At 42.1% G+C, this 71,606-nt stretch overlaps 2 protein-coding genes, 1 long non-coding RNA gene and 1 pseudogene across 11 annotated transcripts; 3 read left to right on the top strand and 1 right to left on the bottom strand.

Annotated features, from left to right (window-relative positions):
• Window positions 1-6,751: 6,751 nt before the first annotated feature.
• LOC306646783 lies at window positions 6,752-17,861 on the bottom strand. The gene is made up of 3 exons (XR_013759968.1): window positions 17,221-17,861; window positions 9,629-9,731; window positions 6,752-8,395 (listed from the first exon to the last, which is right to left on the bottom strand). It is a non-coding gene; the product is annotated as an uncharacterized lncRNA (long non-coding RNA).
• A 26,636-nt stretch (window positions 17,862-44,497) lies between these two features.
• Window positions 44,498-51,373, top strand: LOC306646771 (C-C chemokine receptor type 2-like). Of its 3 annotated transcripts, XM_079115479.1 has the most exons (3): window positions 44,498-44,564; window positions 45,720-45,827; window positions 48,873-51,373. In XM_079115479.1, exon 3 carries the CDS (start codon window positions 48,884-48,886, stop codon window positions 49,997-49,999), a length of 1,116 nt encoding a protein of 371 aa, XP_078971605.1. In that variant the 5' UTR covers window positions 44,498-44,564; window positions 45,720-45,827; window positions 48,873-48,883; the 3' UTR covers window positions 50,000-51,373. The 3 variants fall into 3 exon arrangements, with proteins under 3 accessions (XP_078971605.1, XP_078971606.1, XP_078971607.1); XM_079115480.1 differs by lacking the exon at window positions 44,498-44,564 and having other exon boundaries at window positions 45,746-45,827; window positions 48,878-51,373; XM_079115481.1 differs by lacking the exons at window positions 44,498-44,564; window positions 45,720-45,827 and adding an exon at window positions 45,878-46,478.
• LOC306646770 (C-C chemokine receptor type 5) lies at window positions 45,759-62,216 on the top strand. Of its 6 annotated transcripts, none has more exons than XM_079115478.1 (3): window positions 57,390-57,518; window positions 59,086-60,010; window positions 62,093-62,216. In XM_079115478.1, exons 1-3 carry the CDS (start codon window positions 57,458-57,460, stop codon window positions 62,148-62,150), a joined length of 1,044 nt encoding a protein of 347 aa, XP_078971604.1. In that variant the 5' UTR covers window positions 57,390-57,457; the 3' UTR covers window positions 62,151-62,216. The 6 variants fall into 6 exon arrangements, with proteins under 6 accessions (XP_078971601.1, XP_078971604.1, XP_078971599.1 ...); XM_079115476.1 differs by lacking the exon at window positions 62,093-62,216 and adding an exon at window positions 58,009-58,052 and having other exon boundaries at window positions 57,471-57,518; window positions 59,086-60,158; XM_079115475.1 differs by lacking the exons at window positions 57,390-57,518; window positions 62,093-62,216 and adding an exon at window positions 45,759-45,827 and having other exon boundaries at window positions 59,086-60,158.
• Window positions 62,217-62,332: 116 nt separating this feature from the next.
• Window positions 62,333-63,023, top strand: LOC306646776 (lymphokine-activated killer T-cell-originated protein kinase-like; annotated as a pseudogene). The gene has a single exon. The product of its transcript is annotated as a lymphokine-activated killer T-cell-originated protein kinase-like (transcript).
• The last annotated feature ends 8,583 nt before the right edge of the window (window positions 63,024-71,606 follow it).

The raw sequence follows: 71,606 nt of genomic DNA, 5'->3' as shown, positions 1-71,606 counted from the left end.
CAAAGAAAGGGCAAGGTGACCAGCAGACCTGTCCCTGTGAGCCCTACTTTGATTCTGCCTTCTGCTGCTTGGGGACGGATATAGACTGGACCTGCCAGTGAACATGTGGGATCATTAACACACAGAGGCTCCAATCCTGAAATCTGACACTCAGAACGGCAGTACCTCGGACCCCAGAGCAGTGAGAATGGACAGGGGCCAGACCCTCTCCCCTCCTGCATGGTTCAGTGAGGATGCTGTTCATCTGTCAGCCTCCGCTGGTCACATTCACTGAGCAGTCTCTCCCACCCCCTGCCCCATTTGGGTCTAGGACTAGCAATAAATCCCTGTCGTTACTCACTCTAGGACTGTACTGTCCCTTTCACCCTCTTCGTCAATGATCCTTGTATTAAACTGCCACCAAATTGCCCAATTTGAGTGTGCCAGCTGTTTCCTCTGGGACACTGAATGACACAGGGAGACAGCATATAGCACAGGAAAGGATAATTGGCCATAAATGAAAAATACAGTAGGTGTCGAGTAAGTGTTCAGGGAAGACTTCCTGGAGGAGGAGGGCCTGGAGCGGATCTTATAGGCAAAATCTCTGCCTCTGAGGAGAGCTGGGTGAGGGGCTCAGTAAAGGCAGAGTTGGGAGCAGATCAGGAACGTTCAGGGACTACCAACGTGGGAAGAGAAACGGGGCAGGTTGGGAGAGAGAAGTATGGAGGCAAGAGAACCTTGAGGTCTGAAAGAAGAACCCTAAATGCTGAGAGTTTAAACTTACCCTGTCGTCCATCATCAAGAGAGACACTGCAATGGACACCAATTGGGGACATTGGCTGGCCAATGTGGTGATTCCTGTGGTGGCCATAACCATGCTGCCCTGGGTTCCCCGGATCTCTTTGATCCAAGGGTGATTGAGCCCAGCCTGACTTAAGTTAGGCCAACGGGCACTGAGAATTCCCATGACTACAGAGGTGAGTAGGACTGACGGGTCCTGTATCTGTGGCCAGGAGAGAGTCCACCAACCTCTGGGACTGAAGTTCCTGTCCTTCCTGAGGTCTGATGGTCCTTCTTAAATCCACTCCCTGAGGAGTTATCCAAATCCTGCCCACATGGATATCCTTGGCTGAAGTTGGGGCAGTTAATAAATCAAGATTAGCTGATAAGCAAACGAGTTCTAGAGAGCAGGTTGAGACATCAGGCTCCAGGGAGCGTGTGAATCAGTGGGCAGGAAGTGAAGCCTCCTCCAAATTCCAGATGGGGAAATAGCAACCCGTGGGACAGAGTGATGAAGCAACTAGACAGGTTAGCACCTCCAACCATGTGCCCGCTGAGCGCAGAGCCGGGTGGGGGTGGGGGACAGGAAGGGGCTGCCACCCTCCTATCTAAAGAGGATGGTAAATACAGAACCAGAGGGTAGCACAGCTGCCCCCAGAGGCCCTGAGCAACTGAAAGCATCACTACTCCAATATGATCCTTTCCTCTTCAACTCAGAGTGAAACATGGACTCTTTCTATGACTATGTATGTCTTTAAAAAAAATCTCTCATTATTTGAATCTGCTAAGCTTAGACTATTGGAACTCAACTCAGAGTCCGGATTGTCAGGTTTCTTAAGTATAATGTGAGCTGTGGGTTTTGGACATTTTGAAATGTTGGACCTGTGACAGATCAAATTGGAGCATTTTGAAATATAGGTGATAAGAAAATAAGCATGCGGGGAAAATATAGAAGAAACCACTAGCAACACTAAGAGCACGACTGTTTTAGTAGCTTAACAGTGAATGACAATTATGCAGTTGTGATAGAGCGGACAATAATTAGTGGTTTAATGAGAAACTGTCAAAGAACCACGTGGAGAGGATGTCAGGAGGGGAAGGAGCTGAGCTGAGGTACGTCCTCATCTACAAGAACAGGAAACCCATAGAGAACGCGACACATCACAAGGTGGCAAGATGACAGCTTCTTACTTAACCCCATGCAGGCTGGCACCAGGGGAGATGGCCAACAGAAATGAAAGCGGAGGCCTCAGAGGGGTGGGACAGGGAGGAACTGGGCAGGTGATTTCGTCCCCAACTTCTGAACTATGCATAACTGTAATGTTGATAAAAATCACTTTTAAAAATATGAAGCTATTAGATGAGGAACTAAAAGAAAAAGAAGAATAGAAGTGCTCTCGTTTTTAAAATTTGATGAGATGATGCAGAAACAATCACTTCTCTGCACTGTCAGCATTCCACCACCCCTGTAGTCACTTTGTGGCACACGTAGGATGCCAGGTAGTCACTCCTCTCCCACAGGGGCTGGTGAGGAGCCAGTGTGTGCGTTTGCTGCAGCAGCTGGGCGGAGTGACCACAGGGATGTTGTTGCTGAGTTATAAAGCTTGATTTCTTTATCTCTCGTGGTAATCGACTAAGGTGACAATTTCTTCTTCAACTCCTGGAATTAAAGATAGCATCACTGGTGAAATGCAATTTCACTGTGCACTGCTTGAAGAAACTTTCTGAATCGTTTCAGAAGCTAACTGTTTGGACCCTTCTTGGGCACCAATTCCAGTCCTCTGGGGGCTCCTCACATAGGTGTGACCTGACAGTTCCCAGCCCCGGCCTGGGCCACACCTCACAACACCTATCCCAGGATCCCTCCACAGACACCTAGCACACACACACACACACACACACACACACACACACACACACACACACGTGCAGGGGTCTTGTTGGTCACTAGGGCAAAGCTTTGATGACTGGGGAGCAGACTCCTTTCCATGGCCACGATGGACAATCTGGAGAAGCATCTTCTCACTTGCCAGGAAGCCCTGAAAGATCTAGCAAGTAGCACACATGGTTGTGGCCATACACATTCCTGTCCTGGTCCTTTCTCCTTCTCTGCCTTCCTCCACTGCCCCTCACCTCTGAGATCACCTGTCCAGGCTCTGCCTTCTGGGGAACCCACTGAGACAGGGGCTGACAATTGCTCCTTCTCCTTCAGTTCATAATTTTGAATATTTTTCCAGGTACTTGGGGTTCCGTACAAGCTCCCTCTCAGGAAAGTTCATTCTTAAGCCTGGGATCTAATAATGTGCCAGGTGGCAATGAGATTGGCAGGTGTCTGATTGTCCCTACATCTCAGCTTTTGCTACAGTGGGCCTCTGGGCAGGGAGGGTGACAGCTTCCCTGTCAAGTCAGAAATATTCACAGTCTCACAATGACTTCTTCAGCCTGTTCCAATAAACCAGCTATTTTTTCCACCAGCTACCGTTGGTCATTAGCCAGGTGCACTATGTCAGTACTGTTTTCTGTGAAGTTTAGGATTACAGTTTCTTTTGATCTAAGAGCCTTTCTAACGTCATGGATGCTTTGTCATTTGATTGGGCATTTTGGGTAAATGTGTACCAAGCAGTTCTACCATCTTTTACATGTCCTGCAGTCCACAATGGGCCAAAACCAATGGTTCACATGAGCTGTACAATGAATACTTGCTAATTTTAAAAAAAGTAAGGTAAGGAAAAGTGGCTCTTTTCATTTAGAATATTTCTTTTTTTCCTTATAAACATAAAATCATTTTTGACAAATCTGATTCAAAGATTTCATAAGATTATTTTATCTAAAATTTAAACAGCCAAAAACAAAGACCTCTTTAACATGAGTTTTACAAAAACATACAAGAAAAGTTATAAAAGAAAAAAAAATGATGCAAGTGCCCATTTACCTTTTTGCTTATAATCAGCAATTCTGCCACTTTGTGTCCTGTCATAGGAACTTTCTGAAAACAGCCAAAAGTGTGAACAAAACATGTCATGCTTGGATCCCTAAATCACTCATCACTTTGACATGTTTTCCGATGTCAGTGACAAGGGCAAAATATTTTCCTTTGTTGATTTTTCATTCAATAAATGTCTTCCTTTTTTTTTATATGAGACCCAGAAATCTTTTCACAAGCAAGTGAAGAATTCAGTGTTCATCCACTGTGCTGTGAAACAAATAACAAAAAGGTAGCTGGCCCCCAGCCATTTTTAAATCAGATGTCCAAGTGATAATGTCTTTCCTAGACTGCCAAGGCCAGGAGTAATACTAAATCTGTCAGTTAACTCCTCTCCTCACAAATAGAAGGAAATCAATAAAAACAGGTTAGATGATGAGAAGAAATGTAGTCAGTGTTGGCTGGAGCTTATGGTTGGGATGAGTGATTTTGTAGGATGATATGGTGATCATTTTATTCTAGGATTTTTATATTTGGCCTAATACAGGAATGTTTTAAAACAGGCTTTTCTTTTTTTTTTTTTTTAATTGTAAACAAATGGGATACATGTTGTTTCTCTGTTTGTACATGGCGTAAAGGCATACCATTTGTGTAATCATAAATTTATATAGGATAATGTTGTTTGATTCATTGTTATTTTTTCCCTTCCCCCCACCCCTCCCACCCCTAAAACAGGCTTTTCTACAAAAAATTAGAAAATTACGCTTAAGTCTAAAACTTTAGAAAGGGGAGACACTTAAAGTTACCAAGGAGACAATGACTAATTCAGAAGGGAACATTGCTATTGCTATTTAATTACTGAGTGCCCAAGATGGCAATTTCCATCAAGTCTTGATTTTTCCAAATATGTACACATGTCATGAGCAAATACACACACATGTGTGTATCTTTTTAAGTTATTTTTAAAACTTTGAGATGATTTTAGACTCACAGAAGGGTTGTAAAATACTAGAGTTCCTATATACGCTTCACCTCCTTTTGTTGACATCTTGAATAACCATAGAACATTTGTCAAAATTAAGACATTAACTTTTCTGCAATGCTATTAACTACATTAGAGGGCTAAAAGTAGGGATTTTATTAGTGTTTATACCAATGCCCCCTTACTGTTCCAGGATCGATTCCAGTTTCCCTTCTTGCATTTACTTATCAAGCCTTCACATTGTCTTCCAATCTGCGACAGCGTTATCATAACAGCATACTTGGTGGAGTATATTTCTGGTGTTGTTAACCTCGATCACTATGCTAAGGTGGTGTCTGCTAGAATTCTGTACTTACACTTACCATATTTTCTTTTGTAATTACTAAATATTTGCTAGAGATACTTTGAGACTAGGCAAATGTCCTGTGTCTGCTTAAACTTTTGCCCACTCCTTCTACTATCCATTGACAGATCTTGCTTGTGGCAGTTACTACTGTGGTATTCTAATAGTGCTTTTCTATTTCTCTTACATTTAATAATTGTAATTCTTCTTAAGGAAATGCTACCTTCTGGAGTTATATCTTTCATTATAGTAAGACATTCAGGATACATACAAGCTTCAAACTTAAAGATAAAAGCCGTGTTAAAATAATTATGACTACCAATAAAATTAAGTTGATAATCTGTCTCAGCAAATATAGTGAACTTAAGAAGAAAATAGTATTTATGATGTGTAGAATTGGTTTGGCATTTTTAATATTGACTTCAAACCAAAATCAATTTTGTAAAAAATTTCATGTTCAGACTTTTTTAAAGTATCTACATTTATATTTTTTTGGGGATCATATTTGTCAAAATCTTGAATAAAGTTACCCAGAACTAGCCAAAAAATATTTTTAAAAGATACCCAGCTGTCTCTGAATATCTAAATATCAAGGGCATCAAATGCAAAACTAACACGCTTAGCTTTGTTAGTAATTCTTTTGTGTGCAGCAATAGTTGCCCCAGTCAAGTGTTTTCTAGAAGGAGTTTGGAATCTAGAATCCATAGCCTGGACATCTCAAACGCCTTCAAATTCTGAAAACAGGTGTAACCTCTAACAAAATGTACACATATATTTTTAAAAAATTTTTTGGTACTAGTGATTGAAGTCAGGTATACTGAGCCACAACCCTAGTCCTTTTTATTTTTTTATTTTGAGACAGTATCTCACTAAGTTGCTGAGACTAGTCTTGAAACTGAGACCCTTCTGCCTCACCTTCCTAAGTTGCTGGGATTACAGGCTCGTGCCACCATACCCAGCTTGTAGAATATTCTGGACAAGGTTTTTATTTACATTTCAGCTTCTATGTTTTCAGTTATCCTTTGAAAGCAAGGACCGTTTCTTTGTAAATATTCTTGTGAAGTAGCTTGCTTCAAAGTTTGATTAGGAAATGAAACATGTTTTGAGCTTCCCCCCTTTCCTCCGATACTTTCTTTTTTTCTTTATACTTTATTATTATTTTTTTACTATCTGAATCAAAGCTAGTTTATCATGGATATTTCCATACATTCTTCTGGAGCCTTTGGGGAGAAATTTTGAGATGGAATCTGGTCAGTCCGCTTTTAATTCATCATCATACCATGGTTAAGATTTTATTTACAATAAAAATAAATTAAAAATAAATAAATAAACAAAATAAAAATAAATAAATAAATAAATAAACTTTAAAAAATAAAAAAAAAAAAAAAGTATTCTCATATAGTAAATTTCCTGAAAAGATTCCTGGTTGAATTAAACAAACTACAAATTAATTATAGTCCTTAAGGTTTATTTTCTTTAATTTATGAATAATTCCAGTATGTTGAACAACTCTACAAAGATCAAAATTATGAGGTAATTTAATCTCTCCCCTCTCTCTCCTTCTCTGTTCTACTTTTTTTTGGTGCTGGGGATCGAACCCAGGGCCTTATGCTTACAAGGCAAGCACTCTACTGACTGAGCCATCTCCCCAGCCCCTCTGTTCTACTTTTAATGCTATCTACATCTTATGAACTGCTCTCAGTCCAAGGCTGACACATGAGCTCACTCTAGCACCCTGGTGACTTTACTATTAACTTATTTTCTTCTACTTATTTCACAATTTGAAAGATCTTATTCTTTGTACATAAAATGTTATTAATTTTACAACATTTTACTCTTATAAATTTCAATGTACATTTAAATTATAATTGGTCAACAAAATTCCAACATACAAAGCACGAGGGGAGATTCTTCACCTCTGTTCCATTAATGATTACTTATGTTTGGAACTGACTACTTGGTTATTTATAATAAACTTGTGCTCATGCCACTCACATTGACATGATGGAGACCTACTCAACTGCGTGACAACTGATCACACCCAAGTTCAGGAATCCCCCAAAACGAGGTTGACGTAGGCGTCCGGTGTCTTCCACAGGTGGAGGGTAACTCTGAAACCAAATCTGATTAACTATAGTTTTACCTACCTCATATTATTACCTCAACCCCATATTCTAGAATGTGCATGTGCTGAATTTCTGTAGCTACTGTATTTCCATACTGGGTACTTGTCAAAAAGGCTTTGTGCTCTTTTGTCTTTTGTGACTCATAAAGAGGTAAAACAGAACAAAAGAGAACAACGTCTGTGTGGTTAGTTCAAGAACTGCAGATATTTTGAGAAGTCTTATTAGAAACTTGAAGATGCATTGGCATGAGGCTTTTCTTTTTCTTGCTGTGTCTGAAAAAAATCAATAGACTTTTTAGAAATTATATGAAATTTGGCCAAGTTGCCACCTGAGACAACATCTTGAAGTTGGAGACATTCAAGCCTCTGAACCTGAGCCAGGATGCACAGGTGGGAGCTATAGAGTGGGCAAGTGAGAGGAGAGACAGAGGTGGTGACCCCTCCCATGTCTTTACCTAATGATCCGCCCACCAGTGTTCCTGTGCCTTCCTGTTCTGTCACCACTAGGCCCCACTGGTCTAAGGTTTTATGCGCAACTGAAAATATCTCTACAAATGGACCCAAAGAAATACTCCTTAATTAGAAACAGAGAGTGCCACCTGGTCCCATCAGTTCCTTACAAGTTAGAGAACTGGAGGGAGGAAGGGAGAGAGAGGAGCAGGGGGGAAGGGGAAGGGGAAGGGGAGAGGAAGAGGAAGAGAAAGAGGAAGAGTGATGAGCTATCCCTGAAGGGTGTGTATAATATGGGTGGGGAAATCTAGGGCAATATTTTGTGTGCCCTTGTATAAGTGCATCGCAAAGCAGGAGTTATCAAAAGCTACTGCGGTCCTACAGAGACAAGCCTATGAATATCTCAGATGGCTGAGGAATGACAGATTGGGCCACCTCCACAGGTTCCACCCAGGGTAGGAGCTTTCCAAAAACAGGGGGACCCAAAATGCATATTGGAGGAGGGGTCTTAGCTATCAATTGCAAAAATACATATTCCCGATTCTCCCTGTCCTTCCCTCTTATTCCTCTCATTATTGTGTATGAATTATGTTATTGTGGTTAAATTTAACCTTTGGTTCATAGGCTGCAGATTATCCATCTGGAATGACAGTGAAAATCCAGTGGAAGTTGACTCCCTGGAGAGATGGATTTCATGGCTGTGGACTCCGGAACTCAAGTCCAGGTACGGCAGCTGACGATGACCCTGTTCCTGGCATCCACTCTGCCACCTACCCAATGACTGACCCAAGCTGCATCATCTGATTTGAAATGCTTTTGTAGAAAAAAAAAAAAAAAAAAAAGATGAGAAGCATTTATCAATAATAGTTGCTGATTAGTTTTACTCTCTACTTTCTTTTTTTTAATAGCTTTCAGGTTAGAAACATACTACATGTAGACCACGTCTTAATACGTAAAGATGTACTAAAGGAAAGGTATTCACCTTCCCTGCCCCCTTCCCCTTGTTCATAGAAATGCAAGCCCCCAAACAGTTTTCTTTGCTTTCTTTCACTTGCAGAATTTGGAACTTGCTTCTCTCCATTTGTTAATTTTTTACTTTATTATAAGTTATAGACATTCCTCCATTCAATAGATACTTAACTCTCTATTTTCTCTCCTAATTTTTTTATTAAAAAAATACAAAATCATATGTGTAATTTTACATTTAGGAGATCACATTATACATGCACATGTGAGGGCATCTTTTTCTTTTTAGTAGAGTTGTTTGTCTCTTTCCTCTTTTCCCTACCAGCCTCCCCATTTCCTCTCCTTTCTATATCCAGCGCCTCCAAGTTCCACAAATGACCATGTTCTCTGTGCCAGTACACCCACATTCCATAGCCCATAGAGGACTGGGGTGCTGTTTATGGCAAATAATACACAGCTCTTTGCATCTTTTTAATCTTTCAAGACCCTGTGGAAACCCTTCCAAATCAGCAGGTGTGTCTCTAATTCCTTCCTTTTAATGGACGTAATAATGTTCTAGAATGTGGGTAGGCCACAATTCATGGATGGTTTCTAGTATTTTTGTATTAATCACTTTCCAGGGTTTTCCCCCAGTGACCGTTTGGATGTGAGGTGTTCCTCAAAAGCTCATGTGTAAGACAGTGCAAGAAGGTTTAGAGGAGAAATGATTGAGTTGTGAGAGCCTTAACCCAATCAGTGAATTAATCCCCTGATGGGATTAACTGAGTGGTCACTGAAGGTGGGTAGGGTGTGGGGAGGAGGTGGGTCCCTGGGGGTGTGCCTTTGGTATATATTTTGAATCTGGTGAGTGAAGTCTCTCTGCTTTCTGATCATCGCAAGAGCTGCTTTCTTCCGCCATGTTGTTTTGTCTTGACTGAAGCCCCAAGGAATGGGGCCAGCTGTCTACACACTGAGACCTCTGAAACTATGAGCCCCTAAATAAAATTTCCTCCCTCAAAGTTGTTCTTTTAGTCACAGCAGTAAAAAAAAAAAAAAAAAAAACTAACTAAAATACCCCCTCACTTAAATATCTATACATACCAGTGACTTGAATTTGTTTCTGTGGCATAGATTCCCAGGAGTGGGGATTGGGTGAGTCACAGGATATGCATTTCAAATTGAAACCACCCTGCCAGATTATTTTCTGCAACAATGAGCATAATTGACTTCAGTTTTCCACTAGCAGCAAAGGAGAAAATCCCTCTCTTCTTCCTATCCCACCAGCTCACTAAGCAGAGATTCCAGGCTCCCAATATGGTTAGTAGGATGAGCATGAAGTAATTCACTTTTAATGTGACTTGTGTGTTCAGCAATGCTTGCTTGTTTGTTATTCATTTGAATTTACTTTCTGTGAACAGCCCACACGTGAGGGATGAGAAGGGAGACACACAAATATGGGAGCGATGGATAAATTGTTGACAGATTCTACATACAGTTCTGAAGCAACACATTTGAAAACCCAAAGGAATTAGGTGATCTCTTAGAAAATTTTAAATGGTCCAAATTAACCCAAGAAGAAGTGGAAAATATAAATAGACCAGTTAACATAGAAAAAAATAGAAAGGCAAACTAATATATACTTTTGAAAAAAGCAACAAAACCAGCTATTTTCACAGCTAAATTCTACCTAAGCTTTAGAGAATATTTTTACAAAAAAAGAACATGTTTATGATAGTTAAATCATTTCAGCTCATATATAAAGATGGATTCTGTTTAATTTTATGAAGGCTGCCTATTTTAAAGATAGAATGCAGAAAAGCATATATTAATATTACATAAATTCATAAGGAATAATCCAAACATTACTGGATAATATCCAGAAGTGTATCAAAGGATAATATACCATGGTCATGTGATGTTATCCAAATAAGAAAGGTGTTTCACATTAGGAGCTCTGTTCTCTAAATGCATTAGATCAACAAGTTAAAGAACAAAAAACTCAAATGATCCTGTTAAAGATACTGAAAAATTATTTGTTAAAATCCTGCAATGGGGCTCAGTGGTAGAGCACTTGCCTAACATGTGTGAGGCACTGGGTTCAATTTTCAGCACGGCATATAAATAAATAAATAAATAAAATCAAGGCATTTTGTCCATCTACAACTTAAAATTTTAAAAAAAAACTAATTATTTCCTCTAATAACTTTAAATAAAATAGGAGAACTTATTAAACTATTTATGATGAAATCTGTTCCCAAAATTCCTCAAAACACATCAGCCCAAATGATAAAACCAAGCCAAATAAACTAATTGGACCCATATGCTAATGCTTACCATCAGCATTGTAATTCAATGTCTTCCTTAGAGGAAGGAATACAATGTGAACAAGAAAAAAGTTGGTAAAATTTTGTGTACTCATGTTCTTAGAAAACCCAAGAATCTCTCTAGGGGGAAAAATACTTTCAGTAACATTCAAGAATAAATAGCTTTTCCCCAGATTAGATAAGCAACACAGGAACCCAGCAGCTATAAAAGCAAAGATAAACACCTTTGATTATATAAAATTTTCAACTTTTTGTAGCACAAAATAGACAAGAGCAAAGACAACGCAAAAAAAAAAAAAAAAAAAAAAAAAAAAGTTTTGCAGGGAGAGAAACCTGCGACAAAGACGACCAATAAAGTATCGATATCTACAATTATATATTAAATTCCATAGTTAAATTAAACTCCATGTGAGTTCTTACACATTTGCAAGAAAAAGACAAACAACCCAGTTAGACGGCATTGAAAGTCACACCTTGAAGAGAAAAGGAAGGAGGTCTCTTACCACAAATAGCAGGGTTCCCCTCAAAACGGTTATTTTTAGGAAAAAAATACATATATTGTGCTAAATTAACAATTAGTTTGCAATTCTGCTTTCATCACACTTTTGAAAAATGATTAGTTGAAGGGAAAAGCATGTGTGATTTCTTTTAAACCCCATCACCACCTATAATCATAGGTTAGAAAATTCTAGTCTTGCATCTTGTCAGACTACCTTTGCCTCTCTCTTCGTCCTGCATCCTTCTCTAGATCCTGCTCTGCCCAGTGGCCCTGGGCAGATCACCTGGACTTTGGATGAAGATTTGGATGGTGTCTGTGCTTTTGCCAACAGAACCCACCCACAGGACTGAGCTGTTTGGATGGATTCAGGAACTGGGGTCAGGACACCCCATTGGGCTCTGAACGGGATGCTCCCCATGATAGCTGCTCCCCCAGGTCAGATCTGGCCATCCAGCCATCTCCCCTGCCCTGGTCCAGCCCAGACCCAACTCCCTCCCAGTACCCATTGATCCACATGGAGCAGTTATACAACTCATACATTGGCCAGTGAGAAAACAGCAATGGAATTTTAAAAAGAAAAAAAAGCCCACCAGCTTCTGAGCTGCACTGAAGCCCATGTGGCAACCTCCACTGCCCATGAATTGTGATGGGCTGACAGATCTGACTCCATGAGAATATTATAGGCCAGACTCTAGGGGAAATGACTAAACAGACTCCATTTTATTCTGAGACTCCATGTTATGTAGGACATAAGCTTCTCCCATGGGAACACCCCGCCTCTGTACCTATCATCAGTTACTTAGTGTGACATGTTTAAGAATACAAAATGACAATTCCTATGTAAAGAAAAATTGCTCTCTTTTGATTCCTATTACTCTTAAACAATGTACCATGTGAACAGTGATTGTGTGGATGTTAGTAATCATTCCTTAGTTTGTACCTAGGTAAGGGTCATTTTGACCCACTTCCCCCCTGCTGATGATCTCATGATGTTAGTTTGTAATTTCAAATCATAGCAACAGACACTTATGATTGATGTGCTTTTTGGTATAAGAGCCCCTACAACCCTGTGGTCAGGGCTGTTCTCCCAATAGCCATTTTTGGGCCATTGTGTGAGACAGTCAGCCTCTGGCTTAATAAAGACTCTCAAATTTGGACTTCTCAGTGATGATCGGTCTGTTCTTAAGTTGCACCCCATAAGAGAATCATCCCCATCCCTGAAGTTGAGTGGGTGGGTCTTCTGCTGAAAGCCTAGTAACACAGAGTGACAGCTGAGGTAGTGTGCAAAAATAACCCAGGAGTTAATGAGGTGCGGATGGGGGTGCATCCACAGCACCTCTGCCCCAGAGAGAAGGTTGATAGGGCAGCAAGATGGGGAGTCTCCCAGGGAAACTGGCAAAAACAACGTGAGGCATTCCAAGAGTGAGTGGGCTTGGGGGTAAGCAGGTTCAGGGAGAGGGAATCTTTCAAAAACCAGAGGAAGAGATGAGTCATGGCGATCATTCAAACCCTGCAAGAAGGAAATCACCCAACCTGTTTAAACTGAAAGGTTGTTACTTTCAATCCTTCTACCAAGACAAAAAGGTGAAAGGACAGGTGAGAGGAAGGGGATTTCAGCACAGGAATTGAAACAGAGAGGTGGAAATGTTTTCTTCTATTTGCCCATGATCCTAGCTCGCCTCCATGCAACTCTGAAGAAGGAGATCGGTTTTTGTGATTTTCCTGAGAGCTCCCATGGTGTCCACCAAACACTTAGAAAGCAGTGTCCAAGGACATGGCATCATGCTAAGCATAATGGGATGGACAGGGGACACGTAGGACGTAGTCTCTGCATGAAGCAATTGGAATGCAATGAAGAGCAGTGCTTTGCCTTGGAGTCCCCCGACTCACGGTGAGGTCTGTGGACTAACATGTCCCCGGAGCTTATCAGAGAGGCCCCATCTCAAACCCCACCCAGACCCACTGAATCAAAATCCACATCTCTATTGAGATTTCCAGGAGATTTGTGGACACAGTTAAGTTTGAGAAAGGCTGATACAGGCAAGGAGGCAGAACAGAGAGATTGCCTGGAGTTGAGTTCTCTGTCGAAAGCTTCACTAACTAAATGGTGGGCCTTTCTCTCCCTCACATTTGACCTTCCTATTGCAGAAAATCCGTGGTTAGTTGTGAGTCACACACTTCCACTCTATCTACTAAGGTGACCAGGGACATTACCTTTGCTTGAAGGAACATCATAAAAGGGAAATTTTGACTCATGTAATTAAGAGAGAAAAAAACAACTCTCACACTAAGAACTTCCTTAATCCCTTTGCAAGGAACCACTCTCTGGGGCCAGAAGGGGACAATCCTACATGCACATGCATGGAATGCTGAACACAAGCCAGATGCCAACCCCAATTCCATTTCCCCACCCAGGGAACACCTCTCGTTGAATCGGACTTCCACGTGTAACATCACTGCTGAACTACATGGGGGAGGGCTTTATTTTTAAACCAGCCTCTGAAGCACATGGCTGTGTTTACTCCATGGAACTGTGGAAGATGTTCAGGACATTGACCAGCAGTTGCCATCATGGGTTTCAGGAGACTCCAGTGGCGGGCTGTGCAGAAGAATGGGAACAGGAAGCAGAAGTCAAAGATAACTCTGCTGTGTTCCAGGAGCCCTGGAAGCTGGCCTGTGGGCCCTGAGTGGTCAGCTGAGCCTTTGGCCCACCAACACAGGGCTCTCCAAGAAGGAATCTAAGAGATGGCACTTTCCAGACTTATTTATACTCTTTTTTCAAGATGGTCTTGTGTAAAACATCTCAAGACAGTCTTCATCACTTCCATTTCCTCTCAAAGAAGCCTGGTAGAAGACATCTTTCTCAAATACAGTCTGTTGAAAACTGCCTTTCCTGATTTGAGGAGTCCCAAGACTCAGAATCTGCCCTTTTTTGCAATGGCTGCTGAACAGCTCAGAGCCAAGTTATTGGAAGGTTTTCATCGAGAAAATTTTCGGAACTGTGGAGCACGCCCTCTTTGGCCTGAGTCCCTGGCATCCACTGCTTCATTTCCTCGTCTCCTTATTTTAAATATTTTTCCCAGCGTTTCTCTATTTGTAAGACTCATTAAATCTTCTTCCAAACAAAAATGCTAAGACACTGCGTGACTTCCCAAGGTCACAGATTAGCAGTGAGAAATTTAGGCTGTTCTGCCTGTCTCAAAAGCCTGTCTCCCCATGCCACCTCCCTGGTCCTGTGTGAGCTCATGAAAACTGGGTGCGTGGGAGACACTGGGGTTTGATAGGAAATGACCATCATAGAACAACAATGATTCCACTTAATCATTCTTCTCCTACGCTTGTGTTTTGCTACCTACCCTCCTCCATACCTTCCATTTAGGACCTCTGCCCTACTTTCCAAAACTCTTTATCAGCTCCCCAAGTTCAAGATCCAGAATCTCTGACTCATAAGCCCAACCTGTGCACATCTAGACAACCAGCTATAACAGAATAATGCACCCAGCAGTCAGCGCAGATACTGACCATAAGGTTTGTGACCTATGGCCATAGGTGGCCTAAGGTGGTCATTCCATTGTATTCCTGCTGAGGCTCCCTGTCTGCATGTGATAGACCCCCAAACCCTGAACTTGACTAGGTATGGTGTGCTACCCACAAGTGCCCCAGTAGCAACCCTACTATTCCCAGAGTGAAGCTGTCAACCATGGCTGTCATGTTAGCTCCAGAAAGCCGACCATCGTCCGTCTATTTACATTCCTAGCAGGAAGGAAATTGAAGCAATAAACTAGGAGGCTAATGGGGCAGCAACAATAAGAGGAGAGGGAAATTTCCCAGGATTCCCCAGCGCTTCCGTCGAAGCCTCACAGGCCCGTCCTGGGTTGCATGGCCACCTCTAGCTGCAAGGGAGACTAGGAAGGAAGGAGGAGAGATGCATTTGGGATCATCAGCAGCTGTGAGCTGCCACACCAACGAGGCCACCTCAGACACCTGATTTGAGTACAAGACACAGAAAACAGGCAGCAGGACCTGGGCAGGGAGTCATGGTGGAAGAGATGGAGATACACATGTACGGAGCTGTGGCGATCACTGTGCTTCCGCTGCAGACTCCTCTTCAGAGCTGACGGGCTCCTTCCTCCCTGGTGCTGGGAAGACTGCTGGTGCCTGCCCAGCTGCTGGCCATCTGTGGGAATTGCAGTGACTGGACAGAGTCACCTTGCTCAAAGTGGCGCTCCCTTCCAGGGGTGGCCCTCATCCATTTTGCATCTCTGCATTATTCTTCAGTCCAGTCTCAGCTCCAGGACCCGCCCCCCCATGAAATGGGCAGAGGCACTGAGACTGTAGGAGATTTCACAGAGCCCAACTCTCCCCTCTTCCAGGTCCTGCTTCCTTCCCTTTCTTCCCTTCCACCATCCTAGAGTACTCTTAATATTCAAACACCCTGCAGGCTCGACTCCCAGGCCCATAGACTGCACCAAGAAATAAACCACTTCTTTTTTCTTAGTTCAACTTTGTATCCATCCACAGAGTTCAGGCACTGTGAACTCTGTGTGTATGTGAGGCACTGTGCGGAGTCGGAGCGGGTGGGTGGATCCTAACATGAGTATCAGTCCTCACCTTTGAGAAGCTCACAGCATGTGCAATGGAGTTGAGAAAACAAGCAACTCAGACACAAAATACAGTGAGAAAAACACAAAGTGCTTTGACTTCTCAAAGGGGGAAGGCATTAAAAATGGTTTGGTAGGGATTAGGGAGAGATTAGGAAATCCAGAGGGTTCCATAGAAGATGGCTTGGACAAAGCCTTTAAAAGATCATCAGGCAGAGCCCATGGCAGAGAAGCATCTAGGCAGGTCCAGTGGGAGCAAATACAGAAGCCCAGTTGAGGGACATATCCAGAGAATGGCACTAGATCCAGAGTGTCTGGAATGAGAGATGAAATTGACTGTGAGTTAAGAAAATTTGCTTCCAAGTCAGACCGTCCTGGGTTCAGCTCCCAGCTCTGTCCTCTCTGAGGAACTCCGAGTCCCTCTCTGAGGGACTTTGGGCATGTTACTTAACCTCTCAAAGCCACAGTTTTATCATCTGTAAAATAAGATTACAACATCTCCCACTAAAGCGTCATTGTGGGGACCCATACACTGAAATACATAAGCCACTTGGAAGAGTAGGAGGCTCAGTTGATTCTCTAGTTTTTACTGTAGAAACAGAAATATGGAGGAGGGCTACTTTTGAAGCCAGTGGTTCTCAAAGTGACATCCCCAGATCAATCATATCCTATTAACTGGGATGCAGATACTTGGGCCCTGCCACAGACATATTGAAGCAGAAATTCTGGGAGTGGTACCCAGCAATATGTTTAATTAACAAGTCCTCCAGGGGAATCTGAGGTGTGTTAAAATTTGAAAATCACTAGTTGAAGCCAACAGGAGAATTTATTTTGAGGATGTAGGGGGCTTTATGGAATTCAAAGACCAAGGTGGAACAGCTTCAAAAATGGGCAGTTGATGGACCAAAGTCTTGAGAATCGGGAGTGGCCTCTCTCCTCTTCTCATCTCTGCTTCTCTCATACCCTACGCCTCTCTCTTTCCATAACTACAAATCAGCTTTCTCTGTTTCCTCTTTCTGCAAGCTGAGGGTTGTCAGAGGAAGGGACTAAAGTCTCTCAGTCTCAGTTCCAGTTACCCTGGAAGAGGCTCATTGGTACAGCTGTAGTTGACTGTTCCACGTGGACTGATATGAGTGATCTGGGGGCCGAGAGACTCGGCCTTAACATAGATGCCCTTCCCTGAACCACGTGGAAGGAAGCAAGAGTCCTCCTCACTCCAAATGCCAGTCAGGAGCTGGGAATAGAAGTCATGAAACCCGAGTTACTAACCTTGAGTCCAGGCCCCAAGACAGTGGCTCTCACAGTGTCATCCCAGGCCAGCAGCATCAGCAACGGGTTGTTAGGGATGCACTCTTCCTCCCACCACAGACCTTCCGGACTAGAAACTCTCCGGGTAGCCTTGGTCCATCTGTGCTCCAGCAAGGACAAGTCGGAGACCCACTCTCAGGGAAAGCTAAAAACAGCTCAGAGACCCACTCGATTAGGACAAATCATTTCTGTAATCTTGCCTTCTCGTACTCTACTTCCTTAAAGTCATAATGAAATAAGCAAAAGAAACATCAGAAGAAAACACATCCAGGGTTGGCGGTTCCTCTTAGCTTTGCTTACTTTTAACACACAGCATATACGGTAAGAGGGAACTCCCCCAATTCCACAGGCTGTTGGGGCTGGAATCAAGTCCCGTCTTTCCTCTTGGCTTTGGCAAAGCAGAGATGTAGCATGCCATAGCCAATTGACTCATTCATTGGCAACACCAAAGCTCAATCCACTATGATAAGAAATAATAATATTAATAATACAACTTTTTCTAGGTCCAAGAGAAAACTGAGGAAATAGATTAAAATTAAGTCATATGAGACCTGCATGAAAACTTAGGAGCCATTCAGACCTAGCCAGCGGAAACAGGTAGCAGAGGGCTCGGCTCTACTGTGTCACTTTGTGGAATTCCAAACCCAAATGACCAACCCTGACATCCATGGTCAAGCCTCAAATTCCACTATTATAATTATTAAAAATTGTCATGCTCACCACAAACCAGGTAAACCTAAAACCACTGCCACTTCAAAATTAGAAGGTACAAGGCGTTAACAAGAAAGGGAAGAGGAGGAGAGGAAGGAAACATTTTGAAGAGTCATGACCAAAAATAAAAGAAAGAAAAGAAAAAGAAAAAACTATAACTCCTAAATTCTTAGGTTTATGGAGCTCTCTGAAGCATGCAATAGGGGAAAAATAGCGAAAACATTGAAAATACAGGTGTGGAAATTATCTACTTTAAAGTGTATAGTCTGAACTCTATGAAACTACCAAAAGAGAGAGAGACCCTGGGCACCAACAATATCAGCCTTGGTAAAAGGAAGTGGTAAGTCCAGTCCCAGTTGGGGTGGATCAGCCTGGCTTGTGTGGGATGCAGAAAGAGGTCAGCAGACAACAAAAAATAATTAACAAGAATAAAAAGGAGGAACCAGATGAAACCAAAATCCAGAGATCTTTGCAGAACTCTCAGCTCCAGGTTTCACTAAGATGTGAATCCGGAGGGGTAGTGGAGGTCAGTTGTACGGATTGAGCCCTAAGCAAGCATGCCCCTTCTGCCAAGGGAGCAGGGCGGACAGAAATCCTGCTGACACTCTGTCCATGAAGCCATGTTCCGATTAGCCTGAGGTGGTGCATGTTCCTAATCTCTCAGGGCCAGCAACAGCCTTGTTATAAATAACAGTCTCGGCCTGCAGAGAATTTTTCTTTGGTGTGTGTGTGTGTTCATATTAACTGTGGGCAACCTATGCATTTCACAGAATGGCCTGAGTTTTTTTCAAATGATTTCTTTCTTCTCCTTACCAAACTCCGGAGAGCCAATGCCTTGATGCCCAGACAGGGAAACATGAGAATCTCCCTTCGTAGGGAGACACAGGGACAGATCTCCACTACAAAGAGGTAGCCATGACTGTGCAGTACCTCTGTAACCTCTGGAAGCTGAGTTATAATCTCCCCCTTGCTGTTATGTTAATTTTGTCATTTGGTTTTGAAATGACTCTTCTCAAGAGTGCTGGAGATTTCGATGACATGTTTTTGGACTCGCTTTCTTACGCCGTGCCTTGGTATGTGACTGGATGGTGTGACTGGAAAAGGCCAAGCCCTGTGCCATATGAACATGGGACAGTTATGTCCAATTCATTCACTTTGAGAATCCTTCTCTAACATCAGTTCTTTAAATGGTCTAAATCAAGCAAACAGAAATAGGAGAGACTTCCTGGTGGCAACAAGGAATAGGAAGGAAGTGCTACTGGCCTGTTTCCAATAAGTCTGGAAAATTTGGAACCCACTCCAGTGGGCAGCATGTGTTGGTGAGATTGGTGCCACGTGTGCTTAGCCCCACAGGTGTAGCCTAGGGCTTCTTCCACCATCTACCACATTCCCCCATCACCACTGCTCCTGTCCTGGTCCAGGGCACCATGGTGGGTGGGGCTTTGGGCTAACTTCAGTCTATACTCAGAGCAGCAGTGTTCTGAGTGAGCTAGGCCATCGTCATAGACCAGACAGGGTTGTGGCTTTCCCCTTGTCGGAATTTACTGAACAGCAACAAATTCTCAAGCTACGTCTCTTTCAGTGGTTGCAATTCATCAAGTACTTGTGGGTCACTTGGTAGGCACGAGTCAGGCAACCACAAATTCTTTTCTTCTATTCCAATCTTTAATATCCAGAATACTTAGGTCACACATCAGACTTCACACACTGATATAAACAGGCTACAGAAAGACTAAGCAAGGGTTAAGGGGGCCATGAGGTTACAGGATGCTGTGCCAAAAGCAAAGGCAGAGAGCAGATAGGAATGCAGAGTTACTGTATGATTTTAGTCAGCTTGTTTGCTGCTGTAACTAGAAGGATCTGACCAGCACAATCATAGAGGAGGAACGGTTTATTTGAGGGCTCACAGTTTCAGAGGTTTTAGTCCAGAGAAGTCTGGCTCCATTCCTCGGGGCTCAAGGTGAGGCAGAACATCATGGCGGAAGAGCGTGGCAGAGGGAAGCAGCTCACATTATCAGGAAGCAGAGGGAGAGAGAGAGAGACTCCACTCTCCAGATACAAAATATCTACCCCAAAGTTACACCCCAATTCCCACTCCTCCAGCCACACCCTATCACTTCAATTAATCCCAACAGAGATTAATTCACTGATTAGGTTAAGACTCTTACAACCCGATCACTTCTCCTCTGAATCTTCCTGCAGTGTCTCACATGTGAGCTTTTGGGGGACACCTCACATCCAAACCATAACACTATGGTCAGATAAAGGTTTTAACAAAGCAGTTCTGCAGAGTCATCAAGTGAGTGTCCAGATGGAGGGCAGTTTCAACTGAAATGTCAGCTTGAAGTGGGCTGTGTATCTTCATCCCGGACAGGACAATTTGTGCTAAGCTGAAACCCGGAGACAGAGTCAGAGATTCATCACGGTGACAATTTTCCTGTCAGCGTGCTGCCATGTCTATCCTTGGAGGGATCTTGGGTGAGGGGGTCACATCTGGTGAGCTTGAGAAGCTCCTGTGCCTGGTATTTCCAATGTGATTTGAGACGTCTGTGTGTCCAGGTGCTCCTGATTCAATTTGATAAGCTGGCACCAATAGGTTACTTATCCATTTGTGCCTTATGGTGGTGCTGGGCAGAGGGTGGTTGCTTATTTGTACAAACAAGGTGTAGAGTCATTATTCTACCTTGGCACTTGTACTCAAAATGGAGTAACTCACAACAAACAGCCACTTTATAAAATGGAGTACCTGAGGGTTGGGCACAGCCTCAAAACTACCGTTCTACACATCATGGAGTAACACAGAGCAGGGTGTAACTTGGGATCTTCTTGAAATATCTATCCCCCAGCTACCCAGGGCCCTCCCCCACTGCTTCCCAGTAAAGGGCAAGACCCTTCCTTGTGGCCTCTCTCTTCCGGCCACACCGGCTTCTTTGCCGTTTCTTGGTGTGTAAGTACAGATGAACACTTAAAACAGGAGCATGCTGGATTGGGGCATCTGCATACTTCCCAGATATGACCAAATTTTCTATACATGAATTTGCCAATTTAAATTCCTACCCACATGATGGAAGAGGATGAGTTCTTCCACATGCTCTCCTCTCTCAATATTGTTGGACTTTTTAATGTTTGTTCCTCAGGTGGGTGAGAAATGTTAGCCTGACTCTCTTTCAATGCACATTTTCTTGATGGTGAGGGAGGATTTGTGTTTATCAGTCATTTGCATTTCCTTTTCTGGAAATCTGCTGAGGGGAGAGAAGAAATTGAGATAATTTCATTTTTTTTTTTTAGTATATTCAGTTTTTCTATTTTTATGAATCACTGTGGGCAACGTATAATCATCTAGAAAGTCATTCATTTGTTGGTAGCGATATAGTGTTATTTGTATTTTTTCTTGTTTAAGGTTTTTTTTTTTAATGTCATTAGTCTTGCTAGAGGTGAGATAATTAAGACTGAGTGGCCTCAGGCCACTGAATGAGTTATGAAAAAAGTTTGAGTTTTCAGAATCTTTCAGATTTCAAAATCATGAACCATATGGTATGAATCTATACTTTCATTTTCCTTCAGTTCTAAATATCTTGTAATTTGTGTTCTGCTTTCATTTTGAACTCAGAAGCTAGTTAGAAATTTATTTTTTAGTTTCTAAAAGCAAGTTCTTTTTTTTTTTATAATGTATATAAGAATGACTTTTAATTTAGTAAATTGTGGTCAGGGAGCTGGGGATGTCACTCAGTGGTAGAGTGCTTGCCCAGGATGTATAAGGCCGTAGGTTCTATCCCCAGCATTGCAAAAAGAAAAAAGAAAAAAGAAAAAATGTGTGGTCAGAAAGTGTGGTCTGTATGATACTATTTCTTTAAATTTTGCTATTAACTCTGTCATGAATTCAGTTTTTGCAAAATTCCATATGCATTCTGTTTCAGACTGTCTCAGCTGGTGAGCCAGGAATGTGCTGTGGATGCATGGTGATATATTGATGTTCTCAGCCTGCAGGACATCTGTGTCACTCAGAGGGCAGACCCTGCTCAGGAAGATCACCTGGCAGAGCCCTGGGCAGTAAGCACAGTGTTTATCCAGCCCTCACTGTTCAATGGTAATGCACAAAGCCCAGGAGAACTCTCTGGGTGGACATCACATCACCCGCCTGCTGCTGAGTTCCCACGCCTGTCAGGACAAGGGGTCTGCAGAACTGTGGGACAACTCTTTTGTGTGCCAAGTGCCCCGGAACACAGTCCAAACCTCTGGCAGAGTAGGGAGCCAACGAGGCTCATTCAGAGTCTGCAGATAAAGCTCTAGAGAACAGCGCCAACTCCGTTTTACATATTTCAGTTACTTCAGTCCACTCGTGGCTGATGTGCCCCTTTCATGGCATCCAAACTAAGAACATATGCATGGTTGGTAAAAAAGAGCTGCGTCTGTTTAAAAATTCAATATAAAACATTTGATAATTTTCATACTCATTTGTATTCCCATATTACAAGAAGTTTCAACTTTACGTTTGTTAGTGAGAGAGAACTGTTAGAGCTTTCAAATATAATTTCAACTGTTGCTTTTGCATGGTTGATTATAAACTTTTTTGCTTGAATTTTATCACCTACTTTGATCACCTTTGATTATTTTCAATAAAAATTTTGGTCTGGAATGTGCACAGTTAATTTCAAGTATAATATGTGATAGTTTTAAATCCCAGTGACTCAGGAGGCTGAGGCAGGAGGATCTGAGTTCAGAGCAAGCCTCAGCAACTTAGCGAGCCCCTAAGCAACTCAGGGAGACTCCATCTCTAAATAAAATATAAAAAGGGCTGGGGATGTGACTCAGTGGTTAAGCACCCCTGGGTTTAATCCCCGTACCAAAAAAAAAAAAAAGATAATGTCTGGGAGCAACCTCATTTCTTATTTAAAGTAGAAAATATTTTATCTGTAAAGTTTGTCAAAAGTTGGTATTTAGTACTTTATACCGTTATAAATTTTTTATTTCTTATGGCTTGTTTGTCCCTCACTGGTCTGCATGCTCGGTCCTCAGTGTGGCAGTCTGGAGTTGGTGGAAACTTGAAGAGGTGTGGCCTAGTGGAAGGTGGATGGGTCATGGGGACACTGCAGAAGGTTCTAAGGCTGTTCTCTTGCAGGGAGTTAGTTCTTATGAAAGGAGTTGTTTTACAGCACAGCTACCCTCTGTACTTGGTCCCTGCTGCATGTGGTTGTTTTCTCTTTCCCCTTTGCCTTGTTGTGATAAAGTCACAGGAGTCCTCACCAGAGAATGAACAGATGGGACTGCCCAATCTTGAACCTTGGGCCTCCCAATCTAAATAAATCTCTTATCTTTATAAAGTAGCCAGTTCTAGGTATTTTGTTAGAGCAACACTAAATGGACTTAAACACTTCATTATTACTATGTTAACAAAATGAAAATTGCTGTTTCTTTAATGTTATAAATTTTCTACTCTTCCAAATTAAGGCTTGGGGTTTATTTGTTGTTGTTCTTTTTAGTTATACGTGAAAGTAAAATGTATTTTGACGTGTCATACATACGTGGAGTATAATTTCCATTTCTTGTGGTTGTACTTGATGTGGAGTTACACTGGTTGTGTATTCATATATGAACATGGCACAGTTATGTCCCATTCATTCTACTGTCTTTCCCGTACCCATTCCCTTCTTTTTCCCCCATTCTCCCTCCCCCACCCCCCGAATCTGGTGGACCTCCATTCCTCCTCCCACCCCCTGCCCCCAACCCCTGCCTGTTGTGAATCAGCATCCACACATCAGAGAGAATACTCAGTCTTTGATTTTTGGAGATTGGCTTAGTGCACTTAACTTGATAGTCTCCAGTTCCATCCATTTAAATCCATCAAATGTAAAATCTTAGGTCTTAAATTCCATTTTGGTAATATGCCTCAGCATTATTTTGATTATTTCTCCCCCAACTATCTTTTACTATCCCCTAATTTTCAATCTTTCTATGTGGTTTTGTTACAGAAGTTCTTATTTAAACAATGTCTGAAAATCTGTTTTTCAGCAAATAATTTTAATCCATTTTTTATTTTTTCACAATTATTGATATAATCACATTTACATTAGCCATCTCATTTTGTTTTCTGTTTACTATTTTTTTCTTTATTCCTTTCTCTTTTTTTTTTTGTAAACAAATGGGATACATGTTGTTTCTCTGTTTGTACATGGCGTAAAGGCATACCATTTGTGTAATCATAAATTTACATAGGGTAATGTTGTTTGATTCATTCTGTTATTTTTCCCCTTCCCCCCACCCCTCCCACCCCTCTTTTCCCTCTACACAGTCCTTCCTTCCTCCATTCTTGCCCCACTCTCTAACCCCAACTCTAACCCTAACACTAACCCCTCCCACCTTCTTTATTCCTTTCTTAAATCTCTTACCCTATTATATTTTGGGTTCTTTAAACTTTCTAGATACTGGCACTTTGTTGGATATGTGTTTTGCAATTGTTTTCTCTTTTGCAGCTTGTTTTTTCACCTCAGGCGAGTGCTTTGCAGACCAAAAGTTTTTAATTTCTATAAAAGTCCAATTTACCAAATTTTTCTTTCATGGCCCATGCTTTTGGAGTCAAATCTAAGCATTCTTTGCCTAGAACTAGAGTCCAAAAAGGTTTACTACTTTAAAAAAAGAAAAGCTTTATTTTTTTATACTTAACATTAAAATGTTTGTGCAGGTCTATTTCTGAATTTTCTATTCTGTTCCATCTATCCCTGTGACTCCATCTCCACTAATACCATTTAGGGGAGAATACTGTAGCTATATAAATCTTGAAGTCTGGTAGACTAATTCATCCCACTTTTCAAAAATTGAATATCTATTGTAGTTCTTTTGCCTTTCCATGTAAATTATACAATAATCTTTACAAATACTCTTTCTGAGATTTCAAAAGGGATTACATTTAAAATGTATGTCACGGGCTAGGCATATAGCTCAGTTGGTAGAGTGTTTGCTTCACAAACACAGGCCCTGGGTTCTAATTCCTCGCACCACAAAAAAAAAAAAAAACAAATGTTTAAAATGTATGTCAGTTTGAGAATAATCAATATCTTTACTAGATTGAGTTTTCTAATCTAGGAATAAAATATTTCTCCATTCATTTAGAGCTTCTTTGATTTCTTTCATCATCATTTTGTAGTTTTCAGTATTTATACCCTGTGCACGCTAGTGTGGATCTGGAACGTCTCTCAAAAGTTCGTATGTTAAAGACTTGGTTACCAGCCTGTGATGCTATTGGGAGGTGGTGGAATCTTTAAGAGTTGGAGCCTAGAAGAAGAAAATTAGGTAATTGGGGTTGTGCCCTTGAAGTGTATATCAAGGCCCCAGTCACACATCCTCTTCTTCCAACTGCCATGAGGTGAACAGCTTTCCTCCATCTTGTGTTTCCCCACCATGATGTTGTGTCTTGCCACAGGCCCAAAGTAACTGTGATGGGACCAAGTGACTGTGGACTGAAACTTCTGAAACTATGAGCCAAAATAAATCTTTCTTCCTTTCCTCTTTTGAGGTTATCTCAAGTATTTTGTCATAGCCACAGAAAGCTGGCTAACACATAGCTGTACATTTTTTTCTGCAATTTTATGTTTTTAATTTCAGTGTCTGTGTGTTCATTGCTAGTATATACAAACACAATTGATCTTTGTCTTGTATCCTGAAACCTTGTTGAACTCATTTAATATTTTTAGGAACGTTCTTTATAGATTCTTTGGAATTTTCTACACAGACAATAATGTCATCTGCAAACAGGGATAGTTTTTTCTTGTTTGTTTGTTTTTTGATCTTTTTAAATTTCCTTTTCTTGCCTTATTTCACTAGATAGAAGATTCACTACAGTGCTGAATAAGGCATTCTTGCCTTGTTCCTGATTTTAGGCAGAAAGCATTAAGTTATTCATCATTAAATACAATGCTAGCTGTAGGGTTTTTGTAGTAGCTCTTTCTCTGTTGAGGAAGTTTGTATCTGTTCCTAGTGTTGTGAGAACTTTTTCCGCTAATGCACACTGAATTTGGTTAAATGCTTTGTTCTTCATCACTTGGTATGATTGTGTGATCTTTATTCTTTATTCTGTTATATGTTGGAGTACCTTGAATGATTTTCAAATATTGAACCAGCCTTGCATCTCTGGAATGAACCCCACTTGATCATGGTGTGCAGTTGTTTTTAAGTATGGCTACATTCTCTTTGTTAAAATTTTATTATGGATTTTATGTCCATATTCACAAGGACTATTGGCCTATCGTTGTCTTTTATTGTGTTGACTTTCTGTGGCTTGGGTGTTAATATAATTCTAGCTATAGAAAATTGTAAATTCTTCCTCTTTTTCTATTTCCTGGGAGAGAATATTTTCGATTCTTATAAAACCATATGTACCTGCAGATTTCTTTTTGGAGGAATTTTTTAAAATTATGATTCAATTTCCTTAATAGTCATAGATAAGAGTCAAATTGTCTATGCATATTGGGTGATTAAAGTCATTTGTGTTTTTCAAAGAAATAATTTGTTTCATATAAATTGTTAAATTCATGTGTGTAGAGTTTTTCATAATACTTATTTTACCTTTGCTTTCTGCAGGTTCTGTAGTGATATCCCTTATTTAGTTCCTGATATTGATAATTCACATTTTGCTTTTTCTCTTTAAAAGTTTCAATGGAAGTTGTCAATGATATTGATCTTTTAGAAGATCCAGCTTTTGTCTCATTGATTTTTCTTTATCTTTTCAACTTTATTGATTTTTGTTTCTATTTTTACTAACTTCTTATTACTGTGGGTTTGTTTAGCTCTTCATTTTCTAACTCTTGAGGGAGTTAAGATCATTGGTTTTTATTTTTTTTAACTTATAAAGAAAGATTTATTTAGCTCATGGTTTTGGAGATTTGAAGTCCAGGATTGAGTGGTACCATCCATTTGTCCTCTGATGAGGACCTCATAGCAGATGGCATCACAGTGACAGAGTGAATGCAAGAAGGAGAGATCACACAGTGAGGCAGGAAGTCAGAGAGAAACTGAGGTCCCATGAGAACTACGTCAGTCCCTTCCAAAGGCACACCCTTAGTGACCTCCCTCCCTCCCACTGGGTCCCACCTCCTAATGGTCTCAACAACTTTTTTTAATAATTATTTTATTGTTTTCCATATCTTTATTGGTGCATTATAATTGCACATAATTATGGGATTCATTGTTACATATTTATACATGCACACAATATAAAAATGTAATGTGAATATTTTATGCCATAAATTTCTCTCTCAGCATTGCATTAGCAGTGTCCCATGGACTTTGGTATCTTGTATTTTCTTTGTCAATTGATTCAGTGTATTTTTTTAATTTCCCTTGAAGTTTCCTTTTTGGTGCATGAATTACTTAGAAGTATTGTTTAGTTCTGAAATGTTTGTTGAGATTTCTGTTACCTTTCTATTGCTGATTATTTGTTTTAATTCCAGTGCAGTCTGAGAACACCCTTTATTAATTCAACTCTTTTAAAGTGTTGAGGCCTATTTGGTAGCTCAGGATATAGACTACCTTGGTATGAGCCCTGTGGATCCATAAAAAGAATGTGTGTTCTACTGTCGTTTCAGTGGAGTGGTTTAGATCCCATTGGTTATGGTGTTATCAGATTCTTCTTCAATCTTATGATATAATATCTAGTTGTTGTATCAATTTTCAAGAGAATGACACTGAAGTCTCCAACTATTTTTGTAGACTTATCTTTCTCATTTTAGGTCTTTCAGCCTTTGCTTCAATATTTCTATATTAGGGTTTCCATGTCTTCTTGGCAGAGTGAACTTTTATCCATTTGTAATGTCCTTCTCGGTCCCTATTGTGTTTTGCTCTGAATTCTTTCTGATCTTAAGATAGACGTGGGTACTTCTTTTGATTAATGTTTACATGGTATATCTCTTTCCACTTTCCAAGTGGAGGTGAGAGCTCCTACCAGGTTTCTGCTAGACTTTCCTGGAGGGAGGTGGCAGTGTCTTGTTCCTGTGCCTCATTACACCCTCTGCTGATGCCACAAGGCTGCTGGTTTGGCTGCCTCCCCTCAAACCCTCCTTGGATCCCGCTCTTGGGGAAGGAAGGACAGCATCATTACAGCTGACTAAGAACTGAGGTCCACACTTGCCACAATGTCAGCACTGACTCTGCAAGGAGCTTGAGGTGAGCCTCATTACACCTGGTGGGGGTGAAAGACAGCTTCTCTCTGTAAAGCCCCTGTTCCATCTTTGGCCCATTGAAAGAATCATGTTGACTGTCTCTGCTTACTTTTTCTGAGAGTTGATGCTATCTTCTAGATATAAATTTTTTGTTGGACATATACTGGAAATATCTTCTGACCCATGACTTGCTTTTCCTTCTCTTATTTGTGATGTACTTGTCTTGATGAACAGAAGTTCTAAATTTTAATAAAGTATACCTTATTTTAAAACAAAAAATAAGAGAGGAAACATCAGTACAGATCCTCTAGATATAAACAGTATAAGGGAATACTATAATTTTATAACAATAAATTAGACAGCTTACATAAAGCAAGTTCTCTGAAAACACAGGCAACCAAAGTTCAGTCAAAAAGAAATATATTGAATAGCCCAATACCTATAACATAACTGCAGCTAAAAATTCTCCCATGATTAAACTACAGAGGCAGATGGATTCACTGGTAAATTTTATTAGACATATAAATAGAAAATTATGCTAGTTATTCATGAAATCTTCCATAAAATTGATGAGTAGGGAATACTTTCTAACTCATTTTATAAGACTCACAATTACCCTGATGACAAAATCATACAAGATCATAAAAGAAAACAACACCTAAAAATATTGGAATTAACTCTTGAATGAGAACCCGTCCTAATTTCATGGTGTCTCACCAGGAACATAAATGAAGTACAATGTGTCCCTATGCCTGCATCAGGACTTCATTGTTCAAATAAAATAATCTAACATTGTTGGCTGCCCCTCTGGTTCTGTTGAACCCGCCTCTTTCATCAGAAGATATCCTTTCCAAGAACAGGCAGCCTCAAAAGCCCTCTCCTCATAGAACTTCCCTCAGTCCTCACCCCACACTGCCCCGTTACAGTAACAGAGATGACATTAATTTCACAAATTATTTTATAACAAGAAGAGAAATCGATTTTGGTATGAAGGAAGAAGGAGGGAAATTGTGGATTTTGTACAAGATAGGGCTGAGGGGAAATGGCAGATTTTTTAATCCGTCAAGACTGAAAAATCGAAAAGTGTGTATGAAACAGTATCCTTGGTGCTCACAAATACAATTATATCATTATTTTTAAAAAATAAAAGTAGCAAGTTTCCAATGCTTGGTGGCGATATTTTACTAAATGTGTAATATATGCTGGTTCCTCATTCTTGAGGTTAGATATAATAACTTCCTTTTTTTTTTTCCACATCTGATTATGTTTGGTGAAACAAATCAAAGGCTGATATCTGAACACATTCTATTTCAGGTGGATGACCTTCTTACTATGTTCATCACAGAAGTGGTGACAGTTAGGGACACCAGAGTCCTACAGCACAACCTTTCTCCTAATGCTGATTTCTGCCATGTACTTCTGGGCCTTAACATCAAAGCAGTGAGAGGTCAGAGGAGGTGACTCATTGTTGCTTGAAGTGAGTTTGAAGGTTTCTAATGAGAAAAGCAGAACATGCATCTCCCTTGTCTGGGGTGTAAAGTCTATGTAATGTAGGACTTAGGACACGCACAGATTTGAAATATTATGAATTGGAGCTGGAACGTTTGGGAATAATATTGAGAGTGTTATAAGCCATGGAATATCAAGAGAAGATGAGTTGGGTGTGGTGGCACATGCCTATAATCCCAGCAACTCAGGAGGCTGAGGCAGGAGGTTCAAAGCCAGTCTCACCAATTTAGTGATACTCTTGTCTCAAAATAAAAAATAAATAAATAAAAAGAGCTGGAAATGCTGGAATGTGGCTCAGTGGTAAAAACAAACAAACAAACAAACAAAATATCCTCCTGGATTCAATCCCTGGTGCCAAAAAAAAAGAACTCCCATTAAGACTATACACCAAAACTCTCCCCCTCTGCTTTCCTGTGGAATGTGGACTGTGATCACAGATAGGGCATAATGAATGGAGCTGGAGAAAATATTGTCAACTAGACACCTAAAAATATTTGTGAGAATTAACTCTTTTGAATGAGAACCCATCCTAATTCCATGGTGACTCACCAGGTATTGATCCCAAAAAATCATGAACCGAAAAAGTCCTTATCTTCTCTATTACCATCCAGGACTCCAGGGAACCCTGGCATGTTAACCTATTTCCATTTTCTTTTTATCTACTAGCTTAGAAGTTTCTGGAGTCAGAAATCCTGACTCTGTTATTCATCCCTGTCACCTTAGCACCTGACCCAGAATAGTTGTTCCCTTAAGATGTGGTGAATTGTTAACATGCACGTTTCATCTTTGAGAGTGTGAGCTCCAGGTACTGATGACATTATTCGAATTTCTATTTTGGTATCTGTCTCTCCCAGGAAACTGTGAAATTCTTAAGGGAGGAATGCAGGTCTGATTTATCTCTGTGCACCATGGCACCCTTGCTCAAAAAGCAAGACCTAACTCATAGTAAGTACTGTTTGCTGAATGACTGAAGGAAGGAAAGAAAATGAGACCCTGTTGCTACATTCCTGCAGCCTAGAGCTTACCTCCTGGGACATCTAAAGTTGTGCATGCAGTGATTCTCAGACTTCCATGTGTACCAGAACCATAGGAGGTTCATGCTCTTTGAAATAAGATAGGACCTGGGCCTTAGATTTTTTTATGCAGTTCTCCAGCTGATTCTGATACCCCACAAAATTGAAGAACCCCACAGAATTGAAGCAGTGAAGTGCTTCTCAACCTTTGTCCTGTCACACTGTCATAAATGATGCTGCTCAGCTCACTGGGGTAAATTAGATGAAGCTACTTGCAGAAGACTCAACCTCTAGCGTGTCTTGAATCATTTTGCTCGCTGGGAACACCATTTGGAAAGGTTTGCAAAAACTTGAGATTGTTCCCTAAACCATCAGCTTCAACATCAACCAAGAGCACATTAAAAATTTGAGTCTTGGTCTTGGGATGCAGCTCAGTGGTAGAGCACTTGTTTACCAAGTGTAAGGCCCAGCATTGCACAATAAATAAATACCATAAAATTGCAAGCCTTAGGCCCCTCCCTTAAACCACTGAAGCAGAATCAGCTTTCCAAGATGTCCAGGGGGGGCTTCCTATGACATTAATGGAGAAACTCTGGTTTTCGACAACCTTGACCTTGAAACTCTAACTCTTCTCTGACCTAAACAAAAAGCAGGACTCCTCCCTTGCTGCCATTGACTCAGAGTTGCGGGGGGAAGTGGGGCTGGAATCTGCTGAACTCAGCAGTGTGTGTGTGTGTGTGTGTGTGCGCCTCTGTCAGAACACCACTGAGTCAGAGTGCAATGAATGCAGTCTTAGATGTTCCCCAAAAAAAGTACAAACTCCAGAAAATGGTGAAAAAACATTTTGCAGTGCCCCTGAAGTTCATTGTCCACAGCAGGGATTACACCCAGGAACGGCTTTCTGCTTCACTCCTACTTGAGTATCTGTTGCACCAGGCACCACTGAGGCACCAGATATATGGACATGGAACGGTTCAGACCCTCAATCTTCCCTCTGCCCACACTGTCTCACCGCACTCCAATTCATACTGTGCCTTGTTGCCAGACCTAAACTCCTTAAAATACATATTTCATTGTCCATCCTCTGTACCAGACCATCCTGTCCTGCCAACATCCTTCCTGGCTTTATCTCCCAGCATTTTCCTACATACACCTGCCAATCCTGCAGTTACTCATTCACTGCCTGCCCCCACGTGCTAACACGTTTCTGCAGGACTCTGATTCAGTAAGTCTTAGGGTCTGTATTTTTATTAAGCTCCTTGACTGGAGCTAATGAACGGTCATGATTGACAGACATTTGTAAATGAGATCAGAGATTTAATCCCTGTCCGCTAGACACTCACTGCCCAGCAATTCAGGATGCAGAGGTGCTAACGGTGAGAGGTGTGTTACTCAGCGGGGCGGGACTGGGTCCAGATGTGGAAGGTTTTCATCAATAGAGGACAGATCTGCTCTCTAGTCCCACAAAAACAGTCTGGAGGTTTTGCAGAGGATGTGTGATGTGTGAAGATGTGGATAGGTTGGGGAGCCAGATGCAAGAAAGCTAGCGGCAGAAACCACATGTATTCAAATCAGGGTAGTAGAAAATTGCCACGGTTTGGCTCCACTTCTGGTGGCTTTGCAGCCCCCATCAAGTTCTGCCATTGCTCAGAATCTCGGTCTTCTCACTATAACATGGGTGGGCTGCACCCCATCTCCCGAAAGATCTCTTCCAGCCTTAGACTCCCATGAAATGGTGAGATTCAGTCTGACTTCCTTTTTTATGGTGATAAAATCTACATGATCTAAAATTTACTATCTTAGCCAATTTTTAAATGCAAACTTCTGTGGCATTAAGTATATTCACAAAGTTGTGCAACCATCCCTGCCACCCTGTCTCCAGAGCCCTTTATTCTGCAAAACTGAAACTGTACCTGTTAAAGACTGATTCCCCATCCCCACCCCGGTGCCCTGGCAACACACTCTACTTTGCCTCTATGAATCTGATCACTCTAGGTGCCTCTTGTAAGCGAAATCTTACTGTGTTTCTATTTCTTTGTCCCCCCCCCTCACTTGATAATAGCCCTCCTAATGGGCATGAAGTGGTATCTCGTGGTTTTGATTTACATTTCCCTAATTATTAATGATATTTGAGCATCGTTTCATGTGCACTATTGTTCATTTTCTTCTTTGGAGAAATATCTATTCAACTCCTTGTTCATTTTTGAGTCAAGTCATTTGTTGTTGCTATTGAGTTGTGGGAGCTCTTTATATATTTTGGATATTTGTCCCTTATCAGATATATGATTTGCAAATATTTTCTTCCGTTTCATGGTTACCTTTTCATAGTGTCCCTTAATAAAAAAAAAAAGTTTTAATTTCAATTAAGTGTAATCTGTCCATTTTATATTTTGTTGGCCTTTTTTGTGTCATATTCAAGAAATCATATCAATGCAATATCATGAAACTTTCCCCTAAGAGATTTATAGTTATAGTTTTTAAATCATTTGCTTTTTTTTTTTCCTGTTTTGTATATGGATGCCCAGTTTTACCAACACCATTTGTTGAAAAATACTTTCCTGTTCCTGTTGAATAGTCTTGGCACCCTTGTCAAAAATCATTTGACTGCCTATGCAAAGGTTTATTTCTGGGATTTCTATTCTAGTCCTTTGGCCTCTATGTCTGTCTTTGGACCAGTAGCACATTGTTTTGATTATCATAGCTTTGAAAGAAGTTTTGAAATCAGGAATTATGAGTCCTCCCATTGACTTTGTTGTTATTGTTGTTGTTTGCTTTTTGTTTGTGTGGTTTTTGATACCTGGGATTGAACCCAAGGTCACTCAACCACTGAGCCACATCCCCAACCCTTTTTATTTTTTTTTTATTTTGCAACAGGGTCTCTCTAAGTTGCTTAGGACCTTGCTAAATTGCTGAGGCTGTCCTTGAACTTTCGATTCTCCTGCCTCAGCCTCCCAAACTGCTGGGATTACAGGCATACATTGCCACACCTGGTTAATTTTGCTATTTTTCAAGATTGTTTTAACTATCCAAATTCCCTTGAGAGTCCCTATGAATCTTAGGAGAGCCTTTTCTATTTCTGTTAAAAAAAAAAAAAATGTTAGGATTTTGACATGAGTTGCATTGAATCTGTAGATTTGGGTAGTACTGACATCTAAACAATATCAAGTCTTCTGATCCACAAATGCAGGATCTTTCCATTTATTTAGGACTTTAACTTCTTTCAGCAACTTTTGTAGTTTTCAACATATAAGTGTTTTGTCTCCTCGGTTAGCTTTATCTTAAGTATTTTATTCCTTTTGGTGCTATTGTAAGCTGAATTTTTAAATTTCATTTTTGGGGTTGTTCATTGTTTGAGCGTATAGAAATGCAACTCATTTTTGTGTGGGGATTTTAAACTTTGCCAAATTCACTTATTATCCCAAGAGATACTTTGGTGAAATCTACACAAAAGATCATGGCATCTGCAAAGAGAAATCATCTTACTTCTCCCTTCCTGTTTAATGCCTTTTATTTTATTTTCTTGCCTAATTGCTCTGGTTAGGATTTCTAGGAGTGTATTGACAAGTACCAGTGAAAGTAGTCATCTTTGTTCTCTTCCTGATCTTTCATGGTGTGAAAAATTTTTTCATATATTTTCAAAGTTAATGAACTTCAGAAGTTAAGGAAGAAACCATTTTTCAACCTAATTAGCAACACTATTGAAAAATCAGAAAGGAAAAATAGGGGGCAAGAACTATCTGGCAGGTATCTAAGCAAAACTGACCAACACTGAATAAAATGACCTCGTCTTCTCTTGATGAACAATCTCCCAAGAAAACTCAGCCTTGATTATAAGCTAAACCAAATATCCAGCACCTCAAACCAAAAGCCTTGAAAAGATGAAGAAGGAATTTTGGAATCTCTACTGCATCTTTTCCCAAAAAAGGTCTCCTTCTGGGGTCCTGGCCCCTAAAGAGCCATGCAAAGTACCCTTGCTACATCTGTTGAAAGATAGATAGTTTGTCTAAAAATACACAAGAGGGAACTGAAACATTTCAGAGATGGCAGAGCTTAGGAGTAAGAAATCAAAAGAGGAAGGTAAAATTATAGTTACAAAGAAAAAGAGGAATGGAAATTAAATTATCTTACAAAGAAAGTCCAGAAGCTGATCCTCTTTCCTGGCTACTCCATCAAGAAAGGGAAGAAAACAGTTAATGGGAAACAGCTTCTGAGAAAAATAATTCTCTGCACACTTTTCAATTGAGAATTCAAGCAACCTGCATGGAAGAGTTGGGGCGGGGTTGTGTTGTTGTTATTTTGTTTTGTTTTGGGATGGGCTATCATTATTTTTCTCCAGTTGACTTGAACTCATGATCCTTTGCCTCAGCCTCCCAAGGAACTGAGACGACTGGCATGTATCACAATGTCAGACTGGATGATTTCTTGACTAAAAGAGCATTAGAGCTGAAAGGAGTTTTCTTTAAAACTTCTTTATCCCTTCCTTCCAACTCAGAGAGGGGCATTGAGCTGAAAGACCCCTGAAGTTCTCCCGGGATCATAGAGCTAACAAGGGTCAGAGATAAGACTAGAAAGGTCCTCTTGTGATATCTGTCCTGTGCTCTTTTTCCTGGACTTATACCAAGATGATGGATTCATTATACTGAATTGATGACATCTTCTTGAGCTTTGCTTAGTACTAGGTTTACACCTAAATCTGTGGCTCTCAAAGCAGGTACCCAAGCATCAGCACTGCCTGGAAATGTATTGATGTGCCCACCCCAGACCTACAGAATGAGAAATTTTGAGGTTGTGATGCACTATGCTCTGAGAACCACTGGTCCAAGAACTAATGTCTGTTTTGTTCATTATTATACTAGAAATAATATTAATACATATTTCACAATTTACAAGATCCTTTATCCTGTTATTTTTAGTTGATGGGGTAAATCCCCTCAAAATCTCTGTGAGCATAGAAAGTCAGTTGTTGATATGCCCATCCTCTGAGTTCAAATACGAGGTTCAAGGAAGGTAACTGGGGTAAATGGAAAGTCCAGAAACCACAGGGCCAAAACTGCAACTGAGTCTTCTGCCTTGGAAACCAGCATAGCTACCCCAAGTCATATCACTTCTAGAAAAAATGGTGCCAATTATGGTGTCCTTTTAGAACATTCTAAGACATATAGACAGCTAGTCTTTTGTTGTTGTTTTTTGTTTGTTTTAAATTTTATATGAGAGAAAACATGATAATTGTCCTTCTGAGTCTGGCTAATTTTGCTTTACATGATTATCTCCAGTTCTATTCATTTTCCTACAAATGACATGATTTCATTCCTGTTTGTGTCTTTATTATAAATACAGAGGTACATATACTAGATATACTAGATATAGATATATCACATTTGTGATATAGTTATAACACATTTTCTTTTTTCATCCATTTATGGGTACCTCTTTTATTCCATAACTCGGCTATTGCAAATTATGCCACAATAAACTCAGGTATGCAGGTATCTCTAGAGTATGCTGACTTTAATTCCTTTGAGTAAATACTGGGGATTGGTTATGGCAGGATCATATAGCAGTTGTATTTTTAATCCCTTGAGAAACCTCCATACTGATTTCCATAATGGCCCTACTAATTTACATTCCCACCAAAGTGTGTTAGGATTCCTTTTCCCCCACATCCTCACCAGCATTATTGTATTTCTTTGTGTTGATGGTGGACCTTCTGATTGGGGTGAGGTGAACTCTCAGTGTAATTTTCATTTGCATTTCCCTGATGGCTAAAAATGTTAAACTATTTGTCAAATAAATACTGGACATTTGTACTTCTTGGATAAGTGTCTGTTCAGTTCATTTGCCCATTTATCGATTGGTTTATTATTATTATTCTTATATTTCGATGTTGGGGAAATAATAAAGAAGAGGAAGGGAATTGTGAGAAGGTTAAGAGAGGGTAGAGGCAAATGGATATGATCAAACTGTATGTATATTCAAACATACCACAATAAATTCCATTATTCTATATAATCAGTATGCACTAATAGAAAATGACTGCTGAGTTAATTGTGTAATTGTACAGACAAGAAAATAGTAATAATATGAAGGGCTCCCCATTTTCTAAGTCCTCATATATGACCCTGTCAGGCAGGAAGCTGAGTCTCAGAGAAACAAAGTTGCCTGCCCAGCAGCTGGCCTGGCTGAGCTGGGATTCAAATGTGGGCTGACCGTCTTCAGAACCTGCCTGCCTCGGGAAGCCAAGCTGTTTGCACTTGACCATCCGCACCGTTAGTGGGCAGCACTTGGCCTCTATCCAGTGTTTACTGTGTATTTAGTACCTTTTCTTCTACAGAAAATGCCATTTCTCTAGACCATCACCTGGAAAGCAAGATAAAATACGAATTGGTCTTCCCCAAGAGTTTGAGATTCTGGAGGCTGGGGTGGAGCCCACAAATTTGCATTTCTAAAATTGCCTCAAGTAATGCTGATGCTGCTAGTCTTGGACTCCCACTCTGAATAGCAAAACTCTAGACACTCATTTGAAGACTAATCAAGTTGAGGTGATAAAGAAGAACCAAAATTTTGAGTTTACCATCTTCACTGCCACTCCCGACCAGGAGCATATATATAGTTCCAAGCACTTCCCCTTAGTTTCTCATCTACATCTACACTTCCTTTCCCCTCCACTGCCTTCTCTCCAGCTGCCTCAAACCAGGTCACTTGGTAATGACCTCCCAACTCGTCACCCAGTCAGCTTCTTTGGCAACAATCAATACAGCCCACCCACCTCCACCACGTTTGCTTTATCAAAGCTTCCATCCTTAAGGTGGGTTTGGGCATTTCAACCTTCTGTTCCTCTGCATTGTGTAAGACCCCTGAGCTTGCATGACCTCCAGGGGTCAAACCAGCATTCTAACCTTATCCTCAATGGTAGGCTGTCACCATACTCTTGATCCCATCACTCTGCACTCATGCCATTTTCTCTCTAGGATGTGATCCCTCAACATCTCCACAGATTTATATCTTTTGAGGTTCTCAAATGCCCTTTCTTTCATAGAGTACGCCATGAAAGTACCCATAAATAGCTTCTCCCTTCTGTGGGGTCTCCAGAGCCAGAAGTCTACATGTGTGACCATTATCTTATGTTGCTTTTCTCCAGCTTACCATGATTTCACCCCCTTAAGTACACACATCTTACTGCGTTGTGCATCTTTTATTTTATTAAGAGTCTCCAGAACTCTTTATGCTCCCAATTAACATTCTACAGATAAATACATACATCCTGTTTCTAGTGACATTTTTTCATATTTGAAGCGAAGTGTTAATCTCCCCCCATGTTGATCTAAGGATTGAATAATAAAAGTCAGTGCAAAGTCATTAACAAGCATGGAAGACATTACACTCCATTTACATATGATCTATCAAAATGTATAAACGCATTCTACTGTTATGTACAGCTAATTAGAACAAATGAAATTTTTAAAAAAATTTTTAAAATATGGAAGACAATTCAATGAAAAATTTGAAAGATCAGTCATTACACATTGCAATGCTCAGTCTGACTTTAAAGCCAGGCAAATCATGGCCAAGTTAATGAATCAAGGGGAAAGGATGATAAACTATTATGAAGAGTCCCCAACTAGTCCCACATTTCCCAGAGTCCTCAGGTAATAAAATAAGACCTTATGATAATACCTCATGCACAGTAAAATTCCTGGTTCTCTTGGCAGTAAAACCAGATACAAGAGAAGGCTGAGATACCCTTGCATCTGGCTGCCAATCTTCTGAGAATAATGGGCCACATGTAGCCATTAAAATTGTTTGTGAATAATTTACAGCATGGAAAAATTTTGGCTTCCTTAGTAGAAAAACAAAACAAGTACAAAAACTTACATATGGTAAGACTAAAATGCTGTCTAAACAATATTTTTAAAAGCCAAATCTATAAGTTGAGGGAAAATAGGGCAGATGTCACAAAATTGGGGTCACAAAATGATGGATGATTTTGTTTCCCTCTATTTTTATTTTCTATAATGTTTAGATTTTCTATGATCAACAGATTGTTTTTATTGAAGTGGCATTCACTCAACATAAAGTGAACAATTCCATGGCAGTTAGTGCATTCACAATGATGTGCTCTACCTCCAACACATTTCCATCACCCTAAAACAAAGCTCTACATCCATCAGTGAGCTACTCCCCATTCTTCCCTCCCACGACCCCATGACTACCAATCAGCCTCCATCATAATGGATTTACCTTTTCTAAATATTCCATATAAGTGGAGCAATAAAATATGTGGTCTTTTAGATCTGGCTTCTTTCACTTAGCATGTTTTAAAGGCTCATCCCCATTACAGTACATATCAGTACTTCATTTCTTTTTATGGATAATTGTATGCACAGGCCACAATTTACTTATGCATTCCTCCATTAATGAACATTTGGGTTATTTCTACATTTTGACTATTGTGAATAGTGCTACTATGAATATTCATATACAAGTATTTGATTATCTGTTTTTAGTTCTTTGGAATTTATGTTGGAATTAGAAATGTAGGATCATATAATAATCATTCTGTTTAGCTCTTTATAGGTACTGTCAAACTGTTCTCAAGTCTGCTTCATCATTTTACATTCCCACCAGCAACATAATAGAGCTTCAATTTCTTGAAGTCCTTTTTACATTTTTTATTTTCCATTAAAAAAAAATTGTGATCATCTCAGTAGGTGTAGTGTATCTTGTGGTTTTGATTTCCATTTCCCTAATGACTTATGATGTTGACTTGCCTTTTCCTGTGCTTACTGATCATTTCTTCCTTGGAGAAATGTCTTTTTAAGTGTTTTAACCGTTTTAAAACTGATTTGTCTTGGTTGTTGAGAGAAAGTCATTCTTTTGTTTGTTTATTTGTTTATTGCAGTGCTGAGGATCAAACCCATAACCTCAAGCTTGCTAGTAAAGTATGAGGCTGTACTCACTGAGCTACATTCCCCAGCCCTAGACCTTCTTTATATATTCTGGTTATTAGGCCCTTATCAAATATATGATTTGCAAATATTTGCCTCATCTTATAGATTACCTTTTTACTTACTTATAATGCCCTTTAATGCACCAAAGATTCTAATTTTGATAAAAGTATCATTTAATTTTTTGATACTTATGAATATTTATGAATAGTTAAATTAAAGATGATGAAGATTTACCTTTATATTATCATCTAAGAGTTTTAAAATCTCAACTCTCATATTTAGGTCACTGATCCACCTTTAGATAATTTTTGTAGATGATGTGAGCAAGAGATCCAACCAACTTGACTCTTCTGCATGTATACATCCAGTTATACCCACACAACTTATTAAAGAGTCTCTCCTTTCCCCATCTAATAGTCTTGACACCATTGTTGAACATTCAGTAGCAAAGAATGCATGAGTTTATTTCTGAACTCTCAGTTCTGTCCCATTGATCTATTTGTATGCTAGTCCCACACTATTTTGGTTACTGTATATTTGTAATGTAATTTGAAACCAAATTTTTCAATCCATGAATATGGGCTATCTTTCCTTTATTTAGATCTTCTTTATTTTCTCTTAGAATTTTTTTGTAGTTTTAGTGAACAAGTCTTTCATTTCTTTGGTTAAATTTATCCCTAGGTATTTTATTATATGATGCTATTGTAAATGAAACTATTTTCTGAATTTTCTTGTTGGATTGATCATTTCTGATGTATAGAAATACAACCAATTCCTGTGTGTCGATTTTGTACTCTGCAACTTTGTTGAATTTTTTTATGAATTCAAGTAAGGATTATAATGGATTATTTGGAATTTTCTATATATAGGATCATGTCATCTTGGAATATAGTTTTGTTTCTTGATTTTTTTCATTTTGATGTCTTTGATTTCCTTTCCTTACCTAATTCCAATGGCTAGAATTTCTAGTACGATGTTAAATAGCAGTGATGAAAACGAGCATCCTTGTCTTATTCCTGGTCTTAGAAATCATTCATTCTTTTGTTACTGAGCACAATGTTAGTTGTGGTGTTTTGACAAATGCTCTATCTTATGTTCAGGAAGTTCATTTCTATTCCATTTTCTTTCAAGTATTTTTGTCTTAAGGTATATTGAATTTTAAAAAAAAATTTCCTGTGTCAACTAAGATGATTATGCATAGGTGTATTATTTTATTTTGCCTTTTTTCATTAATATGGTATACTTCATTGCTTGGTCTTTGTATGTTGACTCATGTGCATTCCCTGAATAAATCGTACTTGGTTGTCGTATAATTCTTCTAATGTGTTGTTGGATTCTGTTTGCTAATAACTTGTTGAGAATTTTTGCATCTCTATCATGAAAGATATTGATCTATAGCATTTTTCTGGCGTAATTCCCTGGCTTTACTCTCATAACAATACTGGCTTTATAGAATAAATGAGGAAGTATTCCCTTTTCCTCTATTTTTGGAAAAAGTTTCAGAAGTATTGATTTTAATTTTCCTTTAAATGTTTAGAGAACTTACCAGTGAGGATATATATATATATATATATATATATATATATATATATATACACACACACATATATATATATACACATATATATATACACGTATATATATACGTATATATATATACACACATATAGATCTATATATATATAGTTAATAAAGACTTAAAAGACAATTTTGTCATTTAAAATACATATTTTTTGGTGGAGGGAGTTTTTTCATTATTAGTTCAATCTATTTTTTATAGATCTTTTTGGATTTTCTACTTCTATTTCTTCTTGAGTCAATTTTTTGTAGTTGTTGGTGTTTCTAGAAATTTGTTCACTTCCTTCTAGGTTTCCTCATTTTTGGTGTATTTCATAATATTTTCTTATAATTTTTATATCTGTAAAGTTGGCTGTAATAGCCCCACTTTCATGTGACTTTCATTATTTGCATCTTCTCTCTTTTTTCTTCATCATTTTAGATAAAGGTTTGTCAGATCGTTGATTGTTTAGAGAATCAAATTTCACTTTCAACGTGCATTACTTTTTGAAATAGTACTGTACGCCTGAGTTGCGCTACAAATGAGTTGTCCACCACACTCTGGTCCTTCCCCCACTACCCCACCCTGCAAATGGTTCCTGCAATGTTCCTGCAAAACCAACATCATTTAGCCACAACCCCAACCTGCCGTGGTTGGTCAGGGTCCATCTCATGATCTCCACCACCGGCTACCCACCCAGATGGAGGCCAGAAATGTTCACCAATCAGAATCTTTGCCACATCCAGCTCTGTGGGCTTCTTTTCATGCCACCTGTACCTACAATAAGCATAACCTGGATTTCCTGATATCCGCCAGACCGCTATGCCCCTCCCTGGGACCCTCAGAAGCCACAACAACACTACACATAGGAAACCTCATCCTGTAGGCAGTCATCAAGCCTTGGGACAGGGAGGAGGCCAGCAGTGTGTGACTGTGTTTCTCATTCCTCAGGGGCATGTCTCTGCCATGTTCCAGGGGCATCTATGAATTCATTCCAAGGACTCTATCCTATCCCCAAGTCCCTCTTGCTACCACAGGCTACCCCTGAGGCATCTATACTGAGGTCTAAGGTTAGTTATTGAGCATCTGAACCCCAGAACACAGGATTAATTCCTTAATACAGACTTTGAACAAATCCTCTTAAATCACTGAGAGAGCTTTTCAGCCAGTAAATGTGGTAAAGACCTGAGTTCTCCTTTTTCTCCCCAAAGTTTATTTGACCTGAAAGTATGGAAACATCTGATCCACTACCTTTATGTTCTTAGTTAATAAAGACTTACATGACAATTTTGATGGTCTTTTATTTCTATTTTCAACCACACAGTCTTATCTTCATTTGGATGCTGCAGGGAACTCAGAAGATGGGGGAGCACATCATGTCTCCCTCCCTACTTGACATTTTCTTTCTTTTAGTTGCTGCCTTTCTCATTGCGGCCTTGTGCTACTTCATCACTTAGTACAAAAACAACAGAAATAGCTGTTATTTTTATTAGGAAGACATGACCTGAACAGGTAGGAACTTGATAACTACTTTTTCTGGGGTTATCATATTAGTCCAGATCATGTTTAACTAAAACCAAAGGTTTAAAATCCTAGAACACACTAATCTATTTTCGTTGTCACAGGAAACATGAAAACCAGAGAAACCACAATGAACCAAAAGCAACTGGGATGACAAGAGGCAAGAATTTCTCTATCCTCCGAAGGTATCAACTGAACAAATCCACTGCAGAGGACACAGGTTGTTACCAGGGCATCATCGAAGTACCTTCAGGCCATTGATAGACCTTTCTGCTTCTGGTCCCACCACCAGTTCTCCCCAGGCCTGCTTTCCCCACATTTGCATTGGGCTGAGTCTTGCCATCCATGGAGTGGCAGAGAGATAGGTTCTGAGAAGGAACCTAACTTTCAGCTTGACTAGTTGAACCCCCAATTTAACTGCTGACCTTCAGAGTGAGAAGCAGCAAGGTCTTCAATGTCTCATACCTCCTGTCAGTCTAGTTCTTCTTGTGGCACATACAGAGCATGAGTTATTTTCATTTCATTGGCTTGCAGAAGACTCAAGCTTCTCATCTCTGCCCAGGTCACCTTGAGGCATCCATGGCCAGGACTTCTCTATGATGCTGCTTGGTCAGTGGGTACACAGAGCCACGTGGCTGAAATGAACCCTCTCTCAGGTTTCCTCAAAAGGCTACATGATAGTCGTCTTCCAGATTGGGAATCGTAGAAACCGTAAGCTCAGTGCCAACAGGTAGTTCTCATGGGAAAGCATCCTTCCCAACCCTCTCAACATGCATAACAAATTCTAAGACGTGCTTACTAAGGCTCCCTGCTTTTCTGGATATCTGTGTGAACCAGATGAGCAGAAAGTGGCCAGGAAAAAATCTATCTGACTTGATGGTTCTTTGGTTCCCCCCGAGCCATCCTCCCATTGCGTTCAGCCTCCAGAGGTACTGGCAGGAGATCAGAGAGCGGGAGCAAGAGGCTAGAGTGACTTTCTTCCTCGGTTGTCCTGTTCTGTGGAGTTCAGGTGATATTGTTTTTGTTATTGTTTTGGGTTTTTTTGGTTTTTTTTTTTTTTACCCTTTAAGCTCTAAGAAGAAAAAAAAATAATCTTTGCCTCAACTCTGATAATTTCTCAGTTGGAATAACTCCTGTAACAAAAGATAGTTTACCAAAAGGGAAAAAAAAAAAAAGAAGTACAATAACATGTATATTTCATATCTACATAGCATATATCCAGAGAATGAATAATTCTCAAGCAAGTGGCTTTGGATTTCTGCTTATAAAGCATCTTCAATGAAGAACGATAAAATATAAGATAAATGGCAAGACCAAGGAAAAGGAATTTGAGTCTCTAGGGATGGAAAACTCTGGGAAGACAAACAATAGCAGATAAAGACTAGTTAGAAAAGCTTGTTAATGCAGATTCTTCTGGTGTCATTTCCCTGTTGATAAGGATCTGCAGTTGTCTCCGGTGGTTAACCTTTGCTCTCCCTGGTAGAAGGGTGTGGGGACACTTTGTTTGCCTTCATAGAATCTATGTCCTGCTTTTAGACAAATAGAGGGAAGGCAGAGAACTTTCCTGCATCTGCTCCTTCACAGTCATTTTCAGCTGTGAGCCCAATGCCAAAGAGGCATATTTTGGGGTGAACATTCTGGTCTCCCACAAAGCATAGGAGTCCTAGCTCTTGATGTTGCTAGACTCTGGACACCTCACCACCTGGTTGGTTCTCTCCTCCCTGGTCACCCTGCTGTAAACACGTTCCTCCTTATACAATCTCTTGCAAATTTCAGTCACACGTGACACCTGTTTCCTGTAGTCAGATAGGATTTGAATCCTGACTCTGCCACCACCTACCTCTGTGCCTCTCCTTGATGACAAAAATGACAGGACTAAAGTTAATGATCTCAGGTATGTGGATAGAAATGTAAAGTGTCTTAATTGGAGACAGCAAAATTCTTGGGTCTCGACCTTCCTTATCCTGGGTTGAATCAAAGGAACTGGTGGTAAGACCCAGGGTCAGGAGATTCCAGACATGGCAGGTCAGCCTGTTCCTGAACAAGGAAGGAAAGGAACTGTCTTCTAAGGAAAATCCTTAGCATCAAAACCTGGACTTACTCAGGACACATGGTTACAACTTCTTTAGTTCTAGAACGGATACCTGTGTGGCACCGAGGATCTCATTGCTATTGTTAACCCTGACTGGCTGCATCCTTCAGCCCTCCTCTCTGCACATGGCTTGGGCAAAGCTGTCCCTGGTTGAGTGCCTACTGCATACCAGATACTGTACTAGCTGCTTTATATTCATTTAACCCTTACAGGTCCTAGAGATTTTATGATTCATTGTTTATAGTTTGGGAAGTGGAAACTTAGAAATTTGCTACGGCCATAACATAAGATCCTGACCCCAGGGTCTGCAGAATTCCAAACAGTCCCAGGGACTGATTCAGATGATCCTATCTAAGGTCTGTAGGACCTCAGGGAATGTTCCTACATTGCAGCATTTTTTTTTCTTAAAAAAAAAAAAATGTCTTTCAGAGGAGTGGGATCTATAATAAGTGAGACCATTCTTCCTGAGGATATCCCTGACCCAAGAGATCATTTTGCATTCCCTTTCATTAAACATTTTATCTCAACAAAGTTTCTAACCAGATCCCAAATTCGCAACACTGAAACCAGGGCACAAGGTCACAGTAAAACCTCTTTGCATTTCCTGCACCTCGGCAAAGAGCCCCTTGCATTTATCCTCTAAGAAATGCTCAGTTCTATTGCATTCATGTCATGCAAATGATCACAAGCAGGAGGGCAGCAAGTGGAAAAGTTCCAGATGCAGAGACCCATCAGATAAAGAAGCTCAGTGTCATTACATGTCAGAGCAGATATACAGAAACGCCCTGAATCACAATCAAGGTTGCACAAGCAAGATTTCAAAATCAATCCTCCTCTGGAGACCTCAGCCCAGTGTATAACGATCCTGTCTGGAAAAGAAGAACTGTATCTTTTTGATTTTTTTTTTCAACTCTTCACCATCACTCACCCTTCTATCTCCGCCTTCTCTTTCTGCAGGAAACTTGATTTCCTACTTCTGCACACCAAGTTTCTACCTCCAGATCTGTCGGTGCACTTGTTGAGAAGCCTGAAACACTGGGGTCACCTGGAAGAAGCCATCCACTGGTGAGTTGGGGGGGATTTTCCCACTACTTTACGAGCCAGAGACTCAAAGCTGGAAGTGCAGAGTGCAGGCTCACCCTAGGGGCGCACAGCCCACAGCTGGGAGATGATCAAGGTGGAGGAAAGGGGGTCAGGTGGTCATGCACACCGCAGATGTTAGAAAGACCCTGATAACAGGGAGGAAGCGCGGGGTGTGATAGGATGGGACTTTCCCTGGGACTTAGGTGACAGCAAAGTGTGGACAACAAAGAAAGGAAGGACAGCCACTCTGTTCAATCACCCTCCAAGTCCCCAATGGGCTCACTCTGTGCCTCTGAGCATTCAGGGGTTTCAAAGAGCTGGAACTTTCTGTCTTGAAATCTTTTCCTCTAGTCCACATATGGGACAATTCAGGTTCTGGAACAAAATGTGCTTCTTGCCTCCACTCAGGAGGTCCACTGAGGCTGAAGGGAGGAATTTCTTTTTCTGAGTGATAATGGCTCCCTATCAGTTCTGCACAATCTGTCCTGATGCTTGAAATGACACCTAGGACAGTGCTACTATAGTAGAAGCCCAGTGCTAGCTAGCTGTGGTGAAGTTTAAATTAATTAATGTGCACTCTGTAGTTAACACAGCACCTGCAACTTCAGGAGCACTGAAGTTGGAAGTCTTCAGGTGGATGCATTTTTTTTCCAACTTTAATCTTATTTAGTTTCTCCAGTTTTCAAGATTTTGACTTGGTGGTGTGAAACGCAAGACTTGTGAAATGTGGCAATCACAGGGAGAGGGAAGGATGGGTTTATGGATGGATGAAAGCAAATGTATAGTCAATGCCAGGAAAAAAAAATTCTTCACAATCAAGTCCTAGGGATGTTAGGTCTTCTTGTTATTATTATTATAAATAGTTTCATGTGCTCATTCAGTGAACATTGATTGGCACCTCTTTTTGATAAACGAAATCCTAAGAACTTGACATGGAAGTATGATCTAGTCATTAACCTTGAGGTGCATACAATGCATTGGAAGATCATGTGACATGAGTTTATTTAGATGAATAAGAGTGGTTTGAGAGAGCATGCAGATTAGGCTTCACAGAGAAGTGGAATTTGTACAGGAGATATTAAAGTACGAATAGGAGCTCATTGATATTTTAGGCAGAGGGAAAAGTATATGCAAAACCACTGATGCATGAAGGAGTTTGGGGGGAAATGGAGAGAAGACAACTGTGGCTGAAGGTCATTATTGGGAACCTGAGAAGTGATTGGAGATGAAGCTAAGAAGTGAGCTTAGAAAGGTCATGCTAGCTGTCTGGCTGTCATCTTTAAGATTCCACCATACACAAGTCATGGGGCCACTGGAGGTTTTAGGCTGAGATGTGCATGATCCAATTTCAGCTTCAGAGAAAGGGAACATGACTGTGGACCAGCCACAAGTAAAGGAAAGACCACAACAAAGCAAGGGCTGAGGAGTTTATGAGGCAAGAAACTGACAGTTGAAAGAGATAAAGAGGGGAGGAATCTGAGAGGTCTTTGTTAGGAAAGACTCTTACACAGTAATCATGCAGAGCCTCTCTCTACCCTAGAGGCTATGCTAAATCCTTACTTATCTCTAATGATCTTCAGAGTGACTCAGCATAGTCAATACTTTATACATAAAGAAACTAATACTTGAAGAAGTCATTGGCCTCAAATTACACAGCTTGGACATTAGAGGGAAGATTCCAATCCAGGTCCATTTGGCTCCAAGGGCTGACTCCCATTTTATGAAGAGGAAGGGATCCAGGGTAATACCAAGCCTTGTTTCTCAGATAACAAAATAATGAATAAAATAAGGAGCCCATAACCTGGAGCAAATTTCAGGGAATGCTTAGTTCATGGCTGGTGGAATGTGTGGTAGCTTCTGAGGCCTGTATTGCTCCCTGATGAATCTTCAGTGCCTAAAACAGGATATGAATCATAGCAGATGCTCCATTAATGTTGGTGAAGCAAATAAATCCATGGGGAGATATACGGTGGTAATGAAAAATTCAACTCTGAGATTCAGGGAAAAGGTGCAACTCGAAGAAGGAATTTTGAGAAGCATTAACATCTGGGGAGTCAGATATTGAGATTGGCTGAGATGATTCCAGAAGAATTTTAGAGCAGAAATAAAAACCAAATGATAAGAGGTGAGACCCAAGTAGAGTGCATGGGGGCTCATATGGGCAGAGGGAAGAAATGCCAATGAAGAACATTAATAAGAAGTACTCAGAAAGGAACTTCCTCCTGGAAGCCAAAGAGCTTTAAATGGAGAAAGTTAGCAAGAGATCAGTTGCTGCATGAGGATGAAATTGGAACAAAGTTAAGGAATTTGAAAACTGGATTGTTAAAGCAACCTCAGTGAGAAAGATTTTGGCAGAATGGTGGAAGTAGAAAGTTAAGAGAGTTATCAAAATGCTTTTGGCTGCAAGTAATAGAAAATGCAATTCATGATGGATTTTTCCCTGCCTCAAATGATAATGTTAGAAGATGAGCAGTTGTCATCTGCTGGGACTCTGCATGGCTTCTCTTCAGTTCTCTGGGTTTCTCATTCATGGTCCCAAGCACCAAGCCCACATGAGACAAGCTTCAAAAGTAAAGGAGGCAGGCGGTGTTTCTTCTGTGCCTCTCTTATGTTGAAAGAGCCTTTCCAGAAGATTCACTTGTCCAGGGCTGGGTCACAAGCCTGTGTGCTACCTGCAGAGGAGCTAAAGTTAAGCATTCAGCAGTTTTAGCTGAGTGAGAATCATGATGGTTTGGGAAGACAAGGGTGTTGGAAATGGCTGTTGGGTGGACAACCCGTTGGAAATGGCTGTTGGGTGGACAACCCGTTGGAAATGGCTGTTGGGTGGACAACCCATTGGAAATGGCTGTTGGGCGGACAACCCGTGTCTGCTGGTAGGAGAAAAAGGGAAGTGAGGCACTTGCTTTCAAGGAGATAGTTGTGAAGAAGAGACCAAAGACCAGGAAGTGGCTTAAGTGGAGCAAGGCTGTTTGGACTGTGGACGGTGGTCCATATGTTGTGCGGTCCTCAATCTGTCCTCTTTTACAGAACAGGAGAAAATGGAAGACAAAGACACGTTACCCCAGTTCATCCAGAATATTTTATCCACATCTCACTCTCTGTTTATGAGAAGTATTAAAGGAAGCAATGAAGAATCCACCACCACCTATGACTATGACTACAGCCTTCCCTGTTACAAACCCGACGTGAAGTACATCGGAGCCCGGCTCCTGCCCCCGCTCTACTCGCTGGTGTTCATCTTTGGTGTCGTGGGCAACCTGCTGGTCGTCCTCATCCTGATCAACTGCAAAAAGCTGAAGAGCATGACTGACATCTACCTGCTCAATCTGGCCATCTCTGACCTGCTTTTCCTTCTCACTCTCCCATTCTGGGCTCACTATGCTGCAAACGAATGGATCTTCGGAGATGTCATGTGTAAATTATTCACGGGGCTGTATCAAATCGGTTATTTTGGAGGAATCTTTTTCATCATCCTCCTGACCATCGATAGGTACCTGGCTATTGTCCATGCTGTGTTTGCTTTAAAAGCAAGGACAGTCACTTTCGGGGTGGTGACCAGTGTGATCACCTGGGTGGCAGCCATGTTTGCTTCTGTCCCAGGAATCATCTTTACTAGATTTCAAGAAGAAAATAACTCCTGTGGCCCACATTTTCCATTAAGATGGAAGAATTTCCATACGATAATGAGGAATGTCTTAAGTCTGGTGCTGCCGCTGCTCGTCATGGTCATCTGCTACTCCGGGATCCTGAGAACCCTGCTTCGGTGTCGGAACGAGAAGAAGCGGCACAAGGCTGTGAGACTCATCTTTGTGATCATGATTGTCTACTTTCTTTTCTGGGCTCCCTACAACATCGTCCTCCTCCTGACCACCTTCCAGGAATTCTTTGGCCTGAGTAACTGTGAGAGCAGCAGTCGGCTGGACCGAGCCATGCAGGTGACGGAGACTCTCGGGATGACACACTGCTGCATCAACCCCATCATCTACGCCTTCGTCGGGGAGAAGTTCAGAAGGTATCTCTCGGTGTTCTTCAGAAAGCACATCGCCAAGCGCCTCTGCAAACAATGTCCAGTTTTCTACAGGGAGACAGCAGATCGAGTGAGCTCCACATACACCCCTTCCACTGGGGAGCAGGATGTCTCCGTTGGTTTGTGAAATGAGTGACAATTTGCTTGTTGTATTTTACGGGAGATAACAATCCATATGTAATCAAGCCTCCGTTGAAGAAGAGAGACCTAAAAATCAGGCACCCACGAACCTCAGGGCCATGCCAGGAGTGACTCCTATCACTCTTTGCATCTCTAATGCATGCTCAGGGAATATTCCAGAACTGTGGATAGAGACTTTAGCTGCTGTTTCTGCCTCCTGGTGCCTTCTTTCCCCACAGTCCTTATCATGTCACTCTTGGCTGTACAATTGTCACCACTCCAAAAGACAATTTGTGAAGGTCCAGGGGAATAGACCAAGGGACAATATGAAGGAAACTGCATACACATACACCCCTAAATGGTCACAGAAGAGGAACAGCAAGAGGTGGGGACACTGGGTCATGTCCTTAGGGACAAGGAGACTGGACACAGAAGTGACAGAGGCCCCTGCATTGAAAATCACACATCTTGACCTGCGACTCTCAGTGTCTAAATTGCCAGGCAGGGTAAACCTAGATGAGAAAGATTCTAGATGGTTTGGGAACAAATGTTTCACAGTCTACCTTCCAGAGCCTTATTTTTTGATACAGGCATAGAGTTCAGACATTTTTTTAATAGAAAAAAAAAGGCTGAAAATTATGACTTATAAACATGATGAAGCATTCTTTTAAGAGTTATCTATTTTCCCATGCCTGAAAATATTCTATTAGTTAAGAGTGACAACTCTGACTCTAGCTTAAAAACTCAGAGCCTGCTATGTGCTTGGGGGACTGGGGAGCAGACACACATGGCTCCTGGCTGGCAGAGACTTGGGGTCTAGGTCTGTGGGTGTCCAAGCAGGAGAATCATCTGGATCATAGCACATACTCCACAGTGGCTGTCTCTACCGTGGCTTCATTCTCTCAAGCTTGTTGCCCCAAATCTGTTTTTCTGTCATGATGAAGTTATGGATTTAAACATTTTCAAGTGCTTCAGTGCCTTGCAGATGACCTTGCTGATAACAAGTTGTCCCCTTTGGGCCAGAGGAACTCCTAATCAAGTGAGCTCCTAATCTGAGCTTTAAAGTCCACTTGTAAAGGAGGGGTTTGGAGAAACTTGCTTGAGTGAGCACGGGCCTTCCTCCTGGTTGGACCACATTAAAGATGCTCTTACCTGTCACCTGGTGCGTTACTGATCTGATGGAAACAAGAAACACTGGGAACCAGGCAACTTGGGAGCTGGAAGTTACTAACGTATAATAACTTCATTTTACCACATGGCTAGAGATTTCTGGAAGGTGTGGCAATGGGGGGGATATCACCTTCAGATATCCTAACAAATGCATATGACTTGATTTTGATGATGATCAAATGTAAATATTGGGAAATAAATCAATGTTCTAACTACATTGTTAAAAATATTTTTTAAAAGCAATTGTCTGGGGGCTGGGGATATAGCTCAGTTGGTAGAATGCTTGCCTCGCATGCACAAGGCCCTGGGTTCCATCCCAGCACCCCAAAAAGCAATTGTCTGTTTTGTTATCCTGTGGTGTGGAAGATTGTGTTTTGTTCACAACTTTACACTTCTGGTGTAGTCACACACCTATCCTTGCTGCCTGCCCTGTGAGTCACACAGCCCCATCCTGTCCACAGCCAGCTCGACCACTGGAAGGTGAGCAGAAGTGACATCTGCCTCATGCAAGCGGAGTCTTAAGAGTAACCAGGCAGAGCCTCCTCTCAGTCACCAGAAGGCCTAAAGCTCAGCCCAGCTCATGCCCTGGGGAGAACCCCTGGTGGGCAATTAGAGGTAAACAGAAATGAGGTGAGGAAAGATCACCATGCCAAGCACAGGTGTCTCAAGACATTTTTGGTGGAGGAGGAGGCTCACCACAGCCTGCTCCATACCATCCCCCTTGGCTGTGATGCCGAAACATCTAGGAAGGGCTGGGCATTTTGCAGAGAGGCCCAGAAGCTGCCAGAGAGGGAGGGATTACTCACCAAGAACCCCTCCTTCCTCTTTTGCTTTTGCTCATTAAACTTCCCTGACAAATCGAAACAGCGTCAGGTGAGATTGGCCAGCAGGAAAAGCCACCTGGCCACCAACCCCAGGAAACACCATGAGAGAAGAGGAGGCTGGGCTGCTGAGTGTCTGCCCTCTGCAAGGTAGCTCAGGAACTGAGGGGAGGAGATGGGGCCCAGGTGTGGGGAGAGATGGAAGTTGGGAATTTCTTCAGATGTGGTCACTTTGGCACTATGTTTGTAGGTTGGGAAAGTGCATGCCTGGGGTTGTAAACAGTCATGTAATGTTATGGAAGGACCCAGCCTGGCCGTCCGAGATCAGGTGTTTGGAAGGCCTCTTCCTCCCACTATCTGACGGGCTCCCTAGCACAGCAGCCTCACAAGCAAAGGTCATAGCATCAAATAAAGTCTTACTTATACTGTCTCCTATAAAACATCCGAATGCCACCCTTTCACAATATGAAATTATTTTATTTCTCTCCAATCAGTTTCAGTCCTAGGGTCAACTGGATTCTGGAGGACTCTGCCTGGGGTAAGTGTGTGTCCTATCCTTCCTGCACTAGCCCTTGGCTAGTGGCCTGCCTCAGGGAGACCTTCTGTGCTCCCTCTTCTGGACAAGCATTGAGAGGAGGGAGGTAGAGTTGGGAAAAGGGTGAGGGCATCTTTATCCAATTGGCCCTGCCGTAGTCCAACTCATGTTGGCCAAAATGCCTCCAGAGCCCTCACGCATGCTCCCTTCAGGAGGCCTAGAGCAGGTGGCACTCCCCTTGATCACTTCTTAGATGTTCAGGGTCTCTCTGCTACTAGACTTCTTCCAGCCTACCATTTCTGCCCAGACCGTGGGATCCAGCATGACAGGGCTTGCCCAGTTACCTCTGGTGGTAGCCAGGTGACTCAGGCATGTGCAGCCTCGGGACACCCTTGCAGCATATCTGACATGTCATCTCCACCCCCCACCTCCCTCTAACCCCGAGTCCTCTGGTCAGCTGGAGGCTGCCTAGTGGAGAAAGGAGTGCTGGCCTGCCCTTTGGCAAGCCCCCATTCCTCACCCAACTCCCTCAGAGCCCCCTGGGCTTTGAGGAAAGAGACTCCACTATGTTCTCCATCAACACCACATCTGCAGCCCTTTCCCCCAATAGATTCCTTAAGGAGACTGGGGTAAAGTGGGGTGATGTGCTGGGCGGAGGCCCAGGACTGGTGTCACCTCTTCGTAAGCCCTGGAGAGGTGTCTGACCTCAGGTGTCAGTGGTTTTCTCTAGAACAGTGGGGCACACCTCTTTGCCCCCAGCTATAGCCCATAGTTGTCAGTTCTAGGGTAACCCAAAGAGCCCTACCTAATATCCTGTTATGTATAGAGCTAAGTATAGAGCTGCAGGTGTGGCTTGACCCACTTAAGATGACAGCGGGTCTATGTACCTTAATCAGCACTTTGGACTTCTGTTGCCACGCCTAAGACTGCATGAGCTCCTTGTCTTGGCACTGAGCTGAAAGAAATATCCCCAATGCATGCTTCTAAGCTGAGTCAAGGGGTTCCACCATGTTTGGGCATATCCAAGCACATGACAGCCTGCTCTGGTGCCTAATTTGTTTGATATTTTTTTACAGGACGTGTCAGAGATGTGGCGTGTGGACTAGGAAGGGGATTAGCCTGGGAAGGATCTAGAAGACAAAGATAGGAATGAAAGAGCAGTATGGTCACCTCCCAACCACCGACCATGACAGGCATCTGAGGCAGAAGGTGAGGGGCTGTCTCCACAGAGGATGCTATGAGTCCCAGGACCCAAGTATCATTGTTAAGGCATGCAGGTGACCAAGTGAGACACTGAGAGGAGAGAGTTCCTCCAATTCCTGTGAAGACTATGGGGATTCTCAGGTTCTCTTGGTAAAGGCGGCTTTGGGGGCACCATGAGCTTCCTCCTGACGGTGTAGTAATAGGGCACAGTTGAATATAGTTCATGGGGTGATGTGGAAGGAAAGAAGCCATACAGGGGTGGACAGTATCTGGGATCCTGCTGATGTGGAGTTAAAGAACAGGTGAGTTTAATCTATATGAAGTCAGAGAGGGCCTTACCTGCAGGCACGGCAAAGGGTGGCTTCCTGAGTGGCCGTGAAGATAGTCCTTAGGGGTGTGTGCAAATTAAAACTCACCAGGCTGTACAACCCAAACCAGTACCCTTTTCTGTAGGTGAGACCTCATTAAAAATAGCAATTAAAGAACTATAATTTTAGTAGCCTGAAGAATTGCATATATTATCATCTTGAGCAAAACAAAAAACTAAAAACACACAGCACATACAGTGGTATATGTGTGAGAATGATCAGAAGGCATGCGTGAGAAAAGGCAGGAATTGAAACATACAACTAAAAGGGATTGCTTTGAGACTATGAAAATATGCCTAATTTTTTCTGACTTCCTATTTTTCCCAATTTCATGCAATGAACACATGTTGGTTTTGTAATTAGACCTTCGTTTTTTTAAAAAATAAAAGACCCGTTTGCTATTTTTGCAGTCCATCTCACCATCAGCCAATACCCACCTGGAATCAACTCATGCCCCCAATATTTTCCAAAGACCTGCTGTCTAGCAGGTTTAAGCTCACTGTGCTCCTGTCGCTGACCCTTCAAACTCAAGAAGCAACATTCTCGGCCACCTGTTGATGATGCTTTGAGAATATGGCCCAGAGGTGGTGTGGGCAAGGAGAAAAAGCAACCTCTTGAACATCAGGGCAAGAGATGGAGCAACTGCCTTAAAACTGGCCAGTGCCCCACAGGAAAGGTGGCGTGAGATGCCTTCCAAGGTGGGCATCAAGTCTAGAGCAAGGAACTGATCAAAAGATCATTTCTCATGGTGTGTCTGAACACAGGAGAGCCAGAGCCATGCAAACTGAGAAGCACAGAGCCTAAAGAGAAGCAGAGGCAAGAAACCAAGTCACAGAGTGACCAAGGGCTAGCTTGCTATTGTTATATCCAGAACAGAGTTTAATTTATTAATTACTAAAGAATTTCCCATGGGTCCTCACTTTCTTGTGCATCCTTGGAATGAACCCCCATTCCAGAAGCCACCAGACACTCCAAAGAGGGACACCCTGCTGAGCTGTGCTCCCTTGTTTCAGCCTATGAATCCTCACCCCGTTTCCCAAACCTCACGGAGTTGTGTACTGTTTAAGTACAAGCTGACCCTGGGTCTAGAACATCGCTTGATAGGTGAGGAAATGGCAATTCAAAGAGGGGAAGTAACAAGTCAAAGTCATCCCCCAGGCACCGAGTGACCGAGCCTGCTCCACTACTCCACAGTGCCCTCTGCGGGTGAGCAGGCCCTCACGTCCTCGGTCACCCTGATGACAATCATGCAGGACACAGATCTGCACACCAACTACAAGAACCAACATCAGTCGCAGACAGAAACATAACATTTGGTCAGGAGTTCCCCCAAGTGCAAAACCAGTGAACACGAGGCTCTCCTTCAAAGAACCAAAACTGAAGTTATGTTGCTTATGTTTTATAAATTTTTATGTTTGTGGGTTGCCTGGGTTGCAAACTCTTTCTGAAGCACCCTTTGTATTTCTCTGCACAGCCCACTGAGGGCAAGGGTCTGAAAAGGCTGTACATCCTTCTAACATTTGATCTGGATCACAGACATACCGAGTAGGTTTGGGTTCTTTTAATCCTATTTTACAGATAAGAAAAACGAGGTTTAGCGAGAGTCAATAATTTTGTCTAGAGTTAATACGTAAATAATGAAGCCAGCGTTTAACCCCGGAAGCATAGCTACAGTCCTTCACTGTTGCCTTTTGAATTGCACGTATGGGATGAACTTGAACATTATCCCCCTGATTCACTGTCCTCGTGCGTCCTGAGCACTGTTGTAACAGTCGTGTGCCCCACACAGGGTGATTCTCAAGTGCTGAGCTATTTCTGCACTTTTCTGAACAGTCATTTCTTTCCATTCTCCAAGCACTAGACACCTTTCAGATTCTAATTTGCTGATACTCATCTGCTGTAGACACAGACTCCAAGGAAATCATTTTATTAGGGAAAAGCAAAAGTTCTTAAAGTTTATTTATAAAATAAACTCTAAGAAAGGATCACTGAGGAAGTATCTAAGAACTTGGTGCTTATTGTGACTTTAGTATTTGCTAACTGCTGGCTGTGGATGCCTCATATAATCTTTCCAACAAACCCACTGAGGGACTGCTCTTATGCATATAAGAGCATATGCATATATGGAGCAGTAGTGGAGCAGGCTCGGTCACTCAGTGCCTGGGGGATGACTTTGACTTGTTACTTCCCCTCTTATATGCATACAGCATATAAGAGCATATAAGTTTCTCCTCTCCCATATACAGAGGAGAAACTGAGGAGAGAGGCAGGCTTCAGGCTTAATCACCACAGAGGCCACTTGCTAAGTCTGGGCACTAGGCCACCTCCACAGGTTTGGGGCTTATTATTTTGCTTTTTGGAGTCTCCTTGGACTTCCTGTAGATCATAAACCATAGCTTCTTATTTCATCTCTGAAGTAATGGAAGCCCAGGAGTGCTCTTGAGACTCAGGAGCATCTCTCTGCTGTATTCTCAGCTCTGCTTTGTTAGTTTGGGGTCTGGGGATAAGTCACCAACCACCAAGAGATCTTAACAGGACTGCACACAGCATTAGCATATAATCCTGAAGTTGACCATATCAATTTATCTCCAAATAAAGTATGTCCTTGTGTGAGGAACTCAGCCATCTGTCAATCTGCCTTCATGTGGGCAATTGTAAATGCTCACTAGTTAGGAGGGTCCTGCACAGAAATGTGTGAGGATCTGTATCATGGGATACTATATTCAGAGAAAGACGGGAAATGTATCCTGTTCACAGGTGAACGTACGGTTAAGACCCTTTAGACAACCAGCTATTTTAGTTTACAAAGAGAAAACAGAAATCGGTGGTGAGCCCATGTGAGTGAGCTGTGGTGGGATGGGGGATGGAAGGAGAGTGGGCAAAGGGGGGCACAGGTGAGAAGCAGAGTTCCCCTCTGAATATGAAGTTGGCTTTGCTGGAGGGCCACTGTTAAAAGAGTCCGGCTCTCACCCATTCAGCCTTACCACACAAGGCCCTATGGTCTCCTACAAACCATTTGCCTCTTTGACCACAATTTCTTTTATTTGAATGTGAACTTTTGATTAGATAGGTAAGTGTGCTTCTAGCTCTAATATCCCTTAATTCTTTCTAGTTTCTAACAGACTCTGTGTAGTGGGATGAGCAGAAAACAAGAGTGAAATAAAGAATGGAATGGGAAAAGCTGACAAACTCTGAGCCCAGAGTTCTTTTCTGTAGCTATTTTAAATGCAACTTAGGGAAAAAAAAAGAAGAAGAAGAAGAAAAACTGTTTGCTGATTCTTTCCCCCTGCAATTCACTTATTCATTAATCTCCGCCCCTCTTCAAGAGAAACTGTGCATTTCCTACTTCTAAACTGGCTGTAGGTTCAATGTGCACCGCTCAGTTGCCCAGAGGAGCTGAGACATCCGTTCCCCCTACAAGAAACTCTGGTAAGTTACCTCTCAGCCTCTTAGTCTCTTAGCTCAGCTTCTGTGATGAGTAAAACCTTTACAGGAAACCCAGAGAAAACATCTGGCAGCACCAGGTGCTCAGAGAACTATCTTAAAATATAACCTTTAATATAAGGAAAGGTCAGGATCTAGAGCAAGTGCCAGATTATGATACCATCAAAGATTCAAAACATGATTATGAGTGAAAGACTTAAAAGGGAGTAGTATTACTTTTAAAATAAGTAATCCTCACCTCTGAAAAAGAAAGATTTCCAGAGAGAGGAGTCTGTTGAAATCTCAGCAGCGACTCTCCTGAGCTAAGGAGAACTGAAACCACTCCAGTGGGTGCCATTGAGCATGTGCCCCCCCAGAAGCTAAATCTGGTTTTTCCCCCACCCAGAAAAAAAGAAGGGAAACCTAAAAAATGGTCCAATTTAATATCAAATAACAAACCTCAAAAATGTTTCCCTCTAATGTGTGTGTTCCACAGGACATTTAGTGTATGTTTTCTTTTCTGGCTCAGAATTTTAAAAGGTGAGATTTTCTGTGTATTTCTTTCAACCACCTAATGTGAGGTCCAGGGAGTTCATGAGTGACCAGGATTAATTAGAGAGGATTTTCGTCTCAAGTGGTGGAACCTGAACACACTGGCCAAGCCAGCTAATTGTAAAGCCAAACTGCCCCAGAGCTATGACATTCACCTTTGGAGGTAGATGAAATGCTGTCCATTTGGCCATTTCTTGTGTTTGTGTGACTGCTCTTAGATGTGACAACTCAGAAACTACAAACTCCAGAGAAATGGGAGGATGGCATCCTGGTTTGATCACTGGTGTTGGTTTCTGTGACCTTCTTGGGGACTTGGGCCTCAGCCCATTCCACTCTAACTATGGGTCCACCAGTTAATGTACCTGCTCTTTAGTTCTCTTGCCAAGAAGTGAGGGACAAAGTCGCATGGTGGTGAGTGACATAGTGGTTGAGGGCGCAGTTCCTTCCTCGCTGTGTGGCTTTGGGCTAGTTACTCATTCTTCCTGTGCTTGGGGGTCCTGTCCGCAAAATGTGAACAACATTACCTGCCTCATAAGATCGTCCTGAGGATTAAATGAACAAGTGGGTATGAAGCCTTAGCCCAATGATTGGCCTCAAGTGTCTGCCCTGGGGACCTGATCATTCTTACTGGACCACTGGTGGTGTGTGCTCTTTGTGATTTAACTCTGGGGAACAGCCAGTTCCACATAGATTATGAAACTGTGAGTTACCCTGTGCCTGACTCCATTTCTCAAAATTGTTACCCTAGCTACATTCACCCCACGTTGCCATAGAAAACAAGATTTTACTTGATGAGATGGTGCTTTTGTGAATTTCAGCTCCATCTGGTGAGTAGGGAGGATAGCAGCAAAACTTTCCTTCCCAGAAAAGTTGATTATTTGGAAATAAGAAGGGAGCTCAGTTAAATGTGGAAATGGATGCATCAAAGGAAAGACCTATTAAGGTATGAAGGAGTTTGCATCCACAGTAGAACAGTAACTACCCTCAACTTTATAAAACATCACTTTTTGTTTATTCACAGGGTCAATGAACATGGATTATCAAGTGTCAAGTCCCAGCTATGACATCGATTATGGGATGTCAGACCCCTGCCAAAAAATTGACGTGAGGCAAGTTGCAGCCCGGCTCCTGCCCCCGCTCTACTCGCTGGTGTTCATCTTTGGTGTCGTGGGCAACCTGCTGGTCGTCCTCATCCTGATCAACTGCAAAAGGCTGAAGAGCATGACTGACATCTACCTGCTCAATCTGGCCATCTCTGACTTGCTTTTCCTGCTCACCCTCCCATTCTGGGCTCACTATGCCGCAGCCCAATGGGACTTTGGAAATACAATGTGTCAGCTTTTGACAGGGGTCTATTTTATAGGCTTCTTCTCTGGAATCTTCTTCATCATCCTCCTGACAATTGACAGGTACCTGGCTATCGTCCACGCCGTATTTGCTCTCAAGGCCAGGACGGTCACCTTTGGGATGGTGACAAGTGGGGTCACCTGGGTAGTGGCCATGCTTGCCTCTCTCCCAGGAATGATCTTCAGCAGATCTCAAAAAGAAGGTTCTCGTCATACCTGTAGTCCTCATTTTCCAGCCAGTCAATATCATTTCTGGAAGACCTTCCTGACGTTAAAGATGATCACCTTAGGCCTGGTGCTGCCGCTGCTTGTCATGGTCATCTGCTACTCGGGAATCCTGAGAACCCTGCTTCGGTGTCGGAGTGAGAAAAGGCACAAGGCTGTGAGGCTCATCTTTGTGATCATGATTGTCTACTTTCTTTTCTGGGCTCCCTACAACATCGTCCTCCTCCTGACCACCTTCCAGGAATTCTTTGGCCTGAATAATTGCAACAGTTCAAACAGACTGGACCGAGCCATGCAGGTGACGGAGACTCTCGGGATGACACACTGCTGCATCAACCCCATCATCTACGCCTTCGTCGGGGAGAAGTTCAGAAGGTATCTCTTGGTGTTCTTCCAAAAGCACATTGCCAAGCGCTTTTGCCAGTTCTGTCCCATCTTCCAGAGAGAGGGTCCTGAGCGCACAAGCTCAGTGTATACCCGATCTACTGGGGAGCAGGAAATCTCTGTTGGCTTGTGAGCTGGACTCAAGCTGGCTTATGTCCTGGACTGAGTTGTGTCTGTGACTTGGTTTTTATACACAGCCTGGGGATGGGAGTGATTCTTTTAAAAAAAGAAGTTACTACCACAGAGGATCCAAGATTCATCTATTTGAGATCTCTTTTAAGTATATTGGATCTTTTAAATCCATCTGTTCTAGAAAACTGAATTCAAATTTGTTGATGTAATAGCAAACTTTTCATCTCCCCTCTACTTTTATTATGTTATTGGCAAACTCTTCCTTTATTGCAAAAATTGCCTATATAAAAGCAATCCTCTGAGAATTGCTGATTCTTCAGTTTACTGATTTAAAAAAAGAGAGCAAGAGAGAAACATTTTGTACAGGTTCTTAGCTTGTGCAAGGCAACATACAGATTGTAAATGTGCTAAAAATTAGTCTCTGGTGATAGGAAAGGAAAGATAGAAATGTGATCAGTTAGGAAATGGGATAGTCCATATGTGATTTCCCTATAAAGTCCCATAGACTTTCAGGACCAGCTGAGCACCCTGTGGTTTGGGACAGCGAAGAATGTTTCTTAATGAAGGGATTTGAGTTGGATCATCTGTTGGTGGAGAGACTGGAACCCATGCTTCAGGCTTCAGGACTATGTGTACAAAGCTTGGCTGTAAGAAGACACTGGGCTGGTTGAGAGAGACTCTGGGGAGGAAGGACAGGGCCAGATCTCAAGGAGCTTGACATCACTGCTCTGTCAGAGTCATGAGCACAACACAGAGCTCCCTGGCCTGTCTGTGATGCACAAGGATTATTTCATGGCAATGGATGGCCTGGAAAGATGAGCATTTGGAACCTAAAGGCTAACATCAGGAAGGTCAGAGGGGAATGGCCTCCACCAACGGCCAGGCACCCAGGATGGGAGGAGGGAAGGTTAGTTCTGCATTTAGGAAGCAGAGTCAGCAGAACATGCATGAATTTGAGTTGGAGTTTGGGTGGCAAAGAGGATTCGGGGAGGATCCTGAGGCTTCAAACCCATTGGAGAAGGCCTTGAAGTGACATAGGGAGAAGGGTTAGGTAAATGAGAAAAGTCTTTGGCATAAGAGGATGAGTCCCATTTTCTGAGTTGAATCTTGCCTTCCCCAGAGGGGCTCCAGGTGGTCTTCACTGAAGGCTCCTGTCTGCAGAGCTGCCCCACCATCGCAGTTCTGTTCCTGGGGGTTCTCCATGAGGCTCAGAAAAGCTAGATTTGCAAATACCTGAGCTGATGTCTACATACACATTGTGGATCCATGTGAGTTCTAGGTGAGGATTGCTCATATAGTTGAAATCCAAAGGGCTGGGATGTAGCTCAGTGGTTGAGCCCTTGCCTGGCATGCATAAGGCCCCAGGATCTCTCCACAACACCATCAACAAACAAACAAACAAAAAATCCAGAGTGTTATAACCTTACGCAAGGAGGCCCCAAAGAGGTGAGGGGAAGCTCAATTGCCCATGGTTCTGCCTGCCTAGAAGTTTCAACTCTCTGGATTTACCCATCGAAATACAAAGTGGGGAAGTGACGCATGCCTTTGGAAACAAGTTGCCTGAGCTTCAAAAGCCACAAAAGTATGATTTACCAACCTCCACGTTTCAGGCCAAGTGTGGGGGCGCTAGATACTTTTTCCTGAAGCCTCCAAAGAAACCACACCCAAACACTATGGGATGCATTCACTTCAAAGAGAGGGTTAGGATTTTTTTTTTTTTTTTTTTGACATCCCTGAGGTTGTTTGAATTTCAGAGTAGTTAAGACAATCATAGCAAAGGCTAGGTGAGGAAGCATAAATGGGTAAGAACCACTCAGGGGATTAAAGGGACAGAATGATAAGAAGTGCTACTGATTTTTCTCAAGCTCTGAATATGAAACTAGAGCATGTGGCTGTCTGCAGGAAGTGAACAAATGGAAATACCTTTCCTTTGTTCTGCAGGTCATTGAAAGTGCACGAGGAGCTACACCCTTCACCCCAAGTCACTCCAAACGTCTGACATCTTCCTGTGTGGAGAGAAAGTTCCAAACCCTTGGAAGAAAATATGCCTCTAATAAAAACCACCTTCTAAATAGAATTGTGTTCTTGAACAGTCATTCTTGGCCATGAGGGCCTGGCACCAGAGGGCCATTCAGGTAGGGGGAGCATTTGAGAATTACGTGACCTAGACTGGTTGTTACAATGGAAGGAATTGATAATTTCAAGATGCCAAGCAAATTATCTGGAAAAAAAAAATCTGATCTCCAAGAGGTTTGTCCCATTCTCCCTGGGCTGTGAAAAAGATGAATCCCATATGTAATGATGATTATCAAAGTATATATCGAAAGAGACCAACTGATGAGGCTAAGATTTTGAAAAGCCTCCATCATCCAAACCTGGTAGGTTAGCATGCTTTTACTGAAGCCAGGGATGGCAGTCTGTGCCCTGTGATGGAGTTCAGTGAAAGGTCTCCAAATGACTTAATAGAAGCATGAAATAAAAACAGCCAAGACACTTTTCCAGCAGCTATCATTTCAAAAGTTGCTTTGAACAGGACCAGAGGGCAAAAGTATCTGCTCCAAGAAAAGAAATTGCTTCATGGAAACAAGAGTCTTCAAAGGTTGTAGGTGATTTTGAAATAATTAAAATCTGTGATGTAGGAATCTCTCTACCATTGGATGAAAATAGGACTGATGAAACTCTTGATGAAAGTGACTTCAATGATGAGGAATATTGTGCAGATTTGGGAACCAAGCCACCTTTTAAAATGGAAGAACTGGATGAATCATACCAGAAAGTAATTAAACTCTTCTCTGTCTGCACTGATGAAGATCCTAAAGATTGTCCTTTTACTGCACACATTGTAGAAGCTTTAGAACTAAATAACCTGTGATCATAATCATGACCACCTACCATGATGTATGGTTGTGCATATAACGGTTTTGTTTACTTGGTACATTTATATAGTTACTATGATGATCTATAGTTACTAGACTCTGGAAGAGGCCTATTGTAGAACCATAGTATTATTAACATTTGAATAACTTCTTAAGGCTATTTTTTATAGTTTTATGATAAGCACTGAATATTGTACTGGATTTTCTGTGAAATTTAAAAAACTAGATATGCAGGTACTTAGATGTTGTTCACACAGTTAAAACACTAGCTATAAATGTTGTAAACTGTCTAATATTAATTTGAATTGAGTGACCACTACTTCTATTAATGGTCTTTCTTAGATATTTTCTCTTTTCATGGATCTGTTAAAATTATCACTTTATACAGCAAAAATAAATAAATAAATAAATATTATTGTATTCTCATTCCTTCAGTAAGTATACATTTAGAGAACAGAACATAGAATTGTTCTACCTTTAAATATCTGTTAAAGATATTTTATAAGTAACACCCTTAGTTTAAATAGTACTTAATTTAAATGGGGGGGAGTATATTTCCTTTTAAATATCTTTCAAAGTCCACTTTCTTTCGGAAACAAATTGCCATTTGTCTTTAAAGATGTTACATCTGAGGGTGGACCTGAAAACTTTTAAATTCAGATTTAATTCTACTTCTCAAGCAAAAGAGTCAGGAGGTCTTAAAAACTGAGTCAGTTGTCTGTTTGCAAATGAAGACAGCACACAACTCCTGGTCTGGTGGTTCACCCACAGACCTGAGCTGAAGGCATAAAATAAATGAGAAGGAGATCAATTTCTGTAACAGCTTCTTTTATTTCACTTAAAATTCCTCCCAAAGACTTGGCTTTAATTGCAGCAATGACAAAGGGTACTTTTGGATTTCTATGCACGTGTTTCTTATCCTGAGAGGGGACAGGTACTCCAGGTGGCCTGTCTGGGTCACAGTCACAGTTTGGAGTGTGCTGGTTTTCAGTGTGCTGCACATTCAGCTTCTGGAGCAAGTCATGGGCCGCAGACATGGAATCAGCCATGGTCCTGCTTGGAGGCAGCGGACAGGAGCAGGAGATGGCACAGCCGGGTCTGGCCGGGAGCAGCTTCTCCTTCCTGAACTTGAAGGACTGCCTCCCGTCTCTTAGGTCAGAAGGTGGAATGAGGCAAGGAAGGGTAGTAGGTGGCTGCAATTAGAGGGAAAAGGACAGGGAGAAGGAAGGCCCATGCCCCCCAATGAAGGCAGCCACCTGAGGAGGTCAGATGGGGCCCTTCCTCGTGGCTTCTCTCCTTTCCATCTTATTAAATGACTCCAGTGTTGTCAAGCTGAAAACTACCCGGGGTGTGGGCAGCCTTACCCTACTCCTTGAGTTTGAGCTCATGATGATCTTCAGGATCTGCCTCCACTCACCAGCCCCAGGGCGAAGGCACCTCCTGTCACCCAGGAGCCACTGTCAAGGAGGGGCTTTTCCACGTGCCATGGAAAAAGTCAAAGTACAGGTGAATGTCCTTGGTGAGCAGAAATAAAGTGCAAATTTATAAACTGAGATTCTGTGTGTGTCTGTATTCCAAGGGTCCTTAGTTTAAATAGTTCCAACTATAATACACCCTGGCACATCCAGTGTTATGATTAAGTTGACAGGTCACTTATTTTCCATCAGAGATACAGATTCCCAAACAGGAGCATAACTTTGGAGTATTAATCCCTCTCATGAAGGCATGAGACATACAAGTGACCCTGGGCTAGAGGTGGAGCTGCCAACCGGGGAGCAAGTCCTAGACCTTCCACCTGCTCTTTTCAGTCCCATTCACGTAGTCATGGCCCTTGGGGCTTAGGGGACAAAGAAGGCACAACACGAAAGCATTTCCATAGCTCCTTCTCTCTGAAATAAAATTCACTATAAATTCATTATATTTCCCCCAAAATCTAGTCAAACTTTAATGGATTCTATATTTCTTTCATAATTTTTATAAGCATTTAGCATTTTTATAAGCATTAGGCTTCCTCTTGTCACTGCTTAGTTTGTAAGTTCTGTGAACCATTGTGGTTCTCTCATGTTTCGGGGACTTGTTTCTGATTCTTCAGGGGATAACCAAATTTTTAAAGCCTGAGTGGAAAGACTTGGAAGTCATTCTCAAACTAGATTCAAAGGACCTGCAAAGCCCAAGAAGAACCGTGGACTCTGCTGCCCCCCTGAGGCCACCAGGGTGCGGGGCTGCCAATCTTGACTAGAGAATTCCAAGGAGTGTTTGTACATTCAGCAGTTTAGCATTTGCCTCTGCACCATTCCAATTGTGGACAGAGGTGTTTCAGTGGCAGCTCAGGGTAGATAATGCACAGTTCACACATCACGAAGAACAAGAGGTGCATCACTTGAGGATGCAGGTTGATGCCTGGGGTGAAATTAAGGTTCCAGCTGCCCAGGCCAGTCTCCGCAGTGTGCTTAACCCAAAACCTGGCAACAAGGTTAGAAAATGCATTTTTCATAGTCCATACAAGTTTCTTCTATGTGTCACTCTATCATCCTGCATATTCAAAGTGTTTGACGTGATCAGATATGATGGGTATGTAGGTGGGTTCATTGTTTACACTGTCCTTTCTCCATGACCTTTATCTCTTCATTTTCATATAGCCCTCCTGTGGAATCATTTACTTTGAAAATGGAAAGTTTGCCAAGGACCAGTCAGCCCAGCCCCCTTGTGCCATAGGTGGAGAGCGAAGTCTACCTCAAGCTCCAACCACTCTGATGTAGCAGGTCTGGGTCGTTCCACGTCCTGGCCCTTTGGATGGTGTTTCCTAATGGTCAGCGAGGGATGATCCCCTGAGTAGGGGAGGTAGAAGAGGTTCTAACTCTCTGCTCCCTATAATCGCACACACACACGTTCAGGGAGTTGAGCCCAGAATTCATGAAGGCCAGCCCTGATTTAGTCTTGGCAGCATATGAGAATCACTGGGAGACTTTTGCAAATAGTGACACTAGGTCACGCCCCAAGCCAATCTGAGCTGATCAGGTGGACTTGACCTGTAGTTCTATTAGGAACCCAGGTAAGACGTGAGGGCAATCCAGCTGCAGGGTCTGTCACCCCATTGATGGTCAGGGTTGATTCGACTGATCTGGCTGGGTAGGCAAGTGTCCCCTCCCTCCCTCACTGCTCCATGTGCGTTCTGGAAGCTGTGCACTCAGTGGACTCACTCCCAGATAGAGGAGAACTGTTTTTCACTGGAAGATATACAAGTGGCTACACTCCCCAGCTGGAATCTCCAAATAAGCCTGCAAGAATGTTCCCAGGTGATGCTAAGTACAGCCAAGTTTGAAAACCACTGCTTAAAGCCAAACTGAAATCAAGGATTGTGACCTGAGCAAAGCCATGCCTGGCCCAGAAGGAGATGGCATGTGGGCCAGGGGGAGTCTGAATTCATCCCCTCCATTTTTATAACAGAATGGTAACCCCGTCTTCCACAAGCCTGGTTTTTTAAAGCATATTAATCTAGACCTAATTGGCAATTATGAAATATCTATAGTTGAGGCTCCAAGTTTTCAGTTTCACTTCTGGTTTGGAATCATGCTTTGGCCCCTCTTCTCCAAATGAAAAATAAATAGAAGCAGGATGTCTGGCGCCCAGGCTGAGCTTGGTGATTTCAAATTCAAGAGAGAACAAGTCTCTTGTGTAGGAAATGGTCGGAGATGTTTTACAAATGAATATAGAGTTTGCTTATGTTGGCAAAAGAGTCCTCCTCCCACCCAGTTCCCTGTCCCTCCGGTGACACTGGAACTCTGTCTAATAGAGCATTATACCTGGAGAACTGGGCACCCACACCAGTTCATGCCAGCCCCCGGTCAAGGCCAAGGTAACTCTGCAGGGAATTGAAAGTTAGCATTAAAATAGCAGTTCTCATAGGGCTTAACAAATAGTCTGAATATGTACACACACACACACACACACACACACACATGCACACACGCACACAAACAGATAAACAGCTCCTACTGCAAAGTAAACGTTGCTGAAAATTTGCTATTTGGGGTTTAAATAAAGACAATGTCCTTTTTTGAAACTGCATACTATTCAACTGCATTGAATGAAATACAATACAGTTAATATTAAAAATAAAAAGCCAGGCACCGTGACTTCTAGTCCTAGCTATTAGGGAGGCTTAGATGAATCACTTGAGCCCAAGAGGTCAAAGCCAGCCTAAAATAAAACAATGTAGTGAGACCCCATCTAGAAATAAATTAATTAATTAAAATCTAATGGGAGCATTTTGGTATAGTCTGTAAAAATTCTACTTAGGTTTACTTCTATAAGAAAAGATTATTCATACAGTACTTTTTAAGAAAATTATGATGCTTTCCTAACATGTAGTTCCATCAGGACTGTGTTGCTTGGTCAACTCAATCTTTCCTTCAGGGCAGAGAGCAGAGCCTGCTGGACAAAAGAGTGGGAACTCAAAAGTCAGACTGACCTGAGTTCCAACTTGAGTCTATGGGAGCTTGGGAAGTCACTTAAAGTCTCCAAGTGCCAGGTTCCTTCTTGGTAATTTGGGGTACTGCTAATATTTACCTGATAGGGCTGGGTGGGGATTGACATTATCTAGCCCAGTGATGTCCAGTGGAAATTTCCATAAAGGTGGACATGTTCCATATCTGTTTTCCAACATGGCAGCCACCAGACTAGTGTAAAATGTGGCTAGTGTGACTGAAGAACTGAATTTTTAATTTTATTTAATTTAACTTGAGTGTGGCCAGAACTATTGTATTGGACCATGCAAGTCTGGCATGCACATAAATAAATATCAGTGGACTTGGACTCTGGAATCAGGACATCCTAGCTCTGAGTTATTATGCAAGTTACTTACTGTTTCTAAGTCTCAGTTTTCTCATCTGTAATGGGGACTAATAATAATAGCTGCCTCAGAGGTTTGTTAAGGGAATAAATGAGAAATTGCATGTTCAGGACTAAACATAGTGTCTGGCACAGAAGGTTTAGAATTGTTAGCTATTTTAATAATTTACTAGTAAGGGTTATTCCCCCCTTAGGTTGGAATTGTACTGTCCCACGGTGCTTTCCATCAAGTAGTCAAACCACTGTCAATTTCATATGCAAGAAGCCCTTGGTCAAGTTTAGTCTATTCCTCTACAGAGAGGGAACTGGATTGGTCAGCACATTTAAGAACACTCTGGGGCAGTGCAACACAGATGAGGAGATTGGATACGGAGCCACACAACTGGAGGGTCCGAGATCTACAGAGATAAAAGATAATGTGCAGAGATAAAAGAGAGCAAGATGTGGTCCATGTGCCTAAAGTGGCTCAGCAAAGATGAACTGATGATGATGGTGGTGGTTGTAGATAGAGTGAGTGATAATAGAACAATGGATGATGGACGGATAGAATAATGGATGCTAGATATACTTGGATGGATGGATGGATGGATGGATGGATGGATGGATGGATGATGGATGGATGATGGATGGATGGATGGATGGTAGATGAATAGATGGGTGGATTATGGATGGACAGATGCTGTGAGCATGGGTATAAAACAGAAGGAAAAGAAAAGAATTAGCCTTCTTTCAAGGGCCATTGCAGTGGTCACAAATCACAGAGGCTACTTTCCTATCACAAATTCTAAGTGTATGCTACCCAAAATGAATCAGTCAGATTCTCACTTCTAGAAATGATGATCCTAACTAGGCCCACTGAGTCAGACAGTGGCCACAATTGCCCTGGAGAGAAAACCCATGACCATCAAGGGAGATTTCCCCCACAGAGCTACCCTGGGCCATGGGTTTCCTGAGTCCTGATGCTTGGCAGTTCATTCTTTGCTGTGACCAACCCCAGCCATCTCCCAGGCTCCACTTCATTGCTGGGAGAGCCTGAGCCAGTCTCTACTTCTTGCATCTTGAGTGCCTTGATAACGCAGGAGCTCACTTCTCCCACTTTCAGGAAGAAGCACTTCTCCCCTCCACTTTCCAGCTGTTCCTCACTCATTGGCTTCTTCCAGTGGAGCAGACAGGTTTCCACACACAGATGGGCAAGTACATGCGTGGCTGTCATTTCCACTACAAGGTGGTTGCCTATATTTAGGGGCATTGCTTCCTAAAGGAACTTATAAAAGAACATCACATTGCACCCCTCAAAGTGCCACCCCACTTTAAGAGGTCAAAAAAGAGGCTCAGTTCCTCTTACCAAGGAGTAAATAAAGGACCGCACTAGAAAGTGTCACTATAATTTGCACATATGATTTGCTTGAGTTGACAATTATTCATTCTTTCAACAAATATTTATTGAGAAGCTGTGCTTGTGCCATGGCTATGATAGGCACAAGTTCCTGAATTCAAGGAATGATGTAAATGTCTAAGAGGGTAGCCAGAGGACCGACAGACCATCACAGTGCAGGGTGCGTGCGTCCAGGCACGTAGGAAGGCTTCCTAGCCCAGGGCTGACCTCTCCAAACTGACTTCTGACCTGGATCAGCTGAAACCTGAGAACCAAGCGTGAGCCTCCTGGTGTCTTGTAGTAACAACATAAATGAAGATGTCTTAGAACCAAACAATCTATTCCCCATTCTCAGCGGCATTTGTTTTAGAATCCAAAGTTCCATTTGACCCTTCCTAATATGTTCAATCCAATCCCATGATTTTTGATGAAACTAAAAATTCACAGGATTGGTTTTCATTCAGCACTCTCTGGCCGATTTTTACCCTTTTCCCCGCCCAGCAGTTGATCCTCCACTGCAGCATTCTCAACGAGGGGGAGACATGCCCCGCACCAAGGGGACATCTGGAGACATTTTGGTTATCACATCTGAGAGCCTATCGGCCCTAGTGGGTGAAGGTCAGAGATGCTGCCCAACATCCCATAACGCACAAGACAATCCCCCACATCCATGGTGGGAGCTGTGTGCTTTCAGCTTGCTGAAGCCTTATCAAGGGGGAATTCTGGGGGCCCAGGGCATACATCAAGGGAGACATGGGGGTCTGGGGCAGGCCCCTAGAAAATTTCTGCAGCTGACTCCAGACTCAAAGAATATGCTAGATTCTTTGCCTGGCCACAGCAGAGTCAGACTCCCTCCAAACCCTCTTTTGTTTTCATCCACTCATGCTCACACCTGCCTTCCCTCACGTCACAGGAGTCCAGCAGGGTCAGAGCACCCCTCTCAGGCCTCCTGAGTGACGTGAATGGGCCAGTGAGTTTGGATGCCCTGTTCCCCCCACTGGCAAAGCGTCCTTAGATCATGGCCGTTCTTGGTATCTTTCTCAGTCTGTAGATTTATGGGCTGGGATAGAGTCTCTTCCACAGGAGGAATCACAAGGAGAACTGTCTATGTGAAATGAGTTGGGGGAATGTCAATGGAAACAGCGTGTGAGAAAATATGGAGGCCTGTGGAAGAGGCAACCTCAGGGGACCGTAAGTGACTTCCTGAGGGTGGAAAGTGAAAAGGGAGGAGGAGGAAGTGGAACTGGAAGGGGAAAGGCAAAGGACAGATGAGCAGAGACTTGCACACTATGCTGAGCATGGAGCTGTGGGTGGAGATGGGTCCAAAGAGAGGGCGAAGGCCAGTTTGGGACCCTGACTTGGCACTGGCAGCATGAAGAGTGTATTGAAGGAAGGCAAGAGTGAAGGTGGAGGCAGAGACAGGCAGAGGTGTGCGCAGAACACAGGTGTGTGTTCCAGAACCCAGCAGAGGCCTCAGCCCAGGCAGAAGCACTCTGAGTGCAGAAGTTCCTGGATTCCAACACAACAAAGGACTTGGACTTAGGGAGATGGGAGAGAGCCAAGGCTTGGGCCCCATGAAAAGAGGAGTAATTGGTTTCAGGGTGTGGAAGATGGCTTCAGTTTTCAGAACGGGCCGAGTTAGAAACCTTGAGGGGCGCCCAGACAGTGGCGGGGGAAGCTGAATGCGCTGGTACTGAACTCAGCACCTGGGGTCACAGACGGTGGACCCACAGGGCTGGACAAAATGGCTCAGATGGAACCCTGAGGCCTGTAAGCAGCCAAAAGAACTCCAAAGAACAAGATGTGTCAAGAAAGGCAGAGGTACCTCTGGGGCTTCATAGAGACCAGAGAAGAGGGCTCGCTCGGGGAAAAAGAGGAAGCATGAGCGATGTCTAAGGCTGCAGAGACATGAAGCAAGATGAGGGCGGAAAAAACATCCACAGGCCCTATGACGCAATCGCAATGGCAAGATCACTCGATAACTCCGGCCTGACAGAGTTCTTACTTGACAAAGGAGCATAAGATAGTATTTCCACCTTTCCTGAGAAAAATATGACTTTTGTCCCCAAGTTCTGGAGAAGGCAGGATCAGCTTTGTAGTTCAAAACTCCTGGTTTACTGGGATGGAAGCACCTTTTTAAGATCCTTTCCAGAGAGTGTGGCCAAATCCTGGAGACAGGAAGGAGGTGAGGGTCATGAACTCTGGGACAGAGATAGGAGTTGGCTGAAATCAAGTCTTATGAGGCTGCAGAGCCTGGGGAGGGAAGCCGTGCAGCCTTGGAGGAGGCTTGGGGACATCCTTGGCAGAGCTGGCAGGAAGGAAGCAGAGCCTTCAAAGGTCTCAGCTTATGGGC

Source organism: Sciurus vulgaris (assembly GCF_902686455.1).
Source record: "Sciurus vulgaris genome assembly, chromosome: 16".
Classification (NCBI taxonomy): domain Eukaryota; kingdom Metazoa; phylum Chordata; class Mammalia; order Rodentia; family Sciuridae; genus Sciurus; species Sciurus vulgaris.
This window is presented reverse-complemented; position numbering and strand designations above follow the sequence as displayed.

Excerpts from the sequence above, each read along its gene's own strand:
- LOC306646770 (XM_079115473.1), top strand. The coding sequence starts at position 57,458 with ATGTGCACCGCTCAGTTGCCCAGAGGAGCTGAGACATCCGTTCCCCCT. Across the intron at positions 57,519-59,085 it reads TCCCCCTACAAGAAACTCTG|GGTCAATGAACATGGATTAT; the intron begins GTAAGTTACCTC and ends GTTTATTCACAG.
- LOC306646771 (XM_079115479.1), top strand. The coding sequence starts at position 48,884 with ATGGAAGACAAAGACACGTTACCCCAGTTCATCCAGAATATTTTATCC.